The sequence below is a fragment of the Cryptomeria japonica genome, chromosome 5 (genome assembly GCF_030272615.1).
Source record: "Cryptomeria japonica chromosome 5, Sugi_1.0, whole genome shotgun sequence".
Classification (NCBI taxonomy): Eukaryota; Viridiplantae; Streptophyta; class Pinopsida; order Cupressales; family Cupressaceae; genus Cryptomeria; species Cryptomeria japonica.
The window spans coordinates 529,928,011-530,000,099 of record NC_081409.1 but is presented as its reverse complement, the minus strand read 5'-3'; the positions used below and the strand labels follow the sequence as shown (position 1 = coordinate 530,000,099).

The following is a 72,089-nucleotide window of genomic DNA, read 5'->3' as shown; positions in this document are numbered from 1 at the left end:
TATAGTATCAAACAAAAGGAGTGTAGTATATAGGGGGAGTATACCGAGCAGAGAAAGCAGAGTATCCAAGAGCAGTGAACAAAATAGTAAGCAAAGAACAAGAGCAGCACACTGATCATTGATCACCAAGCATACAAAATCAGAGTTTTGTACAGTATATTGATAAGGAGAATATATCTGGATATACTATTTCATTAACTAATGTATATACTGTCAGTGTAGTCAAATTTTGCAAAGTATATAGATTATTGAGTTATGACTTTGAAAGTAGTTTTGTCAAACATCTCAACTAATGTCAAAAGGGGAAATTGTTACTACTTATCAAGTTGCCATTAGTTTTATATCCAAAGTCATTCTATATACTCTAGTCGGTTACTACTACTGAAATATTCATTTGGTAAGCACAGTCCAGTCAGTTATAGAAGAAAGTAGTCATAGAGCCGAGTATGCACCGAGCTGTCTACCGAGCAGCAAAGATGATACACCGAGTTGATATACACCGAGTGAAACGTGTTACCAAATTCATTGAACCTGGACATACATATGAAAATGTGTTACAAGATCGAGGAACATAGAACTATTATCACATTGGAAATTGCACTTAAACATTGTGTATGATTTTGAGGTCATCTAACCAATGAAATATTTTGCATGGTTATTCATTTGAGAAATCATGCTTGTAAGATCAAAGCAATGAATTAGATCAATGACATAAGAGATCTATTTATACAGCATGGATTAAAGATAAAAGAGAGTGACATGGATATACACAAGTGTATGAAGCAAGACATGTGTGATGCATGAGAAAGCACTAAGTGTTATGACTGTTACAGAGACACAGAGGTCACTAAAAAGGATTTCAGAGAACAGTCAAAGAACAGAGTAAATAGAAGGGTTTATTGAGTTACTTTATGGGTTACCGAGGTATGATATAGGCAAGGTAATCTTATTTAGAGCACATAGAATCTACTATAACATTCCAGATGTAAAGTTGTAGATAGTTGTAAAGATTTTATTGAAAATTTTGAAGTTGTAAGAGAAACCTTTAACAGGGTAAAAGACTCTAATCAAGTCTATAAATTGTAAAGCCTCTAACTAGGTGCAACATTTAGATTAAGTGTTGTAAAATCCTTTAGCAAGGTAGATCCAACAGATCTTGATACTCCTAATAGGGTAAGCTATCAAAAATAGCTAAACATGTAGCTCTAACCGAGCAACCTTTATTATTGCAGTAGTGAAGTTGTGGGTGCCATCCCCACCGCAGTTTTTCTCTCTAACCAAGAGTTTCTGCGTAACCAAAATATATGTGTTATGGAGTGAATCATGTATGATTGTTATTTATTTGTTTTAACTTTATGTTATGTTACATCAATTTTTGGTTTATGCATAATAGTAAAGATATTGTTAATAAAAGGATTTGAAGTATTGATTCACCCCTCCCCTCTCAGTACATTAGCTTTCCATATTGGGCCTAACAATGCATGCCTTTCCTCTAAAGTACACACCTTGCCAAGCTTTAACAACTTATCCTTGAAAATCACAACATTTTCATAATGTTCCTCCTTGATCTGCAAGCTAGATTTTTCTTTTCTCACTTGATCATCCTCATTGAAAATTGACTCCAATGGGACCAAGCCCTTAGGTAGCTTGTTTGTTTTCAGCTGTATGAGTTGATCATCATACTGTTGCTTAAGCTTCTCTTGGATGGTTTTTGAAAACTCTGCCTCTTCCCTCAAAAAGTTAATAATTTGTTGATCACTATCAAAAACTTGCCAATGATCAACATTGTTAGGAATGAAAGACATAACAATCACTTTTACATATTGATGTTTATTAATATTGCTGATATCACTAAGAATATCATACTGTGCTCCTATTTCAAGAAGTCTATCAGGATGTTTATTCAAATTTAAAGGAATAGACAGTAGATTGAAAGCTTGGAAATCTTCAATAAGATCCCATACCCTATGTTTATAAGAATTTAAAAGATAATTCTTAGTGGTATGGAGACCTCTTACTTGGTTGACAACCAATTCACTATCACCATAAACCTGCAAATAGTTGATTCCTCTCTTCTTTGCCCATTTTAGACCATGAATTAAGGCCTCATACTCAGTTGTATTATCGGTGCAACTAAAAGAAAACCTGAAAGCTACATAATACTTATCATAAATAGGGGAAATCAACATACAACCACCACCAATACCATTCTTACTTTTTGACCCATCAAAATAGAGCTTCCAAAGCTCATTTTGATGTTGATTATCTTGTTGTCCAGCATCCTTCATCAAGTTGGGATAGCAGAACCTTGTTCATGAAACATATAGGCTCCAAGGTTTACCTCATCCATATTTTTAAAAGGATCTTCCTCAAGATTCTTAGCTTCCCATTCATCCAAAATATTATCAGGAATGTCATCAATAGGCGTGTTTGGATCACGCGGAATGGGTTGGTCATCTTGCTCATGAATGGTCAAACTGGCATTGACAACACTACGGATATAGGGTTCTATGTGATGATTAGCTAAAGCTTCTGATTTAATAGTAACTTTAGTTTCATACCTAGTCCTAAAAAACATATGTGACCAGTTAGATGACAAATAACCCCCTAATTTGACTATAAAGTCTCTTGATAAGCAAATTGCAAAGTAGGGTGGCGGGTCTATCACATATACATCTTGCGGAGTAGAAAAATTGGGGCAAGCATGGAGTGTTAGACTCAAATTTACAATTACTCCTATAGTATTTACAACAGTCTCACCTAACTGCACTACACCCTTATTCAATGTCTCATAAGTCAATCCTAACTGGTCAACCAACTACTTAGGCATGACTGAGCTACTTGCACCTGAATCTATCATGCAGTTATGTACTAGGTGTTGGCCAATGATTAGAGTGACATAAAAGGGAGGTGGTTTGTTTACCTTAGAATGCTAAGACTATTGTTCACTCTTCTATTGAGGCTTATTGCTAAGAACAACCTTTGAAGCTTGTTGATTAGATGGTTGGGCAGTCAAGGAAAGGTTAGACAAAGCATCATGTATCAAATCTTTTTTCCCAGGTAGAGCTAGCGAGTCCCACATTGACAAGCTAACATGAGTTTTCTTCAACTGATCCAAAATATTAAAATAAGTCATACTAACCTTATGTTGTCCCTTAGTAACAACAATTTCCTTTTGCACTTGTGTTGGTTGAGGTTGGCTTTTTGGCTAATCTTTGGTCACCATAGGCTGTGATCTCTAAAGAATCTATGTATATTGAGCAGAGAAAGGCCCTGCCTGAGCTTGGGTACTTGACAAAGGCTAATTATTATTCTTATCAATCTACTACCCCATGTCGACATCCCTTTTCTTGGATCTTGTGTTGGCTGCTATAGGGATATATGACTGATTTTGAGGTTGATTAACCCCACAAAACTCCTCACCTTGCCAATTCATCAAAGTAACATTAGGACTACCTTGTTCCATGGGTGTAGATTGTTGTTCATTAACTTCTTGAGACTGATTTCTTGGAACAACAACACTATTTTGCACCATCAATGCCTGATTTAACATGCCATTGGAGCATGCAGATTGGTTATGTGGCTGGTGGCAAGGAAAACACCACTCATAGTCAGCTACCAAGTTGTTCTGGACTGGAATAATACCCCTTGAGGAACTAGGTGTATTAGGATTATACTGTTGAAAAGGCCTTTGGTTAAAATTCCTTCTTTGACCTTAAGAGTTTGGCTTGTACGAGGCCTGGTAGGGAGCTTGGAAAGGAATTTGGTAAGGTGGTTGAGTTTGGGCTTTCTTGATATTAACCAACTACTTGGAAAGGAATCTGGTAAGCTGGTTGAGTTTGGGCTTTCTTGATATTAACCAACTCATTACCAAAATTTTGCAAAGTCTTCTGTAGGTTAGCATTTTGCTCCTTAATACTTATTATCTCCTGCAAATGACTAGGGACAACATGCTCTTGAACTGCAACTTTAGCATTATATGTTGGAAATGGAGGTATGACAACTATAACAGGTAGAACTACAGGGATAATGGGTTGTATATCAGCAAAAAATGGCATGGGAGGCCTAGGTGTTATCTTCCTTGCTTGAATAAGACTAGTCTCGGCCCTAACAACAACATCAAATGCTGCTAGTAAAGCATTTGCCCCCATAGACTGTATCATGAGTGCAATATCACTATTCAAAGCCTTTAGGTAAAACAAAAAAGCATAATCATTAGAAGGTTTTACCGATGCTGGAATCCGATTCCAAGTTCTTTGAAACCGGTAGTTGAAATCCATCATATGCTCATGTGGATCTCTTTTGATGGTAGTGAGCTACTCCACCAATGAAAGATGATCTAACTTGTCTTCGAAATGCTGATTTAAAAGTTGTCCTAGCTCATCCCACGTAGCTATTGAGTTCACAAGCAAGCCCCTGAACCACTGAAGGGCTTTCCCTTTGAAAGAGGCTACCAAAAGCCTCAAAGAAACATTTTCTTCAACAATGTGATGCACTTTACACAAGGAAGCCACATCCCTAATATGTTCAATAGCTATTGTTTGATCCTCTGCAGTGAAAAATGGCAAACTCTTAAGTGTTGGAGCTAGTATGTCATCATGCTGAACCAAGTTTAAAGGACTACCCTGATTAAAAGGCACAAATGGATGAACCCTAGGGGGTTGATTAAGAGCCATATTGCTGTTACAAATAGCAACACTTGTAGGACTAATGGTATTTGGTGTATTCTGATTGGAAGAACTTGCAAACAATGGATTGTTATGAGCTATAACAATAGGGTAAGAATTAGAATTAATAGGTAGCACACCAACTGCTAGATTTGGAACTTTGTTAACTACCCTAGCTCTCCTTTTTGGGGGTGATAGCTAGGTATGATTGATTGAGGCTGCACTTTGCCTAGTCTAGTATTTTCTCATCAGCTAGGAAGGTTTGACTACTAAAATACCAAAGATTTGAGTCAACAGGTGTGAAAAATAATTTATTGCTGCACACACCAAGATAACATGCAGTGGCCTTCTATGAACTATAAAGTCCAACATTCCCACTGATCATGCCAAAAACTATTGTCGCATAGATTTGCACCTGATGCAAGCTTGAAATTCCTGCAATCCAGTGACACATTGGACTGCTATGAGGATGTGGGTATCCTATTATGAGAGAAGACCTCTGGATTATAGGTCGACTTCCTATTTCATCACCTAAAAAGTAAAGACTTCTTGACTGGAAAAGAGGTAGAAGGATATGCATAAAACTGAAAATTAACTACTGCTAGGTGATCCACCAATGATTGAAAATGACTTGCAATAATAAGGAACTCACAAGAATCCAATAAAGAAAAATAAACACTCACAACTCTAGATTGCATACTTTGCATAAATGCCTCATGTGAAAGGTTCAGTCTTTTTGATATTTTTGTGAAGGAGAACAAAGATAGTTCCCACAACTTCATTTACCAAAAAGTGTAACTCAAGCACTGATCTGCACTATAGTATGCTTAACCATGCACTGAACATTGAAGGAATAGAGATAAAATGAAGAATTATTTGATAATAATCACAACTAATTCATCCAAAAAATATTCACAACAACATTTAGAACACGAAAAATAAGAGAAGGATTCAGTTGTTTATTGAAAACAAGGAGTATTTCTCATTACAAAGTTTGAATAATGCTCATGAAAATTGGAAAATATTCATAAAAAAATGAGTTACAAGAGCAAAGATCTCTGCTACTAAACATGCACCAACTCTAGAACTCTAGAACTAAGTGACAACAAGTCCCTTATACAAGTAATCTTTTCAAAATTCCAAAAAAAGGATTTTGACTCCCAAAAATATGTGTTGCCATTTATCCACTAAATGAGGACTCTAACTCAAAGAAAAACTCCTCCAAAATTTCTGACTTCTCATCATTTTGCGTTGAGCTCACTTGGACTGAGTCACTTGTCTACAGACAATTTTACAACTCACGCACCTTCTTATCAGGTTATTGGCAAAGCGTCAAAACACTCTCGCTAATATACGATGGCACTCTCCCAACAGTGTGATATCCGATGGTGCGCTCCCAATAGTATACTTTCCTATCAGGTTACTGGGCAACACAAAAACTAGTCTTGCCGATACCTGATGGTGTGCTCTGCCACACACTTTGACTCGCTCCAATCCACTGGTGACCTCATTGGGATATCAGGGTAGGTATAAAACACTTCTACCGATATCCGATAGCTCCTTTTTGGCCTTATGCAAACTCATCGGGCATCGTGGTAGGGTAAAACCGGTTGTTCCAATAGCCGATGGTAGCACTTCCATAGAATTATTTGTCGGGCCTCACCACTTGGTTCATTCTTGTATACGGCTGACCACCGTCTGACTTGCCATGTGACCACCATCTCACCTTAGGCCGGACCCACCACTAGACTTACCCTTTCTTTGTCGTCAATCCGCGATAGGTAACTATCGATCATCTCCATATTCTGGAACAATGTCAACCATTGAATCGACTCCAACCTACTTGCTCCTTAACTCCTTGTCCATCTGTGCCATGTGTCAACCTCTGTTTCGCCCGTGGATCCACCTAATTGCCACTTGGTCCTGCCACTGGACTTGGGCCTACCCTGGTTCTTCTTCTACACTCTGCCACATGGCACATCCTAATTTGTTCTGAGCCCACCTCAACGGCCAGCTCATCTGCCACCTCGCCAGTTGCTATGTCATGGGAGATAACCAGCGAGTATCTTCATCTTGTGGTATAGAGACGATCGTTGACCTATCCTCAAACTTCTCGATCCTTAGCACCTGAGCCGCTCACCTTTTCCACACATGCTTTGTTGTCAAGTCATGGGGATAACTGGTGAGCTTCTTTCTATTGCGGTATAGTGATCGCCATTAGATCTCTCGTATCACCATTAGATCTTCCTTGATCTGCCCAACCATTAACCCTGACTGATCTGCTCTCCTCTATCATGTGTCACCATGTGTCAACCACTGATTTGCTCATGAGATCCACCTGTCTTGCCACTTCAACCTACCACTGGACTTGGCCTACCTTGGTTCTTCATCTACTCTCTACCATGTAGCGCATCCTCATTAATTCTGAGATGTGCCTGGGCACCACCTATTTGTCGAGCCTACCATGCATCAGCCTATGACCTGCTTGCAGATCCACATGGATCACCATGTCACCTTTGGTTATGTTGGATATCATTCTTTCGGCCAAACTACTCCCTCGATGAGTCGTTTACAAGTCTCATTGATCCTGTAGTTTCATCAATGCCTTTATTTCAATGAAACCGATGCCTTCGGTGAATTCATTTAGAAATCCATCGATGTCAAGATCTGTTTGATAGGTCACTCTTTGGTTTGACTGCATGTCTAGCTGGCCACCATCTGGGCGCTACCTATCTTCCATGTGTCAGCCACTTCATCCGCCATTGGATGCCATCTCATTAGTCATTGATCCATGATGGGTTATAGGCAATCATCTTTTCATAGCGGATCAGTGACCACTATTGATCCATCTTGAACCTACATGCCCTTTAGTCAACCCTTTTTGGCACATGCTTTGTCACCAAGCCGCAGTGAGTATTCAGCAATCATCTTCCCATTGTGACATAGTGACAGTTGTTGGATCATCTCAGACCTGCCATTGATCTACCTTGATCTGCTTGATCTTTAGTCTCTCTAAGCGGCTCTCTCTTATGCCATGGTGTCACCACATGTCAGCCTCTATTTTGCCACATGATCCACCCAGGAACCACCTCAACTTCGACCTGGATGCCACCTCACCAGTCGCTAAGTCATGGAGATCAATAGTCAAGCACTTTCACATAGCGGTATAGTGATGGCCGTCAGATCCTTTGCAACCTGCCCACTTGTTAATTTGCCCTTTTATTGCAAAATTTGGTTGCTTTGAAATGCGTGCGCACGTGGGGGGCCCACCAATGCTTAGCTACTCTTTGTCAAAAGCCTAAAATCTTTGACACTTGATATGCGTGGGGCTTTGTATTTAAATATTAAAACTCTCCTCCCCACCACAAATGTGGGATAAATGTGTTTACACATCCCCTGCTATTGCATGTGTTCTACGCCCGAGCCTTTGTTTGAAAACTTCTGAATCTTGTCAAAATGCCATTTGATCACGCAGCAGGGATGATTTGGCAAGAGTTGTGTTGGTTTTATGCTTAGCAATAATGCATTTCCCTAAAGGTTTGATAAGCCACGCCATTCTTGAAAGTGCAATGGAGCATGAAAATCTCTGCGATCAATTTATCTTTGTAACATCCATCTCCATCAGCATGTTGGGCTCAACCCTCGTGGGAGCCACATTTTAACCCACATGTTGTATTTTACTTTTCCTATATCTGTACATGAAGCAAACAAGTTAAAAAAAAGAAGTGCATATCTCATTTCTTGTTGATGATTTGACTTGATATTTGCTCATTTGCTTGGCACTTTTCAATATGAATAAAGCAAGGCCTCATTAGGCCACCAAATTTAGCATGTGCAAAAATTTGGTAACAATTAGTGTACCGTCTTCATGGCCTTCTCATGATTATCCTAAAACATCCTCCCTAGGACTAAATCATGAGGCACAAACCAGTTTATCATCTTATTAATTAATCTAACTACGCAACCTGTCAATTATTAGGTTATCATTTACAAATAATGGAAAACTGCAATGTGCCCTAGTGGTCTAGACTTTATGTATCCTTACAAGGAACCTCATGCAAGCCTATCTCTCATGACCCTGGTCATCACAAGGAAGCCCACTCCTCCTAACATGGCCCAACAATAAATCACAAGAGGCTCTACCAACATAAATACATGAAAAATAATACTCAAAGTAGCCAACAACTTCCACACACACTCTTACAACATAAGCAAGGCTACAACAACATCAATATAGAAAAATAAGCCGCTTGGCTAGCAATAAACAAGGGCATATCGAGCCATCAGTGCTGCCATCAAATAAAAGATAACATCACACCAAGGCCTACTCACTTGCTATTCCAAAACATCATAGTAATTATCTCAATCATCCATGGCCTATCCACATGGAAGAGAGTCTAAAATATTCACAATGCATACAGAAACAAATATACTCAAAAACATCAAAATGCATAAAAAATGATCAAACCAAAAACAAGGAAATATTAACAGACCTCAAATTAAGCCTCTAGTACAAAAATCAATTCTGGAAAATACCTCAAAAATGACCAAAATTGAGAAAATACGAAACACAGACAGGTTAGCGCTTCTGCCAAGAAGAACAACGCTTCTGTCAAGAATAACAATGCTTATGTTTCCCGAATCGCTCATATGTATCTTGAGACATCGCTTATGCTATGTAGAGCATCGCAAATGCAATAAAGAACAACATTTTTACACATTAAGACAAGGCTTTTGCAGAAACAACATTTTTGCACAAGACTTACGGAAAACTTAGAAATTTTTTGGGTAAAATAATTAAATTTTGACTTTTCAAAAGGGCTCAAAAAACATATGAAAAGAGATGCCCAGAAACAAGGAATACATAGGTAGAAACACACCAAAATATCTCAGACTATAAACCAAGATTTCATCAAATATCTTCATGGCATAAAACAAACAGAACCACTACAAAACTCACTGAGAATCCAATGAAGACAATCCCAAACAATCACAACTGAAGGACTCACAAAGGGAAAACCAGTCTACTCTCATCCAAACAAGGATTTATCAACCAAATATCTTCACAACAATTTTCATAGAACTCTGAAATGCCATACATAGGAAAAACCCAAATATATATATATATATATATATATATATCAGCAACTGTATAAGAACTCTCATAACATAAAGTTTCCCTCCCAAATATTAACCTTCAGTAATAATAAAACTATACAGTAAAGTAATATTTCAACCCAGACCTAAAACAATGTAGACACAATGTATACACAAAGAAGCCATTGAAAGCCAAAATGCAAAGTGAAGAACTCCAACCTGCAACTTGAAGTAATAGATTGAAGCTGAAGAAAAGCTCCCACAAGCTAAACCAAATCCAATCCAAGCTCCAGCCAAAACCAAGAGAGAAGAAATCCAAAACCAAGAAGAAAACTTGCAAGAGAAATTTATAGAAAAGAGCAAACCAACCCAAAAAACCTCACGGGAATGAAAATAAAAAGAAACAATAATCCAACACCCTAGCCTCAATCTCGGCCAATCAAAATATTTCATTTTGGAGTATATTTTACCAACAAAGCATATAATATAATTTATTCACCCATTTTGAATTTAACCAATGAGAGTGAAGGGTAGGTAAAGTAAATAAAATATTCTTATTCAGCTAAGTGGGATTGTTTTATTTCTTTATTTAATTTAATGTGTTCATACACCCCACTTAGGAATAAAAGTCAAACTATTAAATAAATATAAGTTGTAAATAAATAATCCAAATGGGGATTAAAATCAAATAACCCAAAAGCTAATAAAATAAATTAAAGGACCAAATAAATGTAAGATATCAACTAAATATCAAACCATAGAAGGTCAAATAAATAATTAAATAATCAAATATCATAGAAAATTAAATCAAAAATTTTAAATAAATATTAAACAGCAATAAAGCTCATCAATTATTAAATAATCATAAAATCAATAAATGTTAATTATCAAAGAAATATAAATACCAATAATTAGATATTCAAAACATATAAATTAAATATATTAAAATAAACATTACCAAATATAAGACTACACATCAAGAGCCACATAACTAATCTAACATAAACAAGTAAATCAACCGGCATAAACTAGACTCACAATACCAAAAAACCAAGCTTACTAACTGACATGGCAAATTTTGCCCAGACGCTGACTACTCACGGTGAACAACTTAGACCTAGAGCATGTGAGGGGAACTCATGCCATCTCCGAACCACATAAACCATTGGAACTAAAGACATGCTCAGACCTCTGAGTCCAGGTGGAGTCTATGTCTGGTACCTGCAAAATCCTGCAACCACAAAATGACAATACCACATATACATATACATAAATAGAACAAGCAAGTGATAGAGAATCACGATGAAACATCACACTCGCAATGAGTGATGTGGAATCATCTCTATCATGAAGATAGTCAAACAATAGTCAAACACATCTCATAAACATCTCATCATATGTAATCATGAAGTAGGGTCAGCATAATTGTAATCATCATCAAAAACATGATAAATCTAATCTATCAATAATACATCACATAGTGAGCATATAAAATCCATCGAGTACATATATCATCAAATCACATGATCAATCATGATAGTACCAACATTCATATAGATAATCAAAATAGCATATTTCCAATAGTGTCTAACATCAATTATGTCACTGAAGCACATGAGTAATCATCATCCAAATCATCAAAATATAGTCTAGATAAGTCTATCAAGCATAACATAAAAGTCAACTCTAGTCAAAATAAGTTAAATCAAGGATGGACACTACATCCTCCCCCCCTTTACCTATGCTTACTCCTGGAATCCTGAGAACAAATAGGGATATAGCTCTCTCATCGGCACTGCATCCTCCTATGTAGCTGAAGAATCATCAATCGGATCCCACTGGACCCGTACCTGCTCTACGTTCCAACCTCTGAGGGACATCTCTTTGTGCTGAAGAATGTGCACGGGCTCCATAGAAAGTTTCATGTTCTCGACCTGTAAAGCATTCCAATCCAACACATGCAAAATATCAGGATGATATAACCTCAAAATTGAAACATGAAAGACATCATGGATGCGGGACAAGCTAGGTGGCAAGGCAAGGCGATAAGCCACATGACCAATCCACTCCAAAATATTGAAAGGTCCAACAAACTGAGGTGCCAACTTAGAGCCTTTTCCATAACGGATTGGACTCTTTCATAGGTGAACTCTCATAAATACCCTGTCACCAACAGAAAACTGTCTGTCCACTCGATGAGCATCCACATATTTATTTTGTCTATCCTGGGCAACCAACAAATGCTCTCTAATGCGAGTTACCTACTCCTCCATATCCTACAACATCTCTGATCCAATATGCACTCTATCCTCTAAACGGTCCCAACTCAAGGGCATGCGACATGGTCTACCATATAACGCCTGATAAAGAGACATACCAATAGAGCTATGGTAACCATTATTGTATGAAAACTCAACCAAATAGAGATAATCCTCCCAACAAGACTGCTGGTCCATGACGTACATCCTCAACATGTCCTCCAAAACCCGATTCACCCTCTCTGTCTGTCCATATGTCTTGGGATGATAAGCTTAACTAAAGTTCAACTGCATACACAAATCATGCTGAAGAGCTATAAAAAATGCTAATGTGAACACTGAATCATGATCTGATATGATCTGTCGAGGAATACCATGCAAACCTCACAAGTCCCTCCAAGAAAACCCAAGCTACTATTGCTACTATATACGAAGACCTGATCAGAGAAAAGTGGGCTACTTTGGTCATTTGTCTACAGTGACCATAATACCATCATGACGGCATGAAGACATGGGCAATCCAACTATAAAATCCATAGATATAATATCCCATTTCCATCCTGGAACCAAATGTGACTGTAATAATCTTGTGGGATGTTGATGCTCTGCCTTCACTCACTAACACTCTAGGCAACATGCCACAAAATCTGCAATATCTCTCCTCATTCTAGACCAATGATATATCTATCTCAAATCCATGTGCATCTTCTTAACACCTGGATGTGCCGAGTAAGGTGCATGATGTGCCTCCGACACGATCAAATCTTGAAGACCGTCTGATGGTGGAACATAAATATGTCCCAAATGCCTACGAAGTCCATCTGATTCCACTGAGTAACCTACATATCTGCCCTCAAGAGCTCTACTTGCGGCAGCCTCTGCAATAATCTCCTGATACCATACATCTGAAGCAAGGGCACTAAGAATAGGGCTCCTCAAATCCACACTAAGAGACATTGCTGAAATCTCATGCCTCCTGCGACTCAATGCATCTGCTACCACATTCTCCTTACCTTGAATATATCTCACCTCAAAGTCATACTCACATAAGAACTCCATCCAACACCTCTGCCTAGCATTCAGATTTGGCTATGTGAAGATATACTACAAACTATGATGATCACTATGCAACTCGAATCTATGTCCAAGAAGAAAATGCCTCCATCTAACCAAAGTATGAACCACTACCACTAACTCAAGATCATGGGTGGGATAGTTTTGTTCATGATTCTTAAGTTTTTGTGACTCATATGCAATCACACGATCATCATGCATCAACACTGCTCCTAGACCCTCCAAAGAAGCATCTATGCACACCACAAAATTCCCCAAAGGATCTAGCACTACTAAAATAGGTGCATTGGTCAAATGCTCCTTAAGGATCTGAAATATTATCCCACACTACTCTGTCCAAACAAGCTTCTTCTCTTTTCTCTAAAGAGAAGTGATAGGATGAGCTATCAGGGAGAAATCTTGACTATATATGCGATAATATCCTACTAAACCCATGAAACTATGCACCTCTCCCACATTAGTGGGTGCTGGCCAATCGACAATCACTTGAATCTTCGAGGGATCAACTGCGGTACCCTCTCTAGAAATCACGTGACCAAGATACCTCACTTCTATCTGGAAGAAATCACAGTTCACCAAATTGGCATATAGCTGATTCTCCCTAAGACACTGCAAAACATGCCTCACATGATCCTCATGCTCCTCAACTGATCTCGAATAAATCAAAATATCATCCAGAAATACTAATACAAATTTTTCCAAATACAACTTGAATACACGATTCATCAAGCTCATGATAACCAAAGGTGCATTCATGAGACCAAAAGGTACCACTATGAACTCATAATGACCATATCTAGTGCAAAAAGTTGTGTGATGAATGTCCACCTCCTGAATCCTCAACTGGTGATACCCAGACTTAAGGTCAATCTTAGAGAAGATTTTGGCATCCTTAATCTGGTGAAATAAATCATCTATCCGAGGCAAGGTATATCAGTTCTTCACTGTCACCTTATTAAGCTATTTGTAATCAATGCATAATCAAAGAGATCTGTCATTCTTCACAAATAGCACAGGTGCACCCTAAGGGGACACACTAGGATGAATAAACCCCTTCGCCAACAACTCCTCCAATTGAACCCTCAACTCATTCAACTCCTGCATGGTCATCCCATAGGGAGCTTTAGAAATAGGCTCAGCTCCTAGCACCAAATCAATCCTGAAATCTATATCTCACCGAGGGGGCATACCTATAATCTCACTAGGAAAAAAATCTGCACTCCTAAAGAATGGGATGCTGCTGCAATAAATCCTTTGAGCTAACTCCCTTATTCACATCCTTCACTCTAACCGCAAACAACTGGCAACCCTTATGCACACACCTATTCATCTACATAGTAGAAATCATGCAAAGAGAGATAGGTCTCTAAATACCTACAATCTCCACACTCTTCCCATTATCATCCTTCCATTGCACTCTCTTACCTCTACAATCTATCTATGCTTGGTGAGATCCAAGCCAATCCATACCGAGAACCACATCATAAGATCCCGAAGACATAACACAAAAATCCACAGAGGTATTGCAGTCTCCTAAAACTAAAGGACAATTGAGCACAAGGGAATCCACTACCAATTTGGACTCCATAGCTAACTCTACCTACCACCTATCGTCTTGCTTTGTTGTAGCAAGCCCACATCGCTCTACTAGAAAAGGAGAAATAAAAGAGTCTGGCGCTCTAGAATCAAATAACACTGAACAAGAGATACCACCTATCACACCTGATGTCTCTACAATGGTAGCCTGATGCTCATCCTGACGGTTATCAACCACCACAAAAACATGATGAGACCTACTTGCATCTCCAACTGTAGGCTTAGAAGTAGCTGGCTTTTGCTGCCCTAACATCTGAGAAGTATGCTGAGGACAATAAACAACAATGTGACCTAGCTATCCACATGTGAAGCAATCTCTCATGACAAACACTCTACTACCTGGTGTTGTACTTGACTGCTGAACACTACCTCTACTAGAAGCTGGCTGCAAACTCTGCGCTGGCTGAGGAGTAGGTATCTTGTCATGCTAATGATTATGAATCCTATCAACCTGAAATCTGGCACCTTGAGCAAAGCGCTGCCCTTGATAAAATCTCTTCTTAAACCGCTAACCACTACGGAAAGAAAAAGGATGGCTCCTAGCATATCCTGAAGACTGGTGATGTGGTCCTCTCACTGTAGATCATGTAACAGGTGCACTAATTGTCTATCCTCCAGTCGCTTCTCTTGATGCTAATGAAAGATTCTCCTTTGCTAGCCTTGCCTTCTCCATAGCTACCTCCAAGGTCTTAGGTCCGTGCATCCAAACCTCTCCACCAATACGATCATTAAGATCCCTCACAAAGTGTTGAATTAACATCAGCTCATCATCTGCATATCCAACATATTGTCTAAGCTCGAAGAATCTGCACTCATACTGCTCCACAGTCATTCTCTGCTATCTCAAATTGTGGAACTCATCGGCCTTCCTCTGCCTCCAATAATCTGAAAGAAATCTAGCATGAAACCGCTCCAAGAATAACTCCCAAGATATCATCGCTATGTCCAAATGTAACTTTTGTTCCTCCATGTGCCACCATGTCATCGCAAAATCATGAAGATTTAAAATCGCACATCTCGCCTTGGTGTTACTGCTACACTGATGCATAGAAAAACACCTACCTAAGTCCAATAACCATGTCTCTGCCTCCATGCGCCTTCCTAAGCCATCAAAGGTAGGAGGATGAGTCCTATTCAGGTCTCTGATGTGACTAGCTGCAAGTGCCTCTTGATCCACCTCAATTCTCCTCCTAGGTGAATGTGAACTCTCTCTCTCCTAATGCTCTGAATGACGAGATCCTTCCTATTGGTTCTCCTCCTATCTTCATCCTAGGTGACCAAGAAGCTCCCGAAGCACGTTCAATAACTGTGGAATTGAATCATCTCTAGGATGCTCTTGCTCCTGTTCCTCATGGTGTGACTCCTCAAAAACCTCAGGGCGAGGGTTCCTACGAGTACCCATGCGACCAACACGATGATGATCTCTACCCCTAACAAGCATCTTATCTGAGGAAATGAAAAGGAAACTGTAAGCTAAACATCTAAGGGAACTATAACAAAGAAAAATAAATAGCAGGGATAAAATTGTTGGGCTACCCCATGCCAAATGCTAAAATGCACAATGGGCTCAATTGAAACTAGAGTACCTAGTGTTGAACATGGGCTCTGATACCAAGTTGTAATGCCTGCCAAAATACCCTAAAGAAACTAAACAAAAGTATACAAATGGAGATATATTTTTTTCTTAACTAACATCTAATAACAACTAGTGCAACATATAACATCCCCATCTATTTACATTTATTAACCAGTTAACCAATATGAACATACATCATTGCTCATTTCATCAAATAACGCAAGCAGAAATAACACAACATGAATAATCTTTCTCTAGGGTACTTTAACATCATTACTTAATTCATTTCCACAATAACATACTACACACATGATAGGTATATTTCACCTTCATTAATGCATCATATTCTAATTCTTTCACCATGAGATATGCAACCTACAACATTACTTATTCCTCATGATATGCATAATTTCCTTTCTACCAATTCAACTATGTGAAACATTCCTCTTTACTAGATCCAAATAACATCTTCTAACATATTCACTTATTAATCTACGAATATTCCTCCTTCAAGCTTATTTAACATTCTATCTAGCCTCTAAATATTCCATGAAATAATACAACTAATCCATAATGCAATTCCATTCTATTCCAACTATAATCCACTTATTTACATGATACATAAGATCACATCTCTGCAATAGTACAAATATAATATCCCTAAATTCCAATCTCCAACTACAATTCATCTCACAAATATGAGTACATTAAATACATCTTGAGCATAGATCTTGCTACTACAAGAATCCATCTACTATATACAAAGATATTACATTACATGCATTCTATCTTATCCATTACATAAATCTGCTACAAGGTACATCCATAGTACATCATGAAGAAGAATCCACATCCACACAAGAAAGATCAAAGAGAATGTCCCAATGGCTAAAAAGCACCAACCTCCTGACCATGTGGAACCATTGGAACCACCCCCCGTGTTAGGAGATGACACAAGGTCCCAACACATACTCTAAACCTAAGCTGGCACCTATAACCAAGGAGACTAACCACACAAGGAATCTAAAGAAAGAACTCACACATACAACAAGAATGAACTCCCAGAGGCATAAAAATCATCAAGACATAAATGCATCCAATAAGAATAATCATAAATCATAAAGGGAAAACACATGTAGGAGTGGAGTGTCATCACATGTCATCCTCAAAACATAATAACATAAGGCACAAGGCACGAGCCTGATGGAAATGTGCAGCCATCTCAACCTATGAGAGACTAAGGGATATTAGCTTACCATCTTCATGACCTTCTCATGCTTGTCCTAAAATATCCTCCTTAGGACTAAGTCATGAGGCACAAACTAATTTATCATCTTATTAATTAATTTGACTACCCAACCCATCAATTATTAGGTTATCACTTATTTACAAATCACGAAAAACTCCAATGTGCCCTGGTGGTCTAGACTTCATGCATCCTTACAAGGAACCTCATGCAAGCCTATCTCTCATGACCCTGGTCATCACAAGGAAGCCCACTCCTCCTAACATGGCCCAACAATAAATCACAAGAGGCTCTACCAACATAAATACATGAAAAATAATACTCAATGCAACCAACAACTTCCACACATACTCTTACAATATAAGAAAGGCTACAACAACATCAATATAGAAAAATGAGCCTCTTGGCTAGCAATAAACAAGGGCATATGGAGCCATCAATGCTTCCATCAAATAAAAGATAACATCATAGAATGGCCTACTCACTTGCTGTTCCAAAACAACATAGTAATCATCTCAATCATCCATGGCATATCCACATGGAAGACAGTCTAAAATATTCACAATGCATAGAGAAACAAATATACTAAAAAAAATCAAAATGCATCAAAATTGATCAAACTCAGAACTGGGAAATATTAACAGACCTCAAAGTAAGCTTCTGGTACAAAAATCAATTCAAGAAAATACCTCAAAAATGACCAAAACTGAGAAAATACAAAACATAGATAGGTTAGCACTTTTCCCCCACAGGACAACGCTTCTACCAAGAAGAACAATCCTTCTGTCAAGAAGAACATCACTTATGTTTCCAGAATCATGCATATGTATCCTAAGACAACACTTATGTTGTGCAGAGTAGTGCAAATGCAATAAAGAACAACACTTTTGCACATTAAGACAACACTTTTATAGAAACAACACTTTTGCACAAGACTTACGGAAAACTTATAAAACTTTCAGGTAAAATAATAAAATCTAGACTTTTCGAAAGGGCTCAAAAAACATATGAAAAGAGACACCTAGAAACAAGGAATACATAGGTATAAACACGCCGAAATATCTCAGACTATAAACTAAGATTTAATAAAATATCTTCATGGCATAAAACAAAGAGAACCAATGCAAAACTCACAGAGAATCCAATGAAGACAATCCCAAACAATCACAACTGAAGGACTCACAAAGGGAAAACCAGTCTACTCTCATCCAAACAAGGATTAATCAACCAAAGATCTTCACAACAATTTTCACAAAACCATGAAATGCCATACACTGGAAAAACCCATATATATATATATATATATATATATATCAGCAATTGTATAAAAACTCTCATAACATAAAGTTCCCCTCCCAAATATTAACCTTCCGCATTAATAAAACTATAGAGTAAAGTAATATTTCAACCCAGACCGAAAACAATGTAGACACAATGCATACACAGAGAAGCCATTGAAAGCCAAAATGAAAAGTGAATAACTCCAACCTACAACTTGAAGTAATGGATTGAAGCTGAAGAAGAGCTCCCACAAGCCAAATCAAATCCAATCCAAGCTCCAGCCAAAACCAAGAGAGAAGAAATCCAAAACCAAGAAGAAAACTTGCTGGAGAAATTTCTAGAGAAGAGCCAACCAACCCGAAAAACCTCACGGGAATGAAAATAAAAAGCAACAATAATCCAAAACCCTAGCCTCAATCTCGGCCAATCAAAATATTTCATTTTGTAGTATATTTTACCAACCCACCATCTAATATAATTTATTCACCTATTTTGAATTTAACCAATGAGAGTGAAGGGTAGGTAAAGTAAATAAAATATTCTTATCCAACTAAGTGGGATTGTTTTATTTCCTTATTTAATTTAATCTATTCATACACCCTACTTAGGAATAAAAGTTAAACTATTAAATAAATATAAGTTATAAATAAATAATCCAAATGGGGATTAAAATCAAATAACCCAAACGCTAATAAAATAAATTAAAGGACCAAATAAATGTAAGATATCAAATAACTATCAAACCATAGAAGGTCAAATAAATAATTAAATAATCGAATACCATTAAAGATTATATCACAAATTTTAAATAAATATTAAATAACAATAAAGCTTATCAATTATTTAATAATCATAAAATCAATAAATGTTAATTATCAAATAAATATAAATACCAATAATTAAATATTCAAAACTTATAAATTAAATATATTAAAATAAACATTACCAAATATAAGACTACACATCAAGAGCCATATAATTAATCTAACTTAAAGAAGTAAATCAACCAGCATAAACTGGACTCACAATATCAAAAGACCAAGCTTACTAACTGACATGGCGAATTATGCCCAGACGCTAACTACTCATGGTGAACAACTTAGACATAGAGTATGTGAGGGGAACTCATGCCATCTTCGAACCATATAAACCATTGGAACTAAAGACACGCTCAGACCTATGAATCTAGGTGGAGTCGATGTTTGGTACCTGCAAAATCTTGCAACCACAAAATGACAATACCAAATATACATATACATATATAGAAAAAGCAAGTGATAGAGAATCGCGATGACACATCCCGCTCGCAATGAGTGATGTGGATTCGTCTCTATCACAAAGATAGTCAAACAATAGTCAAACATGTCTCATAAACATCTCATCATATGTAATCATGAAGTAGGGTTAGCGTAATCATAATCATCATCAAAACCATGATAAATCTAATCTATCAATAATCCATCACATAGTGAGCATATAAAATCCATCGAGTACATATATCATCAAATCAGATGATCAATCATGATAGTACTAACATCCATATAGATAATCAAAATAGCATATGTCCAATAATGTCTAACATCAATCATAAGTCACTGAAGTGTATGAGTAATTATTATCCAAATCATCAAAAAATAGTCTAGATAAGTCTATCAAGCATAATATAAAAGTCAACTCTAGTCAAAATAAGTCAAATCAAGGGTGGAAACTACAATGTCTATGGAACTTATCAACTAGAATTAAATGAAAGACAATGTTGAATCCAATAAGATCGAGGTGTAGATTATTCCTATCTTATTGTGATCCCAAGGAAGATATACAGATTGTACACAAAGACTTCTAATAACAAAACTAATCAATGTAGAGGCATGTATGACTCACTAATTGCAAAAGGTGTGATATGAAGGAGTAATCATTGGCAAAGGATATGACTATTCACCATAAGTTGCAACCATTTAGTGAAAAGGATATTTAAAGAGGATTGAATTCATTCCATTGGGAGGGGGACAAAATAAAGAAGGAAAATGAAATCCATCATTAGGAAGTGTGTGAATCTATCAACACTACTATGGGAGCCTTAGCAACATTGATTAGATGGTTTTGAGCAAGCTGACTTACATAGTCATATGATAGTTGACCACGAACAAGAGCAATATTACTAATAAGAATTAGAACATACACTGGAAAAAAAAAACCTCAAAATAATTTAAAATAAAGATTAACCACCTCCTTTAGAGGACAAAAAGATTATCACAGTTAGAAATAGTGATATATGATGATGGTAATGTTTTAATAGATGAAGAAAGAAATGGTTATAAAGAATGATTAGTAATCAAGAATGTGTAGCATCGATTCAATGGAAGGATAAACAACAATAATGAAGAAGAGACAATATTTATGGAATGAACTAACAAAGAGAATTGAAGAGGGGATTGAAGGAAATATATGAGGAAGTTTTCAGACATCTATGGGAAAGAAGAAAGCAATCACTCAAGATATCAAAGTAGTGACAAGCATCAATATTTCTCAATGATAAAAGAGATCAACATCAAACACATCAGCGGAAACAACATTAATAAGAGAAATGATTATATTAACCTAGTAGCGATAAAGTATGATTACACAATGCCTTTGAATTGCTATAATTCATAATACAAATTAGAAAACTATCAAGATAAGCTCTCCATCCTGAACTATTCTTAGAATTACAAATCAAATAATTATAATAAAATATTTCTAGTTTGATTAAATATTATTCATGAAAATATTACATTTCTCACTATAAGATAGAATTGTTGTTTCAGGACTGAATATTTGTAAAATCCCAAACTAGGGACATTCCAATGGTATCAAAGCATGATCTTGCCATCCTGCAGGGTAAATCAGGAGCAATACTTTCAGATTTACAAACACCATTGATTCTATCAGACATAGTAATAGTGACAATGATTTCATTACATAATCTATGATCACACTTGGAAGAGCAATTGGAGCCAGTTACAAATTAGAAGATCATCATCAACATATTTACCAAAGATTACATCAGAGACAGCTATGTTTAAGAATGTATAGATGATGAATTAAATTGCCTAAAAGTTGGAATGAATGAAAAAATCATGACATGATCCATTCTAAAATACTTAGAACAATAAGGGAATTCCCTTAAGGAGTTAAGCAATTTGGTTCCAAACAACCAAAAGAGGGAAGTGAGGATGTTGGTCAAGATAATAAGGGTCGCCAAGTAGATGCTTGGTGTAGGAATGTCTCAATAAAGACCCCATTTCTTTGAAAGAATAAGTAGGGGAGTAAGGATGTGGACAGTGAAGAAGATACGCCAAGTTGAGTAAGAAGGTTGTGGAGAACAACCTCTCTTAGGCTTGGTGTAGAAATGGCTCAAAATAGGATTCCCATTTCTTCCCAAGAAGGGGATGAGAATGGCACAAAGGCTGACCTGAGCCACCTAGGAGAGAAAGTAAGTCTCGTAGGCTTGGTGTAGAAATGGCTCAAGGGAAGTCCCCATTCCTTTCGAGTCTAAATAGAGACTAATATAAATTCAAGTAATGTAAGGGAATGAGAATGGCATAAAGGCTGACCTAAGCTGTGAAGCATAGCAAGTAAGTCTCTTAGGCTTGGTGTAGAAATAGCTCAAGGGAAGTCCCCACTCCTTCCAAGCATAAAGAAATGTAGCAAAATTATGGCACAAAGAAGGCAGTTCCTCTCAAGATTGGGTAAATTGGCTCAAGGAAGCTATCCCCTCTCAAGTGGCCAAAATGGCTCAAGGAAGATAGTCCCTCTCAAGTTGGGAAATGACTCAAAGAAAGCTAGTCCCTCTCAAGTTGGACAAAGATGGCTCAAGGAAGACAGTCCCTCTTGAGTTGGGTAATGGCTCAAGGAAAGCTATTCCCTCCCAAGTTGGACAGAGATGGATCAAGGAAGCCAACTCTTCTAAGTTTCCATAGATGTGATAAAAACAATAGAATTTTTTCTAACATTTTTTAATACTTTTATTTATATGATTATATGTTTGGTACTACTAATCTATGTGCAGGTTCATTTAGACATGAACACAAGGAGGGAAATTTCTTGAGGACAAGCAAATTCAAGAGGGGGAGACTATAATGTCCCCATCCTTGACATTATACTCATTATTCTTATGATGACTATGGAAGTTATCAATAAAAATAAATGAAAGACAATGTTGAACCCAATAAGACCGAGGAGTAGATTATTCCTATCTTACTATGATCCCAAGGAAGATATATAGATCATACACAAAGGATTCTAATAACAAAACTAATCATAATGTAGAGGCATGTATGAGTCACTAAGAACAAAAGGTGTAATATGAAGGAGGATTAATCATTAGCAAAGGATATGACTATTCACCATAAGTTGAAACCATTCGGTGCAAAGGATATTTAAAGAGGATTAAATTCATTACATTGGGAGGGGGACAACAATTGAGAAGGAAAATGGAATCCATCATTAGGAAGTGTGTGAATCTATCATAAGAAGAATAATATATACTTGAAGAAACATCAACAAAAGAAAGTATGAGATCAACACTTCTATGTGAGCCTTCACAACATTTATTAAATGATTTTGAGCAAGCTGACTTACATAGTCATCTGATATTTGACCACCAATAAGAGAAATATAAGTAATAAGAATTAAAACATACACAGCAAAAAAAAAACCTCAAATTAATTCAGGACAAAGATTCGCCACCTCCTTTAGAGGACGAAAAGATTATCATAGTTAGAAATAGTGATATATGGTGATGGTAATGTTTTAATAGATGGAGGAAGCAATGGTTATAAAGAACGATAAGTAGTCAAGAATGTGTAGAATTGATTCAATGGAAGAACAAACAACAATAATAAAAAAGAGACAATATTTATGGAATGAAGTAACAAGGAGAATTGAAGAGGGGATTGAAGGAAATATATGAGGATAGTATTCATACATCTACAGGAAAGAAGAAAGAAATCACTAAAGATAGTAAAGTAGAAACCATCATCAATATTGCTCAATGATAAAAGAGATCAACATCAAATACAACAATGACAACAAAATTAATAAGAGCAATAATTATATTAACCTAGTACCGATAAAGTATTATTACACAATGCCTTGAAATTGCTATAATTCACAATACAAATAAAAAAACTATCAAGATAAGTTATCCATCCTGAACTATTATTAGAATTACAAATAAAATATTATAATAAAGTGTTTCTAGTTTTATTAAATCTTATTCATAAATATATTACATTTCTCACTATAATATGGAATTGTTGTTTTAGGATTGAATTATTGTAAAATCCCAAACTAGGGAAATTCCAGATCTTACTCAAGTTGTGAGGCTCCTTCTGAGGAACTAGGATCTGATACCAATTGTTGGAATAAATGAACACTAAGAGGGGGGAGTGAATCAGTGTTTTGTAATTCACAAATTTATTAAACTAATTCTTAAACCACTGGATGCATAAGAATGAAAGTAAAGTGTAGAAACATAAACCAATCAACCACAAAACCATAACACCAATTTTTTTACGTGGAAACCCAAAAAGGGAAAAACCAGAGTAGGATTTGAACCCATAATATTATTATACTTTGATCAGGAGTATGATAATATTACAAAATGGGAATGCACTTGCATTCTGGCACACTACCTAGAGCTCACTGCTCAATTACAAAAGAGGGATACAACCCTATAGGACTAACTATCCTATAAATGATTACAAATGATTACAATATTGTCTAAACTGAAGAATAGCATCTACTAATTCCAAATAGTAGTTCCAATTAATCTCAAGAGTTCTTCTACCACTGTTATGTCTCTCTACTTTGTTATGTTGCTCTGTCATATATCAGAGCACTAAAACCTTCAATCACATTCACCAAACTTTGCACATTCGCTCATACAGACTTCTCACACTCATACCATAATTCAAAATACTCAAATGAATCAGTCTTATATATTTGCACCAACAAAACAAATCAATTCCCATGTCGGCTTCCAAAAACAGCATAACACGCAACATGAAATGTGTAGCCAATAAGTTGGCTAAATCCGTCCACAAATCCATATGCAGACCTAAACAAATTGATAACAAGATTCACACATGTCAACCCAATCACCTATATCATCCCAAATATTTGGGATCACATGTTACATCAAAATAGCTCTTTTCTTCCTAAATTACTAGATATCGGACCTTCAATCTCACTCATGAATCAACACCGGATACTAGGATTACAAAATAAGCTGCCCCGAACCTCAAATCATCTTCCTCTATTACCACAACCAAAATCAAAATCTTCACAATGTACTCATACTCTATCAGATAATGTATTCCACCTTCCATACTTATGCCTAATGATTAATGCAACTTCTGGTAAATCAAATCTACATGTACCGGATATGATTTCTAAACTGATTTTCCATCAATGACAACACATAACATCTCTCATGTATCAATCTTCACTGAAACAATGTCTCTTGGCAAAACATTTAACCACTTAGTAAACTATACAATGAAATCAATTATTAATTTAATTAAACAATCATACTCTCAAGATCACATGACAAGGGTCCTAACAACTACAATGCCCACAAGCCGAATCTAAACATAACTCAACTGACAAGGCAACAACTTAAGCCTAGAGTGTGTGACGGAAACACATGCCATCTTCAACAACTTGCCATTGGGATATAGAAATGCTTATACCTATGAGACTAGGTGGAGTTGATGTCTGGTACCTGCAATTCTACATCCACCACTAAATGCAATACAACATGTATACAACACATTTACATCACAAATGATCAGGCAAGTGATAGAGAATCACAATGTCATATCGTGATCGCAATGAGTGGTATGACATCGTCCCTATCACAAAGACACTAGAAGAAAATCACAAAAATCACAACATCCACTTAATCATCAAAATCATAATGTCATCAAAATCTCATAAGCAATATGATCCATCATGAATAATGAACACATATAAATCATCAAATATAGATCCATCATCATATCCAATGCAATCATGAAATAGGGTTAGTACATAGGATGATACCATCAAATCATCATAAAGTAGACTAATATAGATCAATATAATCATTTGATATACAAAAAGACAAGATGAATCAGGGAGGGGCACTACACCAACATTTGAACTATCTACATCAAATTTCATAGTTCTATCTCTCAAAAGATTCTTCAAGAACTCTTCAAAGAATACATAGCTTTTGTTGGGAAAACCTATATTTCTTGTGATATTATTCAACCTATATGACCAAATGATCATCAACTTGAAACTTTAAAAAAAGATATATTACCATGAAGATTTATATATGTCAATAGAACGAATAGCATGGTGGATGGTCAAGATGATCTTACAATAGGTGTTATCACTAAAACAAAATGCACATCAAAATGCCTATGTTATTGCTTGAATAAGTCAATTATAAAAATTATCTTGGTAAGGAAATTTTATGTGTTCCAAACTAGAAATAATGAGTGATCATGTTTGCAAGATCTTGTGGCAAGTCTAAGTGTGCCCCTCAATCCAAGGGCTAGTGTAGAATGGCCAATCCAAAACCAAATGATTTATGTTTGGTTTTTGGGTCATGCAATGCTGTCTCTCCTAATTGATCTTATCAATATTTTAGTTGATCTTACCATGTCTTATATATAGGATTCATGATAACTTAGTTAATTACATTCCATGTGTTCACCTCTACACTAAGCACTCAAATTTCACCCTGTCTTCTCTAGCTAGGTTGCTCCTAGACTCACCTAGAACAAAGTGGTAGCCATATCAAACACTACTTCTAGAACTTCTCCCTACATAGGTACACTATAAAATTGGTTTCCTTCCATGTCCCAATAGGCCATGATGGTAGCATAGAGGGATTTTATGGGGCAACCATTTTACAAGAAATTGCTATATACAACCCAAAACTGGTTATTTGAAAACAAAACTATGAAAATACCAACACACACTATCTGAAGAGCTTGAAATGAAACAAATGACTCTTAAATACACCAAATAAGCTCAATCCATAACTGGATCAATGGATTCAATCCATTTGTATTCACATTGTAAGCAAAATAAGCCAAAAACTGTGATAACAGTCCAAAAATGGGTAGTTTCAGAATATTAATCAAACAAAATCAATCTTCCAACCTTGGTAACCATGAAAGAGGAGGTTCTTATAGTATTCCCCACATGTGGAGTAATTATAGGGTGTTTTTCTATCCCTAACTCCATCGCTAAGCATTTTAGGACAAAAGTTGTCATGACAACTTTTACAACTTTTTGCTTTTTGCTTTTTGAACCTATAAAACCTAGTCTAAGTCATTAATCATGACTTTTTAAGAATTACCAAGGCCATAATAAACCTCTCTCATTCTCACACCAAGTTTTACCACTTTTGACCATCAAGAAGGTCAATTTCCTACTCAAAATACTACCTATGAACAAAATGCAAACCTAGGAAGAAAACAAACTCAACTAGGCCTATACTTGACTCAAAACAAACATCACAATCACTCTTTGGACCCTCCTAGAGTCCTTATTAGGAACCTGACTTGGCTAAGGTTAGTACAAGCCAAAATTGGAAAAGACTATAAGCCTAAGTCCAAGGTGCTCTTGCACCATTCTCCCAAATAAAAGAAAACTAAGTCACCTCCTTGGGAATCAGATTCTGATCAATGCCTAAGTTCTTAAACTCTGTCTCAAGCACCCATGTAGCTTCAACATTATCCATACCCTACCATTTGACTAGGTGCTCCAAATAGATTTGGTGTCTTGTCTTCTTAGCGATCCTTAAACTCAATACCTTTTCAGCCTTTGGATTTGGTTTTGCTAGTAATTGAAGGTTGTTTGCATCATCTTATACCTCTAAGTGACTGCAATCTAAACCTTGGATTGGTCCCTTGTAAGCAACTAAGTGATATGTTGAAAACCGGCGATAATCCTATGTCACTAGGTAGGTCTACCTTGTATGCATTTTCTCCATACTTGGCTAGAATGGCACATGGACCCAACTTTCTCATTTGCAACTTGTTAGGTACTCCTTTTTGTAGTCTTTCTTTATTTAGGTGCACCATGAAAAGATATCCTACTTGGAATTGTAGGTTCTTCCTTCTCTCATCAACTTTTTGCTTGATCTTACTTGTGTTCTCTATCAATGCTTGCTTGACTAATTCATGTACCTCCCTCATTGATTGAGAAAAGTCTTCTGCATATCCACTTCTTGTTGCTGCATTACCTAATTCCCTTAGCTCCAATATACCGCTTGGGTGAACACCATAGACCACTTCAAAAGGGCTCTTCTCAGTGGTCCTATTTATTGTTTCATTGTAAGCATATTCATCTTGTGATAACACTTGATCCCATGTCTGACCATACTCTCTGGTAACGCACCTCAATAAGTTCCCTAAGCTGCTATTCACCACTTTAGTCTACCCATCTGTTTGTGGATGGTAGGCTGATCCAAAAGATAGGTTGGTGCAAAGTTTTTGCCAAAGTGTTTTCCAAAAATGACTCATGAACTTTGAGTCTCTATCTGAATCAATGCTCATGGTTAAACCATGTATCCTTATCACTTCCTTGAAGAACAAATGAGCTATTTGGCATGCATCATGAGTAGTCTTGCAAGGCACAAAGTGGGCCATCTTACTAAATCTATCCACAATGACATAAATGTTGTCAAATCCCTACTTTGTCCTTGGTAAACCTACTACAAAGTCCATACTAATGCACTCCCAAGGTCTATTTGGTATAGGAAGAGGTTGGTATAAACCGACATTTGAAGAAGTGCCCTTGGCCTTTTGGAAAACAATACAAGTCTCCACATACTTTTTCACATCTTGATTCATCCTAGGCCAATAATAATACCTCTGAACCAACTCTTGAGTCTTGTTGACTCCAAAATGACCACTAAGGCTGCCATTATGTTTCTCTTGTATGAGATTTTCTCTCATTGACCCTCTAGGCACACAAAGTTGTCCACCTCTAAACAATAATCCATCTTGCACGGTAAAATCTAAATACTCACTATGAAAATGATTTTGGTATTCTTTGCACACCTTGTAGGCATTTGAGAAGTCTTCATCCTCTGGGTATAGCTCTCTAAAATTGTCAACACCTATGCTCCTTAATTGAATTTCTTGGACTATCAAGAGTCTTCTACACAATGCATCAACAACCCAGTTTAATTGTCCTTTTTTGTGCTTGATTGTAAATTTGTAGGCTTGCATGTACTCCACCCATTTCATGTGTTTATGACTAAGTTTTTCTTGTGAGTTTAGAAAGCTTAGAGCTTGATTGTCCGTATAGAATACAAATTCCTTAGGAGGGAGATAATGTCTCCACTTCCTCAAAGCCTACACTAAAGCATATAATTCCAAGTCATAAGAGGATTATTTCCTCTTTGGATCACTTAGCTTCTCACTATGGAAAGCTACTGGTCTTTCTTCTCGGCTTAGGACAACACCTACTGCAACATTGCTTGTATCACATTCCACTGTGAAGAGTTTCTCAAAAATAGGCAACACTAACACCAGTTGAGTAGCTATCTTATCCTTCAAGGTTTCAAAACCTCTATTTGCTTGTTCATTCCACTGAAACTTTGTCTTCATTCCAACTCTAATTGTGTCCAACATTGGTGCACATATAGCACTAAATTGCCTAATGAACTTCCTCTAGTACTGAACTAGTCCATGGAAGCTTTTCACCTTTGTTGCTAACTTAGGAGTGGGCCAATTTACTATGGATTCAACCTTGCTAGGATCCATCTTTAGGTTTACTTGAGACAACACAAACCCAAGGTAAACAAACTCCTACTTAACAATTTCACACTTGTCCGAGTTCATGGTTAGCTTCTCTTCATACAATCTTTGTAACACATTTTGCAAATGATTAATATGATCTGCCCTATCCTTACTGAAAATGAGAATATCATCTAGATATACCACCACAAATTTACCTATGAAATCCTTCATCACATCATTCATGAGTCTCATGAAGGTTCTTGGAGCATTGGATAAGCCAAATGACATTACAAGCCATTCATAAAGACCCTCTGTTGTTTTGAATGAATTTTTCCACTCATCACCCTCCTTAATCCTAATTTGGTGGTATCCACTTTTAAGGTCAATCTTGGTAAAGTATTTGGGTTCCCCTAAACAATCTGATGGTGATCCTATTTATATCTCTAGAGTCGATACACAATCTCCAAGTACCACCTTTCTTTGGAGCTAACACGGTAGGGGCAACACAAGGGGTAATGCTTTTCCTAATTAGGGCTTGGTCTAAAATCTCTTGGATTTGCTTGGCAATCTCAACATTTTGTTGGGGAGTCATTTTGTAAGATGCCTTTTTAGGTAAGGATGCTCTAGGAATAAAGTCTATTTGATGGCTTATGGCTCTTTTAGGAGGTAAGGTGGCTGGTTGTCCATCACTCACTATTCCCTTGAATCTCTTCAATAGGTCTTGAACCTCTATTGGCAAATCTGGCTGCTCTTTCTTGTATTCCTCTTTAGGCTTCATTACTAATGCAAACCCTATACCTTCACCTTCCTCAAGTGTCTTCAAGAACTGTTTTTCACTCACCAAAAGAACATTAGGACCTGCTGCCCTCTTTTCACCTTCCTCAAGGATAGATTGGATCTTGAATGTGACTCCATCTTTCTTGAATGAGTATGCATTCTTGGCTCCATCATGAATAGCTTGTCTATCAAATTTCCATGGCCTTCCTAATAGAAGATGGCATGCATCCATGGGTAGGACATCACATAACACTTTGTCCTTATACCTCCTGATGGTAAAATCCACCCATGCTTGCTCATTGACTAGGACATGTTGGCCTTTGTTCAACCAAGTGACTCTATATGGGTTGTTGTGAGGTATCCTTTGCAATTTAAGCTTACTCACTACCTCTTCTAACACAATGTTGTCTGTTGACCCTGAATCAATGATCACTTTGCAAAATTTGTCCATTATCTTGCATTTGATCCTAAACAATGACCTCCTTTGGCTAGGCTCTTCTCTGACAGGTTCTTTTATCAAAGTTCTTCTTATCATCAAGTTGTCACCTACCTCTGATTCTAAGGCAACCTCTAAAGTCTTGCTGCTTGAAGTCTCCTCTTGAAGGTAGTTCATTCTCCTTTAACTATCTAGTGATGATGATCCCTTCTTTGGACACCTATATGTTGGATGACCAAGTTGGTTGCAATGGTAACACTTCATTGAGACAAAGTATGAGGAACCTCTACCTTGTCCACTAGATCTTCCTCTAAAACAACTATTTCACCCCCTTCCTCTATTGAATCCTCCTTTTCTAGTACCACTCTCCTATTGCTCAATGAGTTTAGACTCACCTTATGTTCTTTGTTCTGAACTTCTTCCTCCAAAGCCTCCCCTATGGCCTCTATTTTCTTTTCCTCTAACTCTGCCCCTATTACTACTTGAATCGTGTTTTCTTTTTCAGTTTTTCTTCCACCTTAAGGGAAAGTTGATAGCTTTGATGAACTGTCTTTGGGCTCATTACATTGAGTTCCTCTTGGATGTTCCACCATAGTCCATTTAGGTACCTAGCAACTTTGATACTTTCTTCTTCCACTGCATGAGATCTAAGACTAAGTTTAAGGAACTCCTCCATATAACCACTCACATCAAGGTCTTTTTGTCTTAGTTTTTGTCTCTTCCTATGAATCTCCACTTCATAGTCATCGAGGAGATAGACTTCTTTCATTTTGACTAACATCCCTTTCCAAGAAGAGATGGGTGCTTTGCCCATTTTCTTTCTCTCATCTTGCACAAATTTCCACCATGTGAGAGAATCTCCTCTCATCCTAGACTTGGCTACTTTGACTCTTTGGGATTTAGTTATGCTTTCACACTAAAAATGGTTCTCCATGCCTTATATCCATTCTAGAACCACTTCAGCTTCCATCTTACCAATAAACAATGACAATCTTTCTAGTGATTTACCACTTAAGGCCTTCAATGCCTTTAGGAAAGGTTCTTGTTCTAAGATAGGTGCAGGTTCAGGTACTTTGTCAATCTCTGACACTTCTTTACCCTTCCCTTCTTCTCCTTCAACCATTACCAACACTTCATCTGCCTTGGTTTCAATCTCACCAAGCTTACTTTCCAATTCAATCAACTTCTCCTTCAGGAGTCTATTTTCTTCCTCCTGATCATCCACTTTATTTTCCAACACTGCATTGATCACCATGTTGTTGTCTCCTATAGATTACACTGAGGACATCTACTCACCTAGCCCAAATCTTATAGGCTCTGATATCTATTTGATGGGGTTCACCTAGCTTGCTCACACTTCACCTAGTTGGTGTTTCTCAATTCCACTAGCCTCTCCAAGAACTCCAAGTCCTTCTCAAACTCTTCTAGGGCTTGCTTCTTGCAAATCTCAAGGCATTAGCATCAAGTGTTTAACTAGGAACCCTACCAATTCAAAGTGTTTCCCATATGCTCATTCTTGTTGTCTTGTCTTCAACTTGTCAATTTCACCTCCTGTTGTTGTGAGTTGTTGCAGAGGTGTGGAGCTGGATTTTAACATGAAATGAATACCTTTTGGGTCCATTTGTGGTTTGCATCCATTATTCTTCCTACCAATTTCACCATTTTGCCTAGAAAAGGGCTACATGAAATGAGCACCTATTAGGCCTCCAAAATCTGGTTTTCTAGGGTTTAGAAGAAAAGGGTCCAAAAGACCCTACAACAAGGTTGGTTTTTCTTCAAACACTCACCTATCCCCAAGTGATTTTGGTGGTTTTGGTTTCCCAACTCTCCGTGCAATGCCCTAACACAAAAATGAGGGTTTTGGAGGGCTTATAGGCCTCCTAACCATCAGTGACTGATCAAATTAGTGAAATGGGCCTCAAAAGCTCTTGTCAAGGCTTCTCCTTGCTATGGAAACTCTGTTTCATGGACCCCTCCAAATTATTTGGCTGTGGTTTTGTGTTCACCTCTGCACTAAGCACTCAAATTTCACCATGTCTTCTCTAACCGGGTTGCTCTTGGACTCGCCTAGAACAAGGTGGAAGCCATATCAAACACTACTTCCAAAAATTCTCCATGCATATGTACACTATACAAGTGGTTGCCTTACATGTACTAGCAAGCCGTGATGGTAGCACAGAGGGATTTTATGGGGCAACAATTTTACAAGAAATTGCTATATACAACCCAAAACTGGTTGTTTGAAACAAAAACTATGAAAACACCAACATGCACTATCTACAAAGGTTGAAATTAAAAAAATGACTCTGAAATACAACAAAGAAGCTCAATCCATAACTAGATTAATGGATTCAATCCATTTGTATTCACATTGTAAGCAAAATAAGCCAAAAACAGTGATAACAGTCCAAAAATGGGTAGTTTCAGAATGTTAATCAAACAAAATCAATCTTCCAACCTTGGTAACTATGAAAGAGGAGGTTCTTATACTATTCCCCATGTGTGGAGGCATTCTAGGGTGTTTTTCTATCCCAAACTCCATCGCTAAGCATTTTAGGACAAAAGTTGTCATGACAACTTTTACAAATTTTCACTTTTTTCTTTTCCAGCCTATAAAACCTATTCTAAGTAATTACTCATTAATTTTAAGCATTCCTAAGGCCATACTAAAGCTCTCTCATTCTCACACCAAGTCTTACCACTTTTGACCATCAAGAAGGTCAATTTCCTACTCAAACTACTACCTATGCACAAAATGCAAACCTAGGGAAAAAAACAAACTCAACTAGGCCTACACTTGACTCAAAACAAACATCACACTCACTCTTTGGACCCTCCTGGAGTCCTTATTAGGAACCTAACTTTCCTAAGGTCAGTACAAGCCAAAATTGGAAAAGACTATGAGCTTAAGTCCTAGTTGCTCCTGCACCACTATGCTATGTTTGGAGGCTCTAAATATACACTACTAGTTTGAATTGGTACCCACCACCAGATAATGGGTCCTAGGCCTTAACAATGGATTCAACATTCATTCAAATTCTTTTAGGAATAATAAATATTGTTTTCATTCATGGCAATCCCCTATTTTGTTTGTTATTTTTATTTTATTTCCCCATTGGATTTGTTGTCCATATATTGTATGTTATGTAAAATTTCAATTTTTGAAAGATACATAAATATAATAACAAATCTCACACACTAACATAACTAATAATCTAATACAATTTAAACATCTAGCATTTTTACATAAACACAAACTTTTTACCTTATAATTTAAATCTCCCTCCTCTCTCTCAATCTCCCTCTCTTCCTCCTCTCTCTCTCTCTCTCTCTCTCTCTCTCTCTCTCTCTCTCTTTCTCTCCCTCCCTCTCTCTATCTCTCTACCTCTCCAATTTTCTCTTCCAATACATCTATATCTCTTTCTCTTCCCATATATTTCTATCTCTCCCTCTCTCCATCTGTACTTCCCTCCATGTATTTGTCTCTCTCTCTCCCAATCTCTTTCCTCTATATCTTCCTATCTCACTCTATCTTTATCTCTCCCTCTACCACTCCCCATCTCTCTATCTATTTATCTACCTCTTCCTCTCTCTCGCTCTACCTTTCTCCCCCTCTATATCTACCTCTTCCTATCTCTCTCTACCTCTATCTTCCTTGTCCCCCTCTATCTTTGTCTTTCCCTCTCTCCATGTACCTCTATCTTCCTTTCTCCCCCTTGTTTCCCTACCCCTTCCTCTCTCTCTAAACCTTTCTCTCTTATCTCACCATACCTATATCTCTCTCTCTCTCTCTTTCACTCCCTCCCTCTCCCTATATTTCTACAACTCTCTCTTTCTCTTCCCATACATCAATATCTCTCTTTCTCTTTCTATATATCTCTTTCTCTCCCTATTTCTCTCTCCCTATCTCCATCTCTACTTCTCTTTATTTATTTGTCTCTATCTCCATATCTCTCCCTCTCCTCCTCTCTTTATATCTCTATCTCTCTCTCTCACTTATCTCACCATATATATTTCTATCTCTCCCTCTCCTTCTTCCTCTATATCTCTCTATCTCCCCCTCTATCTCCTTATGTAACTCTATCTTTATCTCTCCCTCTATCTCTCTCTATCTCTATCTATTTTTCTGCCCCTTCCTCTCTCCCTCTCCCTCTATCTTCATTTCTCCCCCTCTATCTCTACACATGTATCCATCTCCTTATCCATCCATCTATCTCCCTCCCTCTCCCTCTTCCTAAACCTTCATATCTACATCAATTTGCCTCTCTATCTCTCTCAATATTTCTTGTTACATCTCTCCCTCTATCTCTATCACATTATCCTCTCTATCTCTTTATACCACTATATATCTCTCTACTTCTCTTTATCTTTCACTTCCTATATCTATCTTTATCTCTTCAATCTCTACCTATCCCTTTATCCTCTCTCTCTTTATCTCACCCTTTCTTTCTCCTTCTTTATCACCATCTACATCTCCATCTCTACCTCTATAATAATGTTTATCTACATATCCTTACCTATCTCTCTCTCAATATATTTATCTATCCCCCCCCTCTCTCTCTTCCTATTGTAATCATTACATGAGCCTATTGGTAATGGATTATGGTTTTCTTCCTAATTTAGAGGTTTTATTATCTTCCCTTATACACCCTTATCCCTTCATCTACCCTATTCTTTCTCTATATTTCACTTCCTATACGTTTATCCATATCTCTATATCTCCCTCTCTCACATTGTCACCCTTTTTCTATCTCTATTTACCACTCTCCCTCTCTCACCCTTGTTGGCATATGCACACTCCAATGAGACATGGTATGTGTTTGAAGGTTTTGTCATTAATGGCAACCTTGCAATCCTATAGCACCAACAAAGACATTATACAGGCATCAACAGATCACACTCTACACCGGCACAGACGCCGATAGGATTTTTGTTATGTAATATTTTGTTTATTATTGTAAGCCGACTTGGAAAATTGTAAAATGACTCTTATATATAAAAGAGATCATTGTAGACATTTTGGAATGTGAAGGTAGTGTGAGAAGAATGTGAAGTAGAAGTATTAAGGAAAATATTAGGCATACCTAATGTGTGAAATATAGGTCAAGGGTATATGTAAAGAATAGAGCAGGAACCGGTACTGAATCAAGCATTGAAGATGCTATTGTAAAGCAGTACAAGATATTGGATTTGTATAATCCTTATTGTAAGTTAGTGAGACTTCCCATTGAGCAGTGAGCTCTAGGCAGTTGGCCTTCTTGCATGTGCAGGCCCCTATTGTAAGTAATATTCTCTTATTGGCCAATGAGTGAATATTGTGGGTCACAAATCCCACCGAGGTTTTTCCCACACCGGGTTTCCTCATTAACATCTTGTGTTATGGTATACTTTTCATGTGGACGTACTTGATTCTATTTATTGCATTATTTCTTGCAAACCGGTACACTATTATATTATGTTCTGCATGTTTTTGATAACTCAATGATGAACCACAAGTACCAAACTTGTACTGAGAGGGGGGGGTGAATCAGTACAAACACAAATACAGTCCAAAACCGGTTTGACAGAAAATACCCCAAATGACTAACAAATAGGGATACCGGTAAAACAGAGTGCAACCGGTAACATCCAGTACAGCTCAATCAGTCATGAAATGGTCACTCAATAAGCTACCCTCTTAGCTCAATACTACAGTATCATTATATTCTCATGCATAAACAGGTAAACTTAACCATCAGATCTTCACAATAGTGAGTTCAATATGTTTTATAGACAGGCATAAAATATAGAACCTTCATATGCTTAACAAGTAAAACAAAGCATCACAAGACAAAAGCATTTCACATGACACACATATTTTTCATGTGGAAACCCAACTGGGAAAAACCATGGTGGGAATGAATATAGACAAGCTACTTTTTGAACTCTTTAGAAGTCCACTCTATTAGGAACCTTGTCCGGTTAAAGACATTACAATTGGTTTTGGTAGGAACTGATCCTGTTAGGGATCACCCGGTTAAGGGTCACCTTGTTAGAGGATTTCAAGAACTCAATAGCTGAAAGGATCTCCTAAGCTCTATATCTTCTCAAAACTCATTAGCCTTGAGTTACCTGGTTAAGGGATTTGAGTCAAGCCAGTTAAGACCACCCAATTTAAGGGATTTTGAATCAAGCTAGTTAAGGCTACCCTGTTAGGGGATTTTACAACTGTTGAAGTGGTTAGAGATCAATAGGTATTACAATGATCTATTAACAGTACTCAATGCTAATGTAGATCCATTTAGGCTCCTCTTTACCTTCTGCACATTCACTTTGCAGGTATCACTTCTCTCCTTTGGTCTGGCAAGAATTATGTATCACTTCCCTTAGATACACACTCACAACTTTTGCCAACAACCTCAGAAAGAAACACAACATCGACCTTCTAGGAAACATACAAGTTGGTAGCAAAAACCCTAAACCCTAAACCTGTTAGGTTAAGCAATTCAAATGGTTCGATCCTGACCATTGAATCATACTGCATTAAATGCAACAATCTTGAATTGATCTCAAGACATTCTCCATCATCCATTATCCACTGATTTCCTGGTGGTTGATAAACCATCACACATTATCACCGTTTGATAGACTTCACACATTCCGAGGTAGATAGGAATAGTCTTCTTCATGCGAGATCCTTCACATGCACAGAGCTTACGTGGCAACATGATCTGTCCTCCATCATACTGCTAACTCATCACACGAGGATCACCGATTGAATCACTTGAGGTGCTCCAACTGGAAACCCTGAAGTGGAAGCTACCTACCAACCAGTAGTCATACAATGCTTCCATGTGCCGGTTCCCATAACTACATGTCGGTTCATCTAGAACAAATATGTCGCTTCAGTTTGGCATATAAACCGGTTCATACATATTTCAGTTCCTTTCTCTTTTCACCTATCACATATGCCGATTCTCTTCATAACACATATTGACATCAATGACAACATACAATGTCATTATGTCTTCATTCCAGTTCACATAATGCCAACAATCTCCCCCTTTGGCATTGATGGCAATATACAAAGATATCTTCTCTGCTTCACATCTTCTCCCACTTGCTACAGATGTCTTTTCGCTTCACATCTTCTCCCCCTTTGACAACAATGCCAAAGTGGAGGTACAAGCATCTTTTTTCCATCTTGCTGCTCCCCCTAAGAAGTAGCATCCTTCAACACATCAATCAACCAAAAATTTGTCTTTCCAGTACAGGACTGATGTGGAACAATTACTTTTAGTTCACCTCCTGAAGGGGCAATACCCCTAATTCACCTCTCAAATGCACAAATGTTGTCTTTGGGAGAGGCTTGGTGAATATGTCTACCAACTACTCCTTAGTGGGCACATGCTCCAGTGCAATCTCTTTATTTTGAACCTTTTCCCTCAAGAAATGATACTTAAACTCAAAGTGCTTGGTTCTAGAATGTAAAACTGGATTCTTTGATATATTGATAGCACTTGTGTTATCATAGAATATACTTACCGATTCAGATACAGGGATCTTGAAGCCTTCAAGCACATGCTTCACCCAGATTGTTTGAGTGCAGTTCATGAAAGCTGCAACATACTCTGCTTCCGTTGTAGACTGAGAGATACAACTCTGCTTTTTACTCATCCATGAGACCAGTCTACCACCAAGAAAGAATGTACGACCAGTTGTGCTCTTTCGGTCATCCACATTACTTGCCCAATCAAAAATCTGTGAACACTTTCAGATTGAAATTATTGTTGTATGGGTACCACAATCCATAGTCAACTATTCCCTTCAGATACCTAAGAATCCGCTTGACTGCAATCAAGTGAGATTCTCTTGGACTCTTTTGGAACCTTGCAGTAATGCCAACTACATGTGCAATATCCGGTCTGCTATGCACTACATAATGCAACTTACCAATCATTGATTGGTATTCCTTCTCATCAACCAGTGCGGAATCATCCTCTTTTGTCAATTTGCAACCGGTCACCATCGGTGTACCAACTAGTTTGCTAGCTTCCATGCCAAAAGTCTTCAACACCTCTTTGACATATTTGGACTGAGGGATAAAGATTCCATCTTCCATCTGCTGAATCTACAGTCCAATGAAGAACTTAATCTCCCCTATGAGTGACATCTCAAACTCTTTCTTCATCTCATTAGCAAACTCATGACTCATCTTGTCATTTCCACCAAAGATGATGTCATCAACAAAAACTTCATAGATCAGGATCTGATCTCCTTCAGACTTCAAGTAGATATTGCTATCTTCACTTGTTCTTTCAAATCCAATCTTCACAAGATGGGAATGTAAGCGCTCATACCATGCCCTAGGTGCTTGCTTTAGACCATATAATGCTTTATGTAGCCTATATACCATGTCACTGTCTTCAGATAGGGAAAACCCATCTGGTTGCTCAATATACACCTCCTCTTCAAGTACACCATTTAGGAATGCATATTTTGCATCCATTTGATATACTTTGAACCTCTTAAAAGCTGCATATGCAAGAAGCATACAAACTCCTTCCAATCTGGCTACAGGAGCAAAGGTTTCTCCATAGTCTTCTCCTTCTTCTTGAGCACATCCTTTGCACACCAATCTGGCTTTATTCCTAATCACTGTGCCATCCTCATTCAACTTGTTTCTGAACATCCATTTGGTGCCAATGACATTTTTATGCTCAGGTCTAGGTACCAAGGACCATGTACCATTTTTCTCTATCTGGTCAAGTTCTTCTTCCATTGCCTTGATCCAGTCTTCATCTTTATGAGCCTCTTTGAATGACTTGTGCTCAAATTCAAAGATCATACATGAGTTTTCTCTGATCTTTCTTCTTGTGAGGATTCCTGCATCCTTATCACCTATGATCTTCTTAGGATCATGATTCAACTTGACATACCGATGAATGGTCTTAACTGGTTCTTCTTTCTTTTCCTCTTCATCCTCATCTTCATCAGTATCAACATTCACCGGTTCAGGAACACTGTTACTGGTACTCGGTTGGTTAACAACTGGTTCCCAGAAGGTTGCAACCGGTTCATTTACAGCTTGCTCACTGCTGGTTTCCTCAGTCTTCTCAGAGGATTCATCAACTCTTACATTGATGCTTTCCATAATTCTCTGAGTTCTATTTTTGTAGCACTTGAAAGCTTTACTCTTGGTGGAATATCCTAGTAATATTCCCTCATCACATTTAGCTTCAAATTTTCCTTGATGTTCACTCCTCTTGATGTAACATTTTCTACCAAATACCTTAAAGTAGTTAACCATAGGTGTCTTACCGATCCAATACTCATAAGGAGTTTTGTCCTTACCCTTTTTGATGAGTACCCCGTTCATAGTGTAGACTACAGTGCTCACTGCTTCTCTCCAAAAGGTGTGAGCTACCTTAACTTGGATCAACATGGTTCTAGTTGCTTCAACCACAGTCTGGTTATTCCTCTCTGCTAGGCCATTCTGCTATGGAGTCCAAGGGGCAGACAGCTATCTCTTGATGCCAAATTCTTCACAATACTTGTTGAATTCACTAGAAGTGAATTCCCCTCCTTGATCAGTTCTGAGACATTTGATCCTTTTGTCACTTTCCTTCTCCACTAATGCTCTCAAAGCTTTGAATTTCACAAAGGCTTCAGACTTGTCTTTCAAGAATGTGACCCACATCACTCTTGAGCAGTCATCAATGAGAATCATGAAGTACCTATCACCCTTCACACTTCTAGTTTTCATAGGACCACATAAATTAGTATGCACAAGATCAAGCAAGTTGTCAGCAGTGAAAGATTTACCTTTAAATGTTGAGGAAGACATTTTCCCTAATTGACACTCTCTGCATAAGGTATTGTCTAGTTTTCTCAACATCGGCAACCCTCTAACTGCCTCGATCTTACTAGTGTTTACAATGTTATCAAAGTTTACATGGCAGAGTCTCATATGCCATATCCAGCTATCATCAAGCTTAGCCATAAGACATGTACTTATATTTGCATTCAGATGAAATAAGTTACCTTTAGTCTGCATGTCGGTGGCCACCAATTTACCATCTTTTCCCTTGATTCTGCAAGTTCCATTCTTGAATTTCAGAGTGAGGCCAATGTCATTTAGCTGGGCAACACTTAGAAGGTTGTGTCTAAGACCATCAACCCAATACACATTTTCAACACTACTCTTTCCATTCAAAGAGATGGACCCTCTGCCTTTGACCATGCATGGTGCATCATTGCCAAAGTGAACCACACCACCATCATACTCCCATAAGGATAGAAACTTGCTCTAGTCACCAGTCATATGGCGAGAATAGCCACTATCAATGATCCACTCATTGGAATTATCAAACTGGGAGACAAGAGCCTTCTTGTCTGCCACATCTTCCTTTACAGCAACAAACACAATGTCTTCATTCTCTTCATCTTCTGATTCCTCATCTGTGACACCTTCATCAACTGCTACAAAATAGTTTTTCCAGTTTCCTCCTTTGAATTTCTTGAACCTTTCCGGTTTATCCTTGTTGTCACTATTGGGACAGTTCATAGCAATATGTCCTATCTGGTTATAGGAGAAACATTTCAAAGGGAGCTTACCTTTGTATTTACCAGTCCCTTTTGGAAATCTCCTAGCAAGAAGAGCTTCAAATTCCATCAGAAACTCTTCATCCTTCATTTCTCTGTTCTGATTAGGTTCCCCACTAGTGCTAGCCTCTTTTCCTTTTCTAGATGGTATAGCAGAGGCTTTAAAAGTTGATTCTATCTTTTGAACACTGCCATCAAAACTATTCAGTTCATAGGCTATCAACTTGGCTATGATGGAGTCCAAGGACACCTTAGACTTGTCTATTGATCTTAGCTCCTGAATAGCAGTGACCCTTATTGCATAGACCGGCAACAGGGATCTCAAGACTTTACTTACCACAATGGAATCTTCTATTTTGCCACCTGCACTCTTTATTTCTCCAACAACTAATTTGATTATTATTCCATACTGCTGAATGGTCTCTCCTTCAACCATCTACATGTCTTCAAACTTCCCTCTCAGGCTTTCTTCCTTAGCCTGTTTTACATGCTCATCACCACCATAAATATTTTCAAGAGCATCCCATACCTCTTTGGGATTTGCCTTGTCCTGAAAATTAATAAACTCAATGTCAGATAGACTACTGATGAGGGCTTCCATGACTTGCCCATTTTCTTGTATCTCTCTCTTTTGGTCATCAGTGAGAGTACCAGTAGGAACAACATATACATTTTCAACATAACTCTAGTGTTGAACAACCATGCTTTTGATGAATATCTTCATCCTGTCTTTCCATATACCAAAATTTTCCCTGTTAAACTTTCGACCTTCCCTCTTCATCATTTGACTAGGATCTTTTCCTCAACCGGTTAAGCTTACAACACAAAGGACCTGGAGTGCTCTGATACCAATTGATAACTCAATGATGAACAACGAGTACCAAACCGGTACTGAGAGGGGGGGGTGAATCAGTACAAACACAAATATAGTCCAAAACCGGTTTGATAGCAAATACCCCAAATGACTAACAAATAGGGATACCGGTAAAACAAAGTGCAACCGGTAACATCCAGTACAGCTCAATCAGTCATGAAACAGTCACTCAATAAGCTACCCTCTTGGCTCAATACTACAGTATCATTATATTCTCATGCATAAATAGGTAAACTCAACCATCAGATCTTCACAACAGTGAGTTCAATATGTTTTATAGACAGGCATAAAACATAGAACCTTCATATGCTTAACAGGTAAAACAAAGCATCACAAGACAAAAGCATTTCACATGACACACATATTTTTCACGTGGAAACCCAACTAGGAAAAACCATGGTGGGGATGAATACCCACAAGCTGCTTTTTGAACTCTTTAGAAGTCTGCTCTATTAGGAGTCTTGTCCAGTTAAAGACATTACAATTGGTTCTAGTAGGAACCGATCCTGCTAGGGATCACTTGGTTAAGGGATACCCGGTTAAGGGTTAAACCCGGTAGGGTCACCTTTTTAGAGGATTTCAAGAACTCAATAGCTGAAAGAATCTCCTAAGATCTATAGCTTCTCAGAACTCATTAGCCTCGAGTTACTCGGTTAAGGGATTTGAATCAAGCTGGTTAAGACCACTCGATTTAAGGGATTTTGAATCAAGCCAGTTAAGGCTACCCTGTTAGGGGATTTTAAAACTGTTGAAGTGCTTAGAGATCAACAGGTATTACAATTATCTGTTAACAGTCCTCAATGCTAATGCAGATCTGTTTAGGCTCCTCTTTACCTTCTGCACATTCACTTTGCAGGTATCACTTCTCTCGTTTGGTCTGGCAAGAATTATGTATCACTTCCCTTAGATACACACTCACAACTTTTTCCATCAACCTTAGAAAGAAACACAACATCGACCTTATAGGAAACATATAGGTTGGTAGCAAAAACCCTAAACCCTAAACCTGTTAGGTTAAGCAATTCAAACGGTTCGATCATGACCGTTGAATCATACTGCATTAAATGCAACAATCTTGAATCGATCTCAAGACATTCTCCATCATCCATTATCCACTGATTTCATGGTGGCTGATAACCCATCACATGTTATCACCATTTGACAAACTTTGCACATTCCCAAGGTAGATAGGAATAGTCTTCTTCATGCAAGATCCTTCATGCTGTCATGCCCAACTTTTGGGCACGAACGGAAAAAAAAAAAATTTAAAATACTTAACTAATTAACGACTTACTTAATTAAAATGATGCAACTTAGTTTGGTCTTACTACACTTGTGTCGATCAGGTAATTAAATTTGATTTGGTAATGAAGATAACTGAGTTATCTATGAGCTAAAATTTCTCCCAAAAAAGGAAATTCACTGAGCTTCATTAATAAATAATTACAATCTCAAATATGGCGATAAATCTCAAATATAAACGTTTTTAAAATTTATCTTATTTTTCTTAATCCACTAGGATTCCTAGTTTAATTATCCTCGTTATTAATACACCTTATTAAAATAAATTCCCCTGGAATTTAAAATACTTTATAACCTTAGGCTAAATTGGCCCTCTTGGCCCTACCAGGAAATTTATTGTTTACACCCCTTAATTTTAAATTCTAATCTACCTAATTATTAAAATCCCTCTTATAAAATTTCTTCTACATTCATTAATAATTTAAAAGGAAAAATAACATTACTTAATTCTAAAATCAAATATATGAATCCAATAAAGTAGTTAAACCCCTCAAGAAATTAAACCCTCTTCTACATTTGTCAAATATTGTAAGACTTAGTTTAACAACTAACTAATTTAAATCCTATTAAATATCACTTTAAGTCTACTTATATATATATATGTATATATATATATATATAAATATATATATACACACACACATATATATATATATATATATATATATATATGTTTTATATAATCATTTATATACTTAGTTATAAACCTCTTATATGAGAGTTTTTTTTTTTTTTCTTATTTATAATCCCAAACCTCACATGTTTATTTAAATTGTGAGAGTGTTGCCCTAACCCGAAAATTAGGGTTAGGGCGAACACGTTAATGGCCAAACTTCATTTTTTTCGTGTGTGTGGGTTGTGAGAGTGAAACGCCATTTTTTTTTTGCGTGCTTGTGTGTGCAGGGGAGACGGCGGTCGCGGGAGGGAAGGCGGGTGTGAGGGAGCTGAGCGGAGTTACCAACCACCCGGGCACCATTTTTTTTGTGTTGCATTGCGTAGAAGCCTTGGCAGTCTGAGCGGAGGGGGAGAGGGAGCCGGCAGCGCGGCACCGCCGGCTGCGGACGGCGCCGCCCGCAGTCTGCGGCTCCCTGCAGGCTGCGGCGTCGCTGCCCGTAGTCTGCGGGTGCCACAGGCTGCGGCGGCCACCGCCGGGTGCTGCGGCCCCGCGCTAGCCCAGCAGAATTTTGTTAAGCATTTTTTTGTGTAACGTTTTTCCTTTGCTATGAGATTAAAACGAGGCTTAAACCCTCGAACGTTTAGGATTTGGTTTAAATGATTTTCTCGGGATTGTTTAATGCGAAAATTCCTTTGTTATATATATATATATATATATATATATATATATATATATATATATATATATATATATATATATATATATATATATATATATATATATATATATATATATATATATATATATATATATATATATATATATATGGGTATGGCAGATACAAAAGGAACACAGTTAAACTTGGGAATAAACAGGTTTTATTTTCAGTAAATAAAAGGATATATATTTATATATTTATATATATATATATATATTATTTATTTATATATATATATATATATATATATATATATATATATATATATATTTATGTATTTTTGTGTTTGGTTGACATAGATAGGGGATTAATCAGATTTCCTTTTCTGTGCATTAGTATTATCAGAACTGTGAATATTATTATTTTTTTTTGTATAAATCAGATTTTCCAAACAACATTAAAGGAGCTAAAAATATTTATGTACATCTCTTTTGCTACCATTTACCCCCTTTTTTTTTTTCTATATAAAAACCACATAGACTAATTTAATTAAATTTCTTTTCTGCAATAAACAGAAAAATAAAAGACTATTTTTAAATAAATTTACAGCAGCATGTTCAACTAAAAGAAATATGGATTTTCAACTAATATAAATTTCAGATTTCACAAAAGTGCATCTATATATATTATATTTTTTTTAAATGAAAAAACTTGAAGATTTAAATGCAACTAACACATTTCTTAGGGAAAATATTATGTATTTCATTAACAGATATAAATACAAATGAGCATGGTTACAAAGGGGTTTTGAAATTTAAAACAACTGCATTATCCTTTTCATGATAATAGAAATACATTGTTTCATTCTTTTTTTTTGAAAATAAACACACAATGACTTTCTCTTTCTTTTACAAGCTAATATTGAATACAAAAAAATTATTCTTTCCTTGTAGATAAACACAATCTAGCTCCCTTTTTCTTCCCTTTACAAACCCCAATAGTGAATACATTGTCCTAATAACTCTTTCTGCAACATAGAACAGCCACATAGCTCTTTAATCCATCTTTTCCCATTCCCATGCAACCTGCAATAAAACACATTTTTGACCATGGGAAGCTCACCTCCCAGCCTAGGCTTACTAGAAGCCACCCCCGAGCTTGGAGAACCAAGCACTAGACGGGTTACAAACAAGCAACTCCACAACAAACATAGGAAGACACTTACATTCAAATTTCCCTTCCCAAGCTACACATTCACCACTTTCATGGTGACTCTTCCATGGGTGGAAGTGGACCAAGTACCAATGGGGAGAATGCATGCCAAAACAATACAAGCCACCTCATGGCAATACAAATGCTACAAATACTTCCACAATCCTTATGCCCCCCAAAAGGGCTCAAGGCCATATTTACTCCCCTTATGACCCCCAAATGCATACACAAGGCTATGCATCAAGGGTCACCAAGGACACCCTTGAGAACACTCTCCATAAGGAGAGCCTCTCACCCATGGCTGTCATACTCCTTCCACCCCAAGATCTTCCTACCCTCCCAAGAGTAGGAGATCTTGGACACTCCCAAAACAACAAGAACACAAAACAAAATACATAGAAAAGAAAACTACACTTTCTTAACTTCAACAAAAAAGCTTCATAAAACATTCTCATTACAAGCAACTCTTTTCTTTTACAAACAACATAAACTAACACATACAACATAACAAGAGGAGATAAGAAGAAACCAACCTTATCCTGCCAATAGGTATGCTAAAATTAGTTGGGGATGAGCTGCCCAATTCCACACTAACTTTCTCCAAATTCCACCCAAAAGTGCTATTCTCCTACTAACTTTTTCAAAACAAGCATAATCTCCAAGAATGGAGAGGGGGTGATTACTCACTAAGTCTCCAAATTCTTGACTAAGAAGGCCTCTCACACACTTCCCAACCCCTTGGGTGAGGTGTGAGTTCCCATTGGTTGCCCTTCCCAAACTCTTACACATCACCAAAATTGGAAAGGGAAAAGGTGGAAGAAGATGGGGAAGAGAGTTTGACATCTAAAAGGAAGGTTCTCTATCCTAGGAAGAACTTTCTAAGTTGAATTTTCGTGCATCTTGGAAATATCACTTTTTGAAGTGACTACATAGTCACATGGGAGAAGCCACATGTTGCAAAATACCCCTAACCCATAGGTATACCCTTTGGACCTTTGGAAAGGCCTAAAAACTTACCCTAGGAGTCCATTAAACCCTTTCGAAACCCAACTGAAGTTTACCTACGGGTCAAACTTGAGTTGACCACTCCCAAGACTCCCTACCCAAGGCAAAATTTGGGACCACACTCATGTTTTTGAATGGCTCTGGTAGAAACAAAACTCCCTCCAAGAGACAAGTCAAAATCAATGACACTAATCAGCACACGTGTCAAGTGACACAATAAAAATACAATAAAAAAAATCACACATAGGATTTGTCTCTTGTAGGATTACACATATACACATAAATTAATTTAAACACTCAAGCATTATACACTTCACAAATAAAATACATTACAAAGGGGTGTTGTCTCTCCAAATAGACAACTCCCGGCTTAACAAACGCACATAGGTCTAGGCTTGGTTCTCCATTAAATTCCATGGTCACATGGATAATTTTCCTGCGCATCTCAATTAACACATTAGTAATTCCAAATAATCACATTTATACATAATCAAATACATGGATTCCATTGCACATCAAACACTCATACATTTGGCAATCATAATTCAATATCTCATTTGTTCAAATTCAATTTCACATAAGCAATTAACATAGTTTTCCAAAATTGAACCACTCATAGATAAGCATCATTTTTCTATCATCAAAATAAAATCCTGCAAATTTCCAATAATGACATTCACCATCATAATGTAATTCTATTCTAGTAACATATCTAAAGTTTCATAATCATCATGCATGAAATAAAGCATCAACATATGTCAGTGTGATCCAAATCATGGAATCATATAAGTTCTAAGTCCATAATGCATAAAATAAAGCAACCATAATAGTCTCAATATGCAAATAACTGAAAATGTCAAACTGAATTGGGGTAGGGCCTCACACCCTCCCCCTCTAGGCATGAACTTTCTCCTGGAGTTCATCAAAAAGGTGGGGGTACTGTGATCTCATAAGTGTTGCATCCTCCCATGAGGCTATGACCTCATCATAGAAATCCCACTGGACCCTAACCTGGTCCAGCTCTCGCCCTCGAAGGCTCAGCGTCCGGCGTGCCAAAATGCGAATGGGCTCCAAAGCTAGCTGCCCGTCCGACTCCACCTGCAAGGCATCCCAATCTAGAATATGAGACTCATCATAGATATACTTCCTCAAAACTAAAACATGAAACACATCGTGGATGCGTGACAGGCTAGGTGGCAATGCTAGATGGTAGGCAACTGGCCCTATCCTCTCAAGGATCTCAAATGGTCCTACAAATCGAGGTGCGAGCTTAGAACCCTTTCCATAACGGATTGGACTCTTATGCGGTCGCACTCTCAAGAAGACTCTGTCCCCAACTGAGTAGCTACGATCAACCCTCTTTGCATCTGCATATTTCTTCTGTCTATCCTGTGCCTCTCTAAGACGCTGCCTAATCAAATCCACCTGCTGCTCCATATCCCGAACTATCTCTGGACCAATAGCAACTCTGTCCTCTATGCGGTCCCAACTCAATGGTGTCCTACAAGGCCTGCCATATAATGCCTGATAGGGCGGCATCCCCAAGGACGTGTGATGCCCATTGTTATAGTCAAACTCCACCAAGGGAAGATACTCTTCCCATCTGGTCTAGTGATCCATGACATACATGCGAAGCATATCCTCTAACACCTGATTAACTCTCTCTGTCTGGCCATCCGTTTCCGGATGATAGGCTGTACTGAAATTGAGCTTGGTACCCATAGCTACCTGTAATGCCTTCCAAAAAGAAGAAGTGAAGAGGGAATCCCTGTCAGAAATGATCTTACGTGGAACACCATGAATTCTGACAATGTCTCGCAAAAACACCTATGCTACTGCTAGTGCTGTGAAGGTGGTACGAACTGGTGAAAAGTGAGCCACTTTGGTCAACTTGTCAACCGTCACCAAGATGGCATCATGGCGGCGAGATGACATAGGGAGACCAATGATGAAATCCATAGATATAGTGTCCCACTTCCACTCTGGTATAGCATGAGATTGGAGCAACCCACCTAGATGGTGGTGCTCCACCTTGACTCTCTGACACTCAAGGCATCGGGCTACCAACTCGGCAATAAGCTGTCGCATACCTAGCCAATGATATAGTTCTCTCAAGTCTGCATGCAACTTCTTGACCCCGGGATGCACTGCATAAGGAGCTCTATGTGCCTCTGTGATAATGAACTCCCACAATCCCCCGGAAGAAGGTACATAGATGCGCCCTCTATGGCGTAACAAACCATCGGGCTCTAAGGAATAATCCACATATTTCCCTTCTAAAGTTTCCTGAGACCGAATAGCCTGGCAAACCTCTAAATACCATCTGTCCTCTGGCAATCGCTGCATGATCCGATCTCTCAAATCCGTGCTCACAGACATGGTGTATACCTCGTGATGTCTCCTACTCAAAGCATCTGCAACTACATTTTCTTTCCCTTTGATGTAGTGTACGTCAAAATCATACTCACACAAGAATTCCATCCATCTCCTCTGTCATGCATTAAGATTCGGCTGAGTAAATATGTACTGAAGGCTCCAATGGTCTGAGTGCAACTCAAAGTGATGACCCAAAAGGAAATGTCTCCATCTCACAAGTGCATGCACTACGGCTGCAAGCTCAAGGTCATGAGTAGGGTAATTAAGCTCGTGAGTCTTGAGTTTCCTAGACTCAAAAGCTATAGCTCTGCCATTCTACATAAGTACTGCTCCTAAACCCTCTAGGGAAGTATCTGTGCAAACCATGAAATCAGCTGATGGATCTGGTACTACAAGGATAGGTGCGGTAGTAAGTGCCTTTTTAAGTTCCTGAAAGGCCCTCTCGCACTTCTCCGTCCACTCAAACTTCTTCCCTTTGCGCTGAAGAGAAGTGATAGGATGAGCAACTCTAGAGAATCCCTCAACAAAACGTCGGTAATAACCTACTAAGCCCATGAAGCTCCTGACCTCTGTCACACTGGTAGGTGCTGGCCAATCCATAATGGCTCTGATCTTTGATGGGTCTACTGAGATCCCATCACCGGATATAACATGACCAAGGTACTTGATCTCAGTTCTAAAGAAAGCACACTTTGACAAACTGCCATACAACTGATTTTCCCTCAAACACTGCAAAACCTGTCTCAAGTGTTCCTCATGTTCCTCCTCATTCCGTGAATATATCAAAATGTCATCGAGAAACACAATTACAAAGCGATCGAGAAATGTACGGAATACTCCATTCATGAGACTCATAAAAACTGCTGGGGCATTCGTAAGACCGAATGGGACCACGGTGAACTCATAGTGGCCATATCTAGTGCGAAATGCGGTCTTGTGGATATCACTTTCCACTATCCTCAACTGATGGTACCCTGATTTTAGATCAATCTTGGAAAATACCTTGGCACCTTGAAGTTGGTCAAACAAATCGTCGATCCTGGGCAATGGATATCGGTTCTTGATGGTTACTTTGTTCAACTGACGGTAGTCCATACATAATCGGAGAGACCCATCCTTCTTCTTCACGAAGATGACTGGTGCACCCCAAGGGGATACACTAGGGCGAATGTGGCCCTTCTCTAGGAGTTCCTCAAGCTGAATCTTGAGCTCATTAAGCTCATTTGTGGTCATTCTATATGGTGCTCTTGAAATTGGTTCGGCTCCTGGAACAAGGTCTATATGAAAATAAATCTCTCTACGGGGTGGCATACCAGGTAACTCTGAAGGAAATACATTTGAAAATTCCCTAAGGATAGGATGGTCATCAATAGATGGTTCCTTTTCCTCTTCTTCTTCTCTATCACTAATGGTGATGGCAAACAACTGACATCCCTTCTGCATGCTCTGCTTAAGCTGCATGGCGGAGATCATACGAAGAGACACGGGTCTCTGAATTCCAGTGATCACTATAGGAGAGCCATGATCATCCTCACACTCGATCCTTTTCAGGCGACAATCCATCTTGGCTCTGTGGGCCTAAAGCCAATCCATTCCAAGTACGACGCCATATGATCCAAGTGGTGTAACTCTAAGATTTACTAAGGTGGTGGTATTACCAATCTGAAGCTGGCATCCCTTAACCTCTGATTCCACCGACACTCTAGCCCCTGAAGCTAATTCCACTTCCCAACTGACCTCTTTCCTAATTGCCACTAGCCCGCAACGCTCCACAACCAATGGAGATATAAAAGAATCAGTAGCTCTTGAATCAAATAATATAGATACACTGCTACCTCTGATCATACCTGCTACCTCAATAACCATGGCCTGATGCTCTGCCTGGCGGTTGTCAACCGCTGCGAAGACCCTATGGGACTTGCCCATGTCCCCAACTGTCGGCTTTGATGCTGCCATCCTCTGATTCCCTGCCATCTGACCCTGAGGACACTCTCTCGCCATGTGTCCCATGGCTCCACATGTGAAGCAAGGGCCTCGTGCCTGAAATTGTACTCCCTGTGGTCTGGAGAAAGACTGTCCCCCTGTCCTACTAGAACCACTGTACCCACCTCTAGAGGACTGCTGAGTCCTAGCCGGAGGTGTGTAAGGGGCCTGAGATCTCTGATCTCGCCTCTGACCCTGTGACTGCCACTACTTGGGCTTTGTGCCCTGCTGATTCTGCGGAGGCCTTTGCCTCTGGTTTTGCTGTGACTGCTGCGGAGGAGGGGGTTTGGAGAACCCCGATGAGTGCCTGTTGTTACCTTTCCAATGGGGTTTCTGAAACCCATAAGTCTATGGCGAAGGGTTACGGTTCTGGAACCGATCCTTCGAGTCATGTGGTTTGGCCTGAATCTCCTCGGCTATCAAAGCCTTCTCCACGGCAACCCGGAGGCTCCCTGGAGCGGCCATTCTCACTGGTCCTGCTATGCCGGAATTCAATCCTCTGATAAATCGGTTGACGAGAAGCTTTTCATCTTTCAGGTAGTCTATATAAGGTAATAGTTCAAAGAACTTGTTCTCATACTGTGTCACTGTAAGACCCTTCTGCTGGAGGTCATGAAACTCATCCACCCTACGCTGTCTGAAATGCTCTGATAAATACCTCTCCCTGAATCTCTCTATGAAAATCTCCCAAGTGAGGGTCTCTATCTCTAAGCCACACTTATATTCTTCATGTCTCCACCATGTGGAGGCTGTTCCTCGCAATAGGTGAACCGTTGCACGTGCTTTTAGATTGCTCTCATAAGAGCGCAATGCAAAGCACCTATCTAGGCTTAAAAGCCATGCCTCTGCCTCTACCCCGTCGGTAGATCCCCCAAATGATGGTGGCTGAAGACGCATAACCTCTCTGATTAGATCCCCTGGATCTCAACGTGCCCTCTCAATATACACTGGTGCTACGGCTGGAGGTGGTGCTGGTAAGTGAATAGGTTCGGGCTCATGCACAGCCTGACTCTCTACGGGATTAGGAGGTGGACTCCTACTCCATTTCCGTTCTATTGTTCTATGACTTCCTGAGTTCTGGTTTTCAACATTATGATCTACTGCTGGAAGCCTATCCTGCACTAATCCAATCAGGTTCTGAAGAGCTACCAAGATGTCTCGGTTTGGGTCAACTGATTGCTCAGGAGGAGCTGCTGGGTCCACTTCCTGAACCGATTCCTCCCTAATGACCTCTTCCCGTGCCATGCGTGCATGCCTAGGGCCTCTACCACGTTTGCGAGCTTGCCGCGTAGTTGGAGGCATCCTTTTTAAGAAAATAAAATAAAATGAAATAAATAACCATTTTTAGGAGAAAGTATTTTAGCTAATTTTAAAAATAAAATTAAATACAATTTAATTAATTAAATAATCATAGCGAAACGTAATGGAGTAAGGTTCCTAGTGTTGGCAACCTTGCTCTGATACCAAAATGTCATGCCCAACTTTTGGGCACGAACGGAAATTTTTTTTTTTTAAAATACTTAACTAATTAACGACTTACTTAATTAAAATGATGCAACTTAGTTTGGTCTTACTACATTTGTGTTGATCAGGTAATTAAATTTGATTTGGTAATGAAGATAACTGAGTTATCTATGAGCTAAAATTTCTCCCAAAAAAGGAAATTCACTGAGCTTCATTAATAAATAATTACAATCTCAAATATGGCGATAAATCTCAAATATAAACGTTTTTAAAATTTATCTTATTTTTCTTAATCCACTAGGATTCCTAGTTTAATTATCCTCGTTATTAATACACCTTATTAAAATAAATTCCCCTGGAATTTAAAATACTTTATAACCTTAGGCTAAATTGGCCCTCTTGGCCCTACCAGGAAATTTAGTGTTTACACCCCTTAATTTTAAATTCTAATCTACCTAATTATTAAAATCCCTCTTATAAAATTTCTTCTACATTCATTAATAATTTAAAAGGAAAAATAACATTACTTAATTCTAAAATCAAATATATGAATCCAATAAAGTAGTTAAACCCCTCAAGAAATTAAACCCTCTTCTACATTTGTCAAATATTGTAAGACTTAGTTTAACAACTAACTAATTTAAATCCTATTAAATATCACTTTAAGTCTACTTATATATATATATGTATATATATATATATAAATATATATATACACATATATATATATATATATGTTTTATATAATCATTTATATACTTAGTTATAAACCTCTTATATAAGAGTTTTTTTTTTTTTTCTTATTTATAATCCCAAACCTCACATGTTTATTTAAATTGTGAGAGTGTTGCCCTAACCCGAAAATTAGGGTTAGGGCGAACACGTTAATGGCCAAACTTCATTTTTTTCGTGTGTGTGGGTTGTGAGAGTGAAACCCCATTTTTTTTTTGCGTGCTTGTGTGTGCAGGGGAGACGGCGGCCGCGGGAGGGAAGGCGGGTGTGAGGGAGCCGAGCGGAGTTACCAACCACCCGGGTGCCGTTTTTTTTGTGTTGCATTGCGTAGAAGCCTCGGCAGTCTGAGCGGAGGGGGAGAGGGAGCCGGCAGCGCGGCACCGCCGGCTGCGAACGGCACCGCCCGCAGTCTGCGGCTCCCCACAGGCTGCGGCGTCGCCGCCCGCAGTCTGCGGGTGCCGCAGGCTGCGGCCGCCACCGCCGGGTGCTGCGGCCCCGCGCTAGCCCAGCAGAATTTTGTTAAGCATTTTTTTGTGTAACGTTTTTCCTTTGCTATGAGATTAAAACGAGGCTTAAACCCTCAAACGTTTAGGATTTGGTTTAAATGATTTTCTCGGGATTGTTTAATGCGAAAATTCCTTTGTTATATATATATATATATATATGGGTATGGCAGATACAAAAGGAACACAGTTAAACTTGGGAATAAACAGGTTTTATTTTCAGTAAATAAAAGGATATATATTTATATATTTATATATATATATATATATTATTTATTTATATATATATATATATATATATTTATGTATTTTTGTGTTTGGTTGACTTAGATAGGGGATTAATCAGATTTCCTTTTCTGTGCATTAGTATTATCAGAACTGTGAATATTATTATTTTTTTTTGTATAAATCAGATTTTCCAAACAACATTAAAGGAGCTAAAAATATTTATGTACATCTCTTTTGCTACCATTTACCCCCTTTTTTTTTTCTATATAAAAACCACATAGACTAATTTAATTATATTTCTTTTCTGCAATAAACAAAAAAATAAAAGACTATTTTTAAATAAATTTACAGCAGCATGTTCAACTAAAAGAAATATGGATTTTCAACTAATATAAATTTTAGATTTCACAAAAGTGCATCTACATATATTATATTTTTTTTAAATGAAAAAACTTGAAGATTTAAATGCAACTAAGACATTTCTTAGGGAAAATACTATGTATTTCATTAACAGATATAAATACAAATGAGCATGGTTACAAAGGGGTTTTGAAATTTAAAACAACTGTATTATCCTTTTCATGATAATAGAAATACATTGCTTCATTCATTTTTTTTGAAAATAAACACACAATGACTTTCTCTTTCTTTTGCAAGCTAATATTGAATACAAAAAAATTCTTCTTTCCTTGTAGATAAACACAATCTAGCTCCCTTTTTCTTCCCTTTACAAACCCCAATAGTGAATACATTGTCCTAATAACTCTTTCTGCAACATAGAACAGCCACATAGCTCTTTAATCCATCTTTTCCCATTCCCATGCAACCTGCAATAAAACACATTTTTGACCATGAGAAGCTCACCTCCCAGCCTAGGCTTACTAGAAGCCACCCCCGAGCTTGGAGAACCAAGCACTAGACGGGTTACAAACAAGCAACTCCACAACAAACATAGGAAGACACTTACATTCAAATTTCCCTTCCCAAGCTACACATTCACCACTTTCATGGTGACTCTTCCATGGGTGGAAGTGGACCAAGTACCAATGGGGAGAATGCATGCCAAAACAATACAAGCCACCTCATGGCAATACAAATGCTACAAATACTTCCACAATCCTTATGCCCCCCAAAAGGGCTCAAGGCCATATTTACTCCCCTTATGACCCCCAAATGCATACACAAGGCTATGCATCAAGGGTCACCAAGGACACCCTTGAGAACACTCTCCATAAGGAGAGCCTCTCACCCATGGCTGTCATATTCCTTCCACCCCAAGATCTTCCTACCCTCCCAAGAGTAGGAGATCTTGGACACTCCCAAAACAACAAGAACACAAAACAAAATACATAGAAAAGAAAACTACACTTTCTTAACTTCAACAAAAAAGCTTCATAAAACATTCTCATTACAAGCAACTCTTTTCTTTTACAAACAACATAAACTAACACATACAACATAACAAGAGGAGATAAGAAGAAACCAACCTTATCCTGCCAATAGGTATGCTAAAATTAGTTGGGGATGAGCTGCCCAATTCCACACTAACTTTCTCCAAATTCCACCCAAAAGTGCTATTCTCCTACTAACTTTTTCAAAACAAGCATAATCTCCAAGAATGGAGAGTGGGTGATTACTCACTAAGTCTCCAAATTCTTGCCTAAGAAGGCCTCTCACACACTTCCCAACCCCTTGGGTGAGGTGTGAGTTCCCATTGGTTGCCCTTCCCAAACTCTTACACATCACCAAAATTGGAAAGGGAAAAGGTGGAAGAAGATGGGGAAGAGAGTTTGACATCTAAAAGGAAGGTTCTCTATCCTAGGAAGAACTTTCTAAGTTGAATTTTCGTGCATCTTGGAAATATCACTTTTTGAAGTGACTACATAGTCACATGGGAGAAGCCACATGTTGCAAAATACCCCTAACCCATAGGTATACCCTTTGGACCTTTGGAAAGGCCTAAAAAATTACCCTAGGAGTCCATTAAACCCTTTGGAAACCCAACTGAAGTTTACCTACGGGTCAAACTTGAGTTGACCACTCCCAAGACTCCCTACCCAAGGCAAAATTTGGGACCACACTCATGTTTTTGAATGGCTCTGGTAGAAATAAAACTCCCTCCAAAAGACAAGTCAAAATCAATGACATTTATCAGCACATGTGTCAAGTGACACAATAAAAATACAATAAAAAAAATCACACATAGGATTTGTCTCTTGTAGGATTACACATATACACATAAATTAATTTTAACACTCAAGCATTATACACTTCACAAATAAAATACATTACAAAGGGGTGTTGTCTCTCCAAATAGACAACTCCCGGCTTAACAAACGCACATAGTTCTAGGCTTGGTTCTCCATTAAATTCCATGGTCACATGGATAATTTTCCTGCGCATCTCAATTAACACATTAGTAATTCCAAATAATCACATTTATACATAATCAAATACATGGATTCCATTGCACATCAAACACTCATACATTTGGCAATCATAATTCAATATCTTATTTGTTCAAATTCAATTTCACATAAGCAATTAACATAGTTTTCCAAAATTGAACCACTCATAGATAAGCATCATTTTTCTATCATCAAAATAAAATCCTGCAAATTTTCAATAATGACATTCACCATCATAATGTAATTCTATTCTAGTAACATATCTAAAGTTTCATAATCATCATGCATGAAATAAAGCATCAACATATGTCAGTGTGATCCAAATCATGGAATCATATAAGTTCTAAGTCCATAATGCATAAAATAAAGCAACCATAATAGTCTCAATATGCAAATAACTGAAAATGTCAAACTAAATCGGGGTAGGGCCTCACACATGCCCACAGAGCTTACATGGCAACACGATCTGTCCTCCATTATACTGCTAACTCATCACATGAAGATCATCGATTGAATCACTTGAGGTGCTCCAACTAGAAACCCTAAAGTGGAAGCTACGTACCAACCGGTAGTCATACAATGCTTCCATGTGCCAGTTCCCATAACTACATGCAGGTTCATCTAGAACAAATATGCCGCTTCACTTTGGCATATAAACCGGTTCATGCATATGTCGGTTCCTTTCTCTTTTCACCTATCACTTATGTTGGTTCTCTTCATAACACATTTTGACATCAATGACAACATACAATGTCATTATGTCTTCATGTCAGTTCACATAATGCCAACAGTTTTAAGTTAAGAAATTCTAATCACCAGTCAGATACTGATTCACCCCCCCCTCTCAGTATCTATGGGACCCCTAACAATAGGTATCAGAGCCTAGTCCTCTATTTTCAGAAGCCTAATAGCTTGAGGAAGATCTTGACACCGATAAAAATGGAAAATCTGATGAAGCAACTTGAAGGAGCTCTTACAGACTATGATGCAGAAAAATTGAAAAATATCAAACTAGAAGATGATTTAAGGGCAGCTCAAGATATCATTCAGGCACTTCAAGAAAATTTTACTGTTGCAAGAAATAAGAGATGAGAACTTTGTGAAAAATTGCAAAATGAGAACGATGAAAAGGAATCACTTAATGATATGATAAGCAAGTTGAAACAAGAGATCATGACAACAAAAAATGAAATGCAGGATATGACTATGAGATTGTGCAAAGAGATTGAGAATAGGAAGAAGAATGAAGAAGAATTGACCAGAAGACTAAGTGATACAGCAAATGAGAATACAAGACTTAGCTATGAAAATGACATGTTGAAGACAGATCTGATGCATACTCAGAATGACTCAAATGAACTAATGAGACAAAAAGAAATCTTAGAAAGAGAACTGGATACTATAAATCAACACAAATAAAAATTCAAGAAAAGCTCAGAGGAACTTGGCACCTTGCTGAAGAATCAAAAACCTAAATTTGACACTTTTGGAATTGGCTTTGAAGTTGGTGAAAGCTCTGGTACTGCAAATACTTAGGATCATAGAAAACCAGTAAGACAACCTAATGCTTATAAATTCAATGGAAAATGTTTTAATTATAATAAGTATGGTCATAGAGCAAATGAATGTAGATCTAGAAATTATCAAAATATCAACACACCCACCGGTCAATGTTCTAAATGCAACAAAGTAGGTCACAACTCTAAAAATTGCATAATGAATGTGAGATGTTATGTTTGTGGAAGATTTGGACATTTATCTAATCAATGCAGAACATAAACCAGCATAGGTTATGGGAAAGCTATTCAGAAAAACAATGTAACTTGTTATGCATGTACCAAGATTGGGCATATTGCTAAATTTTGTAGAAGTAAAGAAACACTGTTAGACAACAAAATTTCTAGCTTGAAAGGTAAAAAAAAAGTTGAAGAAGTTAAGCAAGAATTCTCAAAACAATGGATTAGGAAAGCTGATCTAAATATTGGGAATACTCCTCCACTGGTAGAACCAACCAATGCTTCACTGGCAGGATAGAGTGATGCTTCACTGGAAGGACAGAGCAGTGCTCCACCGGCAAGAAGTTCTTCATCTAATTGAAGAAAATTTCCTTGAGGGTTTCACAATCTAATGACACATGTGCAATTATTCCCTCGGTTAAGATAAGAAGTTGGAAATTACTTATTACCGGCAACCAATGTTAAGTGAATACTTAAGTGGCATGCAATTAATGTGGTAGATGGTGAAGAGACATTATAAAGTAAAGGTTTTGGCTCCATTTCTTTTCACCAAGATTTCAAATTTTTGAAGAGAGCGAAGACTCCGAGCTAAGGCATTTCGAGCAAGAAGCAAGCACACTCCAAGCAATCATCCATCCAAGGCAGTAAAAGGTATTTAATCATGGCATCCACCTCTACAATTGAATACATAGAAAACCCTACTGTTGATGAAGTAATAAAAAGACCTAGGCCCGTATTTTAGTTAGTTTCTGAGATAGCAAAGAAGGATGATACCTTAGGTGCTTTTTCTCAAATTCCTAAGGGAGTTGTATATGCTGAAGACCCCAGAACGTACATCCACTGCAACATTGAAGAGTTAGGAAATGAGGAAATTAAAACCATGTATAAAACCATGATATGTGATAATACCAACAATGTTAAAGATGAACACAAAATCATTGAGACCCTAGGATTTACAGAGATTCTTAGCATTCCTGAATTTCCAAAGGATGTGATTAGGATAGTTTTAAGCAGGGTACATGGACAATTTTTCTGGTTAGATGCAATCCATAAGATCACGAAGGAAGTTGTGAAAGCTGTCACAGGGCTACCGACCACTGGTAAAAGGATAGATAGAACCAAGAAGGTTTCCAATGACCTAGTTATAGACCTAACTGGTGCAACATTTGACAAAAGGTCTCTAAGGGTTAATGATGTAAAAGATATCAATGTGAGATTCATCAGTATGATATTAGGGTATAAAACAACTCATGCTAATAGACTAAATTCAATTTCAAGTTTATGCATTAAGAGTGCTTATGATATGGTAACAGATAATGCAAAAATTGACATATGTGAATGGTTAAAGGATGAATTAATTGACAATCTTGGAAAGATCAAGAAGGACAAGAAAGGAACTTTCATATTTGGAAATTTGTTGGTATGCCTAATGCTACACATAACAAAACAGGTTCCCAGTATAGGTTACAAAGAACTTGGATATGACATACTGTTAGGCAAACAATTGACTGAACTATTCAATAACATGGGTGAGAACAAGGAAAACAATATTAATGACTTCTTTCAAGCATTAAAAGCTAAAATGAAGAAAAGAGTAAGGTTATCACAGAAGATTGTAGACAATTACAAAGATGATATATGCTTTGTCATCAAGAAAGATGAAATCTGGATGGAAGCGGTCATCCCAAGGACAGTTTGGGTAACCAAGATGGGCTATGAAACAGATGATCATATAGTTGAAACATATACCAAAGCACTTCTGGAAGCCCCCAGAGAACCAAAAGAAGAAGTATTTGGTAGTGCTGAAACTATAGAAAGCCAAATTCAATCAAAGAAAAGAGTGAAAAAGGTTGAGGAAATTGTAAGGAAAGGGTCCAGACAAGCAAAAGCCATTAAGGAAGATGTATTGGAGAAAACCAGCATAACAGAGGATGAGTTAGCAACTCCACAGCTTGAAACTCACCTATCACCGGTAGGTACTTCTTCAGGAAGTGACATGCCTGCAACTTTTAAAATAGTTGTAAGGAAAAGAGATCCCTCACTGGCAACCACACCTTCACCTAGGAGGACAAGGCAAAAGCAACAAGCAGTGAGATCTCCAGTTAGAAAGACCACACCAAAGAAGAAACTGACACCCAAAAAGAAGAAAAGGACAAACAAAGACTTGGGCCCTCTTGATATATTATTGAATGAAATCACAGAGGAAGGTAAACTGAAAAATATAGAGAAAATATATGACACTCTAATAGCTGATGAGAAAGAACAAGTTGAAAATAGTGTTATATTGCAAATGGATATGTACAAGAAATTTTTGATGGAAGTAGTCAATGAAATTCCTGATGAATTATTCAAAAGACTAGAGGCAAGAAGACAGGTAGTGATAGAATTGTATAAGAAAATAAAAATTGAGAAGTTACTTGCTGTATATCCGGTAAACTCTCCACAAGAAATTGATGATCTGATTGCAAAGGCCAACTAGTCAGTATTCTCTACTGCACACCGGCATATTTCACTAATGGCAGGAAGAGTTAATGAAGTGACAGAGGAAACAGAAGATGGATGGGATATAATCCTGGTTGAGAAAGAAAAACAAGAAGAGCACAAGAACCCTAAACCTATAAAGGTATATCATAAAGATAGAGACAAGGGGAAAGGTAAATTTGGTGGAGCACCAAGTATCAAGGTTAGAGACAACTTACCCCCACCTTCTTTAAATACTCCACTGGTAAAATCAACAACTACTGAAGATCAACCGGCAGCTGAGAGTATGGATATAGAGGATAATAATCCTAATCCTGAAGTCCTATATACTATGAATGTTGATACTTAGAAGATCAACATAGTAGTTCACAAAGATACAACTGTTAAGTTAGATATGGCTAGTGAGCCTCCGGTAGCAAGGGAAATAGATAAACCGGTAGAAGATAAAGAGAAAAAGGTAGAAACTGAGACATAGACTGAGTCAATGAAACATAGAGAGAAACAAACAGAGCCGAAGGCTCTAGAACAACAACAACCAAAACAGGTACATAAGGAAACAGTGCCACCGACAACTAGAGAAGTAGGAAAACTAGTGCTTAAAGAAGTGCAGACACAAATAAACCTACCAGAGGTCAATACAAGCTTGGTTACTTCCACCAGTACTCAAATTTTTGGATCATCATCAGGATATAAATCAACAAATGTGACTGAAGTGTTATTAGATTCTATCAAGAAAATAAGCGACTGGACCTCACAAGCTTAAAAGCAATTGATGATTCCATACCAATTTTGAAGGTAATTGCTCCCAACTGTAATATAGATAACAAAGATTCTTTAGGACAATTGGATACATTTTGTAAATATATCTCAGAAAACATTGAGAAAATAAAGGAAGAGTCAGTGAAGGATAAGGTAGAAATTAAAAAACAAAAATTCTTTGATGAGGAAATAAAGAAGTGTAATAGAGATTTTGAAACACTTCTACCAGAACTATGTAATTTGTTGAAAGAATACAAAAATCTGTATAAAGATACCTGTAAAACAAACTTTTTGACTGTAGATATTGACAAGAAAATGAGCAAGGTACATGATGAGATAAATAAACTTGCAGACAACTTTGTCAACTCACCTGATACACTATCAGTTTTTGAGGAGAAGATAACAAATTTTGAGGAAGAACTACTCAAATTGAAAAGAGAGAAAGAAAGAATAATAAATAACCCAAAACATTTGAGATCTAAACTAAGTCCAAGATTGGACTATCTAGCATCTCTGCAGAAGGAAATTTCTTAGGCATTAATATAGGGAAGTAAAAAACTGGCAGAGCATTTGCAGCATCTCACCGGTATAGTAAAGAGAATAGAGACAGCAATAAAAGATAGCAAGAAGTTTATGGATAGTATAAACTTGATTTTGGGAGATCTTTTTCAAATTATAACTACCCAGCTACAAGGTTGAAACCACAAACTCTGCTGACATCTTGACAACCTTTGTCATTGATGCCAAAGGGGGAGTAGAGTGATGAGAAAATTCAAATCATAGGAATCATATGCTCAGGGGGAGCAAACACATTTTTGGTAACATTTTTGGACTACACATTTTTGGATACTTTTTGAAATTTCTCATGAGTGTTGCCATCAATGCCAAAGGGGGAGATTGTTGGCATATGCACACTCCAATGAGACATGGTATGTGATTGAAGGTTTTGTCATTGATGGAAACCTTGCAATCCTATGGCACTGGCAAAGACATTATACCGGCATCAGCAGATCACACTCTACATCGACACTCAGGACACTGGCACCAACATAGAAGAAAGGAAGTATACTGGCACAGACGCCGATAGGATTTTTGTTATATAATATTTTCTTTATTATTGTAAGCCAACTTGGCAAATTGTAAAATGACTCTTATATATAAAAGATATCATTGTAGACATTTTGGAATGCGAAGGTAGTGTGAGAAGAATGTGAAGTAGAAGTATTAAGGAAAATATTAGGCAGACCTAATGTGCGAAATATAGGTCAAGGGTATATGTAAAGAATAGAGCAGGAACTAGTACTAAATCAGGCATTGAAGATGCTATTGTAAAGCAGTACAAGATATTGGATTTGTATAATCCTTATTGTAAGTCAGTGAGACTTCCCATTGAGCAGTGAGCTCTAGGCAGTTGGCCTTCCTACATGTGTAGGCCCCTATTGTAAGTAATATTCTCTTATTGGCCAGTGAGTGAATATTGTGGGTCACAAATCCCACTGAGGTTTTTCCCACACCGGTTTTCTTCATTAACATCTTGTGTTATCGTGTACTTTTCATGTGGATGTACTTGATTCTATTTATTGCATTATTTCTTGCATACCTGTACACTGTTATATTGTGTTCTGCATGTTTTAAGTTAAGAAATTCTAATCACCGGTCAGATACTAATTCACCGCCCCCCTCTCAGTATCTATGGGACCCCTAACAACCCCCTCTATATTTCACAAGCTATATGTACTTTTTTTCTCCTTTCTATTCCCATCTCTACCTATTTCTATCCTTATTTCTCCCTATATCTCCCTATTTCTATTCCCAACTCTCCCTCTCTCCTCATCACTCATTTTTTTATATCTCACTACTCTCTCTAACTCATACAAACACACACTCCTTATTTCTCCCTCCCTATCTCTATATCTCTATCTTTTTGTCTCTCTGTCTCTCTCTCTCTCTAAACCTTTGTCTATTACTTGTCTATATCACCTTCTTTATCTCACTATTTCCCCTCCATCTCTGTATCCATATATCTCCCCCTCACCATCAATATTTCTCTCTCTCACATAGACTCTCTCTCTCTCTCTTATTCATGCCATCTCTTTTTAACAATATCTTTATATCTCTATTTGTCTCTATATACCTCTTTCTCCTCTCTATCTCTTTATATACATATCTCAATATATATCTCTCCCCATCCCTCTTTGTCCATCAATATTTTCCTTAATCCATTTCTCTCTCTCTCTGGAATATCCCTCCTAGACTCACATTTTGATTTATGCTTTGATAGACCTATTTAGACTCATGGTTGATATTTTGAGGACATTTGATTGGCAGTTATGATCTTATTTAGTCTCTAGATGCTTATTGATTATAATGGTTATTTGATATGACTCATAATTTTGGATGATTTATATGATCAATGATACATTCTAGATTATTTGATGGATGGATTATATGCACTTGATGTTCCTATGTGGATTATATGATTCATGATGTTATGATAGTTCTAACCCCTATTTCTTCATTATGATTTCATGTGATTCATTAATGTTGTTATTGTGTGGTTGTCTTCGTGAAAGAGATGATGCCTTATTACTCACTGTGAGCATGATATGTTGTGATTCTCTTTCACTTGCCTATTTATTATGATGTATATATATATTATACATGTATCGTATTATGTGGTGGTGGTTGCAGGATTGCAGGTACTGGATATCGACTCCACCCGGTCTCACAAGTCTGAGCGTGTCCTATCCCAATGGTAAGTTGCCGAAAATGGCATCTGTTTCCCTCTCATACTCTAGGCTTAGTTGTTCACCTTGTCAGTCATGTGGTGCCATAAGGTGGTGGTTAGAGCCTTGTGTTAGTTGTTGACCCTTTTGTCTGGTTGTTTTAGGTGATGTGAGTGTATGTTTGTTATTTAATTAATAATTGGATTAATGTGATTTATTAATGTTTATATTAATTTATTTAATTTATTATATTATATGGGTATTTAATTATTTAGATTATTTATTGAGACTTAATTAATGTTATTAAGTTTGATTTATTCATTATTTGATAATTAATTTATTGGATTTAATGTTTAATTGATTTGTATTAACCATTTGTTGTTTCATCATTTATTGAAATATCATTTAATTTGGTTATTTATTATTTATTTATTGTCTATATTTTATTATTGATTTGATCTTATATTTTATTATGAATTTCTATTTATATATATTTTACCCATTTACCTCATTTATTTAATTGTTATTCGGTATGATTTATTAATTGCTTACTTGTGATTTTACTAATATTATCTTGTTACTATAGATAATTGAATATAATATATACTTACCTACCCCTTATTTCTATTGGTTGATTTTGAATGGGTAAGTAAATAATATTATTAAATAATATTTACCTTGAAATCTTGCATGGTAGGTATAATATATTGTTTTATCAAATTTTCTGATTGGTCGATATTTTTCTATAGTTTCACGTTTAATTTTTATTTATGAGAGTTTTGTTTTGTGTTGTCGAGCTGGCTTATTTGCAATTTTGAATCAGAGCTTTTGTATTTTCGGTTGAGTTTTTGGATTGGATTGTTGGGAGGTTTTAGTTGAAGATTTAGATTGAAGTTGTTGGATTGATTGCTCTTCTCTGAATTTCCTTTTTGCCATTACTGCGACCTTCCAAGTTGAAGCTTCAAACTCCATTCTCTACAATTCTATTTGGAAAATATTGTATACATTGTGACTATTGAATGATTATTTGAGGCTTGGAGATTGATTTTTAAGATTTCATTTTGGTTTGGGGAAAATTTATAAGTAATAATAATATATTATGATTATGGTGTAAATCTGGGAATGAAGTGTGCTGTCGGGGATGCATATTCTATATTTTACCTATTGAATATTTATTTTATTTTTCCCCCGAGATCTTGCTAAGAGTATAAAGAGTTCTTGTATTTCTAAATGATTATCCTTTATGCATTTTTTGCATCTTTGCATGATTTTGTGTTTATTTGCGAATTGGAGTAATATGGATTTGTCGAGAGTTGTTTTTCGAGAAGTCTTATGTGTTGAATTTTTTCTTTATCTAATTTGTGGATGTATTGGTTTATGTTTGGGCTTTGGGTAGCCTTTGAAATTTTGTATTCAACATATTATTGCAATATTGCATCTCTCAAGTCATTGAGCAAATTTGGATTTAGTTCTGTGTGTTTTTGGGTACAGTTGAAATAAGAGATTGATGTCAATATCCCCTTGTATGCCCATAATGCTTCAATTATATGTTTCCTCATTTTTATATCACCCTACCGCACCTTGTGGTAGTGATATTCAGTCAATTTGTAAGCCTAGGAACCAAACTGGGCATTTTTACCAAGTTTTGTGTTCGTTTTATGTCATTTTTGCACTCCGAGTCATATGCGCTAAAATAAGCATCATATGCACTAAAATAATTTTCATATGTGCTAAAAATCAAGTCATATGAGATACGTTTTGAATGCACTATTCTAGTTTTTGGATGCACAAAACTACTTGCAGTTTGCAGGTTTTGGGGTTTTTTGTGTTCGAGGTTTGGTTGGTTGATTTTTTGGGATCTTCAAGAGGCTTGGTATGATTGTTTTGAGTTCCCAAGATTTTTGTATGGTTTAAAATTTATACTTTTATGATGATTAGTGCTTTGGTAAGAGGTTTTGTGCCTCACCTTTGAGGAGGTTACATGCATGTTGTATTGCTCTAGCAAGAGGGAGAATTTCCTTGTTGTTGAGGAAAGTTATTAGAGCTCCAATGGGTTGGTTTTTCCTTAGTGTTTAGGGTTGGATATTCTTTGTATTACCTCTTTATTTCATGTTTATTCTTCGTGCATTATTAGATTGATTCTTGTGAAGGCTCTTACTTTCCTAGGGGCATATGCTTTATGTTATGTTCCAGATTTGTTCTTAGTAGTGATGTGACTATATTTATGTTACTTGTGAGCCTTCATGTTGTTGATGTGATGTTGTTTATATGTATGTTCTTACCCTAAGGTTATGGTCCATATTTGGGAGAGTGGGATCTTTTATGTGTAGGACCTAGGTCATGACCAATAGATCTCTAGGAGGGGGTCTAGAAATATGGAACCACATGATGAGTTTATGTTTAATTGCAAGTGATAACTATAATAATTAATCAATGGGTTTGGGTAAATAGGATACACTTAAATAAGATAATGAAATTGAGATTATGCCCCAATGAATCACAAGGAGGAGATTTTGGGATCTAGAATTGGGAAGACCATTGAAGGTGTAGACCGACCTCCCTTGTTTGAATCCAAGGTTGAGGCAGATTTCACATGAGGCTAGAATGTGATGACACTCTTCCCTATATGTGTCTCTTATCCTTAATACTTGATTTATTACTTATGCCACTGGGAGTTTATTGTTTGATTTAGCCATTTGTTGTGATTTTATCTCTATTTCCTGATGATATCTTGTGATTGACATGTTGAGTCCCTTGGTTGCTAGGTGTCAATCGAGGTCCTAAGTGTGACTTTGAAACCTATATCATCTCATAGCATGGGTGGTGGTTCATATTTGGTTCCACATGGTCGGGTGGTTTGATGCCTTCTTCCATATTCTTCATTGATGCTAGCATACGTGGCTATGGATTCTATGACTACTTTATGTGAATGAACATGCAACTGATTTCTATGTATAAAGATTGTAATGTGTAGTCACGAAGGAATTGTAAATGTAAAGAAGACTATGTTCTTGTGTTATGAATAGTTATGTAATAGGATATGAAATTGATGTAAATATTATGATATTGAAAAGAAATAAGATGATTTATTATCATAGGGTTCATGTAGTGGAAATATTTATTATGTATAGGAATGAGATCTTATGATGATTAGAGAATAGGATGTTTGGACTTGGTGCATTCTTGTTATAGCATGAGATCCTATTTGGAAGTGATTTAGTACTTGATATTATATTCTTGCACATGTGTATGGTTAGTGATTTGATGTATTGTGTAGAGGGTAATCTTTAGGAAATAATTTAATTCCATTGGTAGGAAAAAGATGTATATAGCTTTATAATGTAATATTAAGAGGAATAGAAGTATTTGATTTGGTACTTAAATGAATTTGGATTTTTGATGGGTTATGGAGTTATACATTGGAAATTTATAATCTCATGATAATGAAATAATGAATAAGACTTAATTGTAATGTTTGTTAATGATTTCATGATTTAGATATGTTATTGAAATATTGCTAGTAAGTATTGACGTTAAGATACCCTAGGGAAGAATAAATGGATATATATTTATGGTTAAGATGCTAATTATTCTTGTGATATATGTTCCTATGATTTGATAATGATATTTTATGAAATATTATTGAGACAATATATGTTTTTGATTTTATGATAGTGTACTATGTTGCATTTACAGGTGAATTTTAAAATAAAATTATTAACTCTATTTTTTAGTTAGTTTAGTTATTTTCTCTAGGGTATTTTGGTGGGCATTACATCTAGTATTAGATTCCATGTTCATACACTAAGTACTCTGGTTTCACATGAGCCCATTATGTGTAATATCATTTAACATGGGGTAGCCCAATGGTTTATCCCTACTTGATATTTTTATTGCATTTGTTGCCCTACCTTTAGCTTATAGTTTCTTTCACATTTTGGTTAGACAAGATGCCTACTAGAGGTAGAGGAGGAGGTCCTATTTGTGCCATTCGTATGGGTAATTTATGGAATCTGTGTCTTAATGTTTCTAAAGAGTCACACCATGAGGAGCTACAATAGGATCAGCAGGTGAAAGGAGCGCAAGTTGGTGATTCGATTCCACAGTTATTTAATACACTTCATAATCTTCTTGATTGTTTGGGATCAGGACAATAGGATAACCGATAGGAGGAGTCACACCATTCTGTTCATTGAGAGAGAGAGAGCGATTATGTTTGCCTCATAGGAAAGAAGATGCATTTGTGGATTAGGATGCAATTGCAGCTAGTCATGAGAGATCTTTTGAGATCTCATCCCCCTACTTTTGATGATTCTAGTAGTGTCATGGAGGTGGAGACTTGGCTTCTTATTTTGGGTAGGTGTTTTTCTATTCATTTGTATAGCAGGAACACCAAGACCAGGTGTGTGATTAAGAATCTTCGTGACTTTGCTTCGACGTGGTGGTGTATTGAGGAGTAGAAGTTGCATCTGGATATTACGATGATTTCTTAGGAGTTGTTCCTTGATTGATTTCATGCTTGATTATTATCAGATCATTGGAGGCAGAGAAAGGCATACAAGTTTCATGATTTGAGGCAGCAAAATATGATAGTAGAGTAGCATGAGTGTAAGTTCATTAAACTTAAGTAGTGTGCTACGATAGCTGATGATGCGCCTATGTTTATTTAGCACTTTGTTAGGGGTCTTAGTGACCACATCAGTAGAGAGGTTTGACTTCTCGAGCCCAAGACCTTGGAGATAGCTGTAGAGAAGGTGAAAATAGGCAAGGAGAATATAACTTTTTCTTTGGGTGGTGCGCCAAGTGTGCAGATGGTTAGTGCTCCAACTATAGGAGTAGTTGTGAGAGGTGCTCAGTTACAGGGTTCAAGATTTTCTAGGAGTCATCCTTCGACTTTTAGGAGTAGATAGTGGTCTTGGAAGAAGTTTGCATGGACTCAGGATTTTTCTTGTGGCGCTAGATCTCAATAGGATAGAGATCATGGTAGGCAACATGATAGGCAATCAATTCCCTCTCATCCAACATAGATTTTTCAGCATTTGAGAAGAGGTAGTTCTTAGTAATCCAGTGCACCTCTAGTTACTTGAGGATTTAGTAGAGGGAGATTCTTTACTTGTGGACAATAGGGTCACTACTCTAATCAGTGCCCTCAAAGATCTACATAGGTGTCAGGATAGAGACCAATAGCTTCTGAGCCTATAGTAGGCATTGCGAGGAGGTCCCATCGAGTATTTGCGGTGGTTGATAACCGCCAGCCTGAGCACTAGGCTATAGTTGTTGAGACTACATGTGAGATAGTTGGTATCTCATGCTCAGTATTATTTGATTCACGTGCTTTTGATTCTTTAATTTCTCCTTCTATAGTAGAGATATGCGGGCTTGGTGTGGCAAATCAAGGTGATAGGTGGTAGGTTGAATTAGCTATGGGGTCCAAGGTGGTAATTGATTCTATTGTACATGGTTGTGAATTGGATTTGGGAGTTTGTACTACCATTGTGGACCTTCATGTTCTCTCTTTGGGTTATTTTGGTGTTGTGCTAGGCATGGATTGGCTTGAGTCTCATCAGGCTAGTATTGATTTTCATGGCAAGAGGGTGTAGTGTTTGGATGATAGAGTGAAGAGTGTGGAGATAGTGGGTGTGCAAAAACCTTTTTCTCTTCACATGATTTCCGCTATGCAGTTGAAGCGGTGTGCATGACAGGGTTGTCAGTTGTTTGCAGTGAGAGTTAATGATTTGGATGAAGGAGGGAATCATGATGACCTCTTTCATCATCATCTTATTCTCCAAGAGTTTTGAGATGTTTTCCCTAGTGAGATTCTAGGCATGCCATCCAATCGTGACATTGATTTTCAGATAGATTTGGTTCTAGGAGAAGAGCCTATATCTAAGGATCTTTATTGGATTCCTACATAGGAGTTGAGCAAGTTGATATTGCAGTTGGAGGAGTTATTGGCTAAGTGATTCATTCACCCTAGTGTCTCTCCATGGGTTGCGGACCGGTATTTTTTGTGAAGAAGAAATATTGATCTCTTAGGTTTTGTATTGATTATAGATAGCTTAATAAGGTGACAGTGAAGAAACAATATTCTTTGCCGAGGATTGATGAATTGTTTGATTAGATTAAGGATGTAAAGATCCTCTCCAAGATAGATCTTAAGTTGGAATATCACCAACTAAGGATTCATGAGGCATATATTCATCGTATAACATCTCGTACTAGATATGGACATTATTAGTTCATAATGGTACCTTTTGGTCTCACTAATGCTCCATCAATTTTCATGAGCTTGAGGAATGGATTTTTCAAGATGTACCTCTATAGGTGTGTGCTTGTATTCTTCGATGACATATTGGTCTTCTCCAGATCAGTGCAGGAACATGAGGAGCACATGAGGCAGGTTTTGCAGTGTCTTTAGAATAATCAGTTGTATTCAAATGTGGAAAAGCGCGAGTTCTTCTATATAGAGGTGATATATCTTGGCCATGTCATATCAGGAGACGGTATCTCAGTGGATCCCTCTAAAATACAAGATATAGTGTATTAGCCAACATCCACTAATGTAGGTGAGGTTTGTAGCTTGATGGGACTTGCAGGTTAGTATCTCAGATTTGTTCAGTATTTCTTGAGGATTTCTCACCCTATCACTTCTCTTTAGAGGAAAGGGAAGAAGTTTGTATGGTCAGATTAGTGTGAGATGAATTTTCAAATCCTTAAGGAGCATCTAACTAGTGCACTTATTCTAGTAGTGCCAGATCCTTTGTGTGATTTTTGGTGTGCACAAATGCATCTTTGGAGAGTCTTGAGCAGTTTTGATGTAGGATGGTAGAGTGATAGCATACAAGTCACGTAAGCTCAAATATCATGAGTTAAGTTAACATACTCACAATTTAGATCTAGCAGTAGTCGTACATGCTTTGGTTAGCTAGAGACATTTTCTTCTTGGGCATCGATTTGAGCTATATAATGATCACCATAGTTTGCAATACATTTTCACATAGATAAACTTGAATGATAGACAACAACATTGAATGGAGCTCTTATGTGAGTATGACTTTGAGGTGATATGCATTCAAGGCAAGGAGAATGTGGTAGCAAATTGATTGAGTCGTAGGAGGCATGAGGTTTTAGTGATGACTCTTTGTGTAGATTTGAGGAGTATGATACTTAGAGACCTTCCTTTAGATAGTTGTTATGAGGAGGTCAAAGCAAAGATTGCATTCGGGAGAGCCTTTGATGGCATATATGCAGGTTACTCTTTGGAGTTTGACGATCTTCTTTGACATTTGGGATGCATATATGTTCCACCTTCAGATGGTCTACAAGCATTCATTTGTCAAGAAGATGCATGTAGATTTGCGACAACTATATCATTGGGCAGGCATGAGGAGAGATATAGCAGATTATGTGTCATGTTGCTTAGAGTGTCAACTAGTGAAGGAAGAGCACCAACATCTAACATGTTTGTTGCAATCAGCCCTAGTTCTAGAGTGGAAATGAGACATTATATTTATGGATTTTATCGTTTGTTTGCCCATGTATTCATGCCATCACATTGCTATCATGATCACTATTGATAGGTTGACCAAGGTGGCACATTTTTGCCTGTCAGATATTCATACACAATGACAATAATGGCTCATA

The 72,089-nt window shown here is 37.4% G+C and overlaps 1 protein-coding gene across 1 annotated transcript; it reads left to right on the top strand.

Annotated features, from left to right (window-relative positions):
• The first annotated feature begins 16,146 nt into the window (after positions 1 to 16,146).
• Positions 16,147 to 54,143, top strand: LOC131875960 (uncharacterized). Its single transcript, XM_059220703.1, has 3 exons — positions 16,147 to 16,160; positions 44,462 to 44,710; positions 53,840 to 54,143. The coding sequence occupies exons 1-3, from the start codon at positions 16,147 to 16,149 to the stop codon at positions 54,141 to 54,143; spliced, it is 567 nt and encodes a 188-aa protein (XP_059076686.1).
• The last annotated feature ends 17,946 nt before the right edge of the window (positions 54,144 to 72,089 follow it).

Bases quoted from the DNA above. Each gene is read 5' to 3' on its own strand.
- LOC131875960 (XM_059220703.1), top strand. The intron at 44,711-53,839 runs GTGCTGCGGCCC...TTGTGTGTGCAG, and splicing joins GCTGCGGCGGCCACCGCCGG to GGGAGACGGCGGCCGCGGGA.